Below are 71,471 nucleotides of genomic sequence, written 5' to 3'. Positions count from 1 at the left end.
ATCGATTTTGTCAATATAACCATGGTGTGAAGGTGGGCAGTTTAAATTGTACTACTAGACACAACTTTTATATGGACGGAGATCCTATTTTACTACTAGATGCAACTCTTGATAAAAGAAAACACTATTCCCACTGATTAATTTTGAAGCATTTCAATCTGTAATAAAAAAGATCACAATAATACATCCGTGCCTCAAGATTATGGCATCTAGATAGAAAACTGGGTCAATTAGAAAATGTAGAAAATGTCAGGAACATGAACACTCAAGTATGTTCTTTTTCTGTGACCTCAAACTTGTACACGGGTGACATATTTATTCCTAATATTTTTTTGTAACATCAAAAAATCTCAAACTTATATTTGTGCCACATATTTACCCCAAATTATTTTTTTATGACACCAAAAAACCCATAAGAAAAAAATTTGGAATAAATATGTCACATTTGTACAAATTTAAGGTAAATGAGTGCAAGGTTGGGAATTTTAGTATCAAAGAAAAATTTGAGATAAATGTGTCATAATGGTATAGTTTAGAGTTTTTGGTAGCTTTTTCAAAAAAAAAAAAAAGGGAGATAAAAGCTTTCTGTCTAGTGTGTAGGTAGGTTTTCATCATTCATCCTCTCATTAGATTTCAGTTTCTTGCAAATGCGTCCTTTACATTTCATGTCTACTTTTGTTTTCACACATGTCTATAGATTTCAATTTGGGCTTTTGTTTCAAGCTTTCTTTTGGCAATGTTGCTTGTGATTACTCGAATGTAGATAAACCATCTTTCAATTTCCTGTAATTGCTGTTCAGTTCCAGTTTAATTTCTCGCATTTAGTTTCAACGATGCTTAACTTCCCGCAGGCTACGCTTTCTCCCACTTTGATTCCCATTCCTTCAAGTGCCCCATATTTGATTGAAGCTTTCGAAGCAAAAACAGTGCTTAAAAATCACTTTGAAAAATCAAGTCATCAAGGATCAATGACGACTTCCTTTTCAATTTACACTAGGAATTGCTCTTAGAGGTATGGCCTTTTTCAAAGCAGCACCAAATTGCTCTTGCATATCCAGACTTTCAGGCGCCATTCCCTCGGGAAGTTTCCAGTTAAAAAATGGAACGAGCGAAGCTGCCATGAGATGAATCATCCGGAAAGCGAGCGGCAATGGGGGTCAAATCGTTTGGCCGCTGCCGCCGAAGGGGATATACTCAAAATCCCTCCCGTTGTAGTTCACATTCGACCCCATGAACCGGTCGGGCCTAAACGACATCGGGTCTTGCCAATGGTCCGGGTCTCACCCTATGGCCTATGCGTTCACTGGGACTTGCAGGCCCTTTAGGATTTATATCATGAGAGAAGGCTTTCCTTTAAAGTAAGTAAAAAACACTTGTCACCAATAGATGGAGATTATTAGAGAAGAGAAAATTGATCACGAAGACAATTTGTTACATGGATGGAAGAAAGAGATGAAAGGAATAGAAGAGAGAGGAGAAGATGGATTTTTTGTGGCCAAAGGATAAGAGGAATTAAAGGAGCCAATTTTGTACATATTTTTTTAATCCCTCATATTTATTTGATTGGAAAAATTTTTCCAAAAAGTACTAAACTTAATGTATGACCGCCAATTTAGTTTTAAACTTTTCAATTGTACCAATTTAGTCCAAAACCTGTTGACAATTTGCCGATTCAATCTCAAACCTTTCAATTACGCCAATTTAGTTTTAAATCTTTGGATGATTTGCCAAAATAGTCGTAAACTTTTTGACGATTTGCCAATTTAGTTCTTTCAACTAATTTTGATCGGAATTCATTGGTGTTGCTGCTCATTTTGTGCTGGTTGTCCTACAAGGCACAATAGGCACCGACGTGAAAATTTTTGTAAATTTTGTAAAATTTTCTGAATTTTTTTCCCCTTCTTCTTCTTTTTTCTTCCCTTTCTCTTTTTCTTTTTTCCTTATTTCCCTCCGTGTATCGTTGGCAAGGATTTGGGTGCCCTCGCCAAATCCAGCGAGAGGGACCCTTGCCATCGGCCGATGACCCGTAGAAGGAAATAAGGGAAAAAGAGAAAGGAAAGGATAAATTAAAAATTGGAAATATGTTAAAAAAACATTATGAAAATTGTCTACGGTAGCATCAGCCATGTCACCTAGGATGACGGGCATTGACTGCACTTGCCACGTCAACGATTTCTGGCCAAAGTTATACGAAAATTGAAATATTATCAAAAGATTTAAGACTAAATTGACAAATTGTGTAAATGTTTATGACTCAATTGGCATAGCTGAAAGGTTTATGATTGAATTGGCTGTCGTACAATAGGTTTTTAGGAGTTTTTGGTAATTTTCCCTAATAAGTAATAAGAACTTCACATTAATAGATAGAGGATCATTAGAGAAGAAAATTAATCCCGAAAATAATTTTTCACGTGAATAGAGGAGAGAGATGGAAGGAATAGAAAAGAAAGGATAAGAGGGAATGGAGGAACTAATTTTATGCACAAGTTTGAATCCCTCACATTTGCTTTTTTTAATCCCTCATATTTGTTTGATTGAAGAGATTTGGAGGGATTCATGTATTAATAATAAATATTTTCCTCCTTCTCCCTCGTACTATTATCTTATCTTATCTTTTGCTTTACATATGTAAGAGGACATTTAAGTCATAACACATTGTTTTTCCAATCCTTTTCCTCGCTGGTATACATAAACAACCTTAAAACCCAATCCTTCCTGTCATTTCTCTTCATTTTGATACTATTATTTACATAATCTTTAGGTAATAATTGTCATAAGAGCACTAGTAAAAGGCACGCATGATAACAGTTCCATTTTTCTGTTATGGGAAGTAGGTTTAGATCAATAATCTGTTTGGTAAACCAATTTCATTTTCTATTCCTAGGATAGATTTTTGACCTAAAAATAGGTTTGGAATAGAAATAAGAAGTAAAATTTTTCTACTTTTTATTTTTGAAACAAAAATAAAAATAATAATTCTTCTCATTGTTCACACCCCCTCTCTTGCGACCGTCGGGTGACTGTCGCAAGCTGGTCTTTGGTGTCCAGCTCCTATTCATCCTTCACCATCCACCAGCCAAGGCCCAACAATCTATAACTATAGAGATTTTGTGTTGTTATCAAATGAATTTTTATTTTGAGACTAGAAATTTTGTGTTGTTAGCAAGTGCGTATTTGTTCAAAAAACTCGTCCGGGGAATAGAAACAGAAAAATCTATTTTTAGCCGTAAATAAAGCTAAGGAAGAGAACATCCAATTAAAGAAATTGTACGATTTTTTTTTGGTCGAAAAAATTATACGATTTCAATTGCACAGGTCCATCATCGTGTTTTGCAAATCAATATTATTAAAATTAAAGATAGCAAATGAAACATTCAAAGAACAATCATTCACGTGACATATTCTTATAATATTTCTTAACAAACTATACCAAATTTGTATAAAAAATTTATTTCAAGTGGTCCGGAGGATATTTGCTAGTGCTTATGCTCATTTATCTATTTATTTTTTTAAGGGTTAATACCATGAAAAATCCTAAATTGGTACATTTCCTACAAAATATATCAAACTTATTTTTTTGACACAAAAAGCCCAACGTTACACCTATAAAGATTACCATAAACTAATTTATTTTAAAAAACCCACTATACTTTACAAATTACCCTTTGTTAAATTGGATTAATACCATGAAAAATTCTAAACTAATACATATAGTTGTGACAAATTTATTCTAAACTATTTTGTTAGATTTAATGAAAACGATGGTAAATTTGCACAAATAATCAGAAAAATTAAAAGGCTAGTATACATTTTCTCAAATGACTATAATTTAGTTTCAAATAAAGTAATTAAATTGTTTCAACAACAAAAAAATGTCCTTTACCTTTGATTTTTATATTTTTCTTTTGCCTTTCTCTTCCTCCCTCATGTTCATCATCTCCCCCAGACAAATTACCTACCCTCCATTAATAGCCTTCTCTCCCGTGGATTACATCACCACGTCCACAAACTAGTGGGTAAACAGGTATACATCTTGTGACAAATAACATGGGTGCCGTGAAACTCCATTCACTGGGGGTTGTTGTCCTCAACGTTGGGCTTTGTTGGTTGCTCTATGTTACACCCATTAATTGCCGTGACGCCTGTCCAATGACAATGCCACCTCCAGCATCCTTTAATTGTTAGATTTAATGAACAACTTTTAATGGAAGGTCCCCCTTCTTCTTCTTCAAACATCAAATCTTTGCGCTGAATCCCATTTTGGCGTTCGATTCTCACCGCTTGAAAGCCATGGTGGGTCCGACTTAGCGCGCTCGGGAAAACGGTCTTAAACGTTATGGAGCTTTTTTTAGGAGTGGTTACGTAAAAGGGGGACATTAGGATTCTTGAACATGAAGGTTTTATTAATGGGTCGGCTGATTTCATGGCTGGTGGTTTGGAATCGACTCTTAATCGTCCGGTTGGTGCTTGTTGGTTTTTTGTCTCGAAAATATTTTTTTTTGTTAAAAAAAAATTGATGTGTGCCCCTTCTTTTAATTAATAGCTAGAAAAGAACATTATAAAAAACAAAAAAAGGACGGATAAAAGCCTGGAGGTTCGGAGGATGCAATCTTGATTTGAAATTTTAAAGATTCGATTGGTTTGGAGTTCTTTGTGATTAAAAAAATAATTTGGAATAAATTCATCACAAGTATACCAGTTTGAGATTTTCTGTGATATTAACCATTTTTTTAATTATAGCTAGAAGCACAAAAAAAAAGGGTGGAGTCCGGAGGATGCCATCCACTTTGTATAAACATCCAACCATGGCACACAGCCACGCCATCCACTGGGCGAGTAGTGCGCGGAATAAATTTTGATAAAAGAAATATTGACAAGTGGTTCGGTCGAAAAATACATGTTAAAGAACAAATCTTTTTGACAAAAATATACTCAAATGAGATAAAATGTTTAAAATATTAAAGAATAAATTATCAAAGTAACAACAGCTGCACATCTGCCACTGTATTCTGTTAAAAAAAGAAATAATGAATATGAATATTATAATGGAAAAATATCAAATACGGGCTTAAAGTGCCATTATTTTGTCAAAAAAGGGCATGAATGGACATTATTAGAGTCTAAAGTAACCAAATTGTCTCAAATAAGGATATGGAGCAGCCAAATTGTCTCAAATAAGGATTTGAAGTGACCAAATTATCTTAAATAATGATTTTTGGCCTGCTATTAAGGACATGTCACTATTGTGGTCGTCGGAGGAGGGGTATTTTAATAAAAAAATCATAAGGATATTTTCTTTAATTATTTGATTTTTTTACTTTACTTTTTTTTTTCCCTTTTCCCTATTCTCTCCCCAGCCCTTGCCAGGCCTTGTCAATGGCCGGTGGAGGTTGCTAGCCACAAGCGAGGGGTGCCCGATTATCAACGCTTGCCCTTGCCAAAGTTCAGTGGAGGGAAAATCGAAAAAGAATAGAAAAAGAAAAAGAAAAAGAATAGAAAAAGGAAAAAAATTCAAAAAATTAAAGGAAAAAATTGTCATTTGGCTAGCTAGATCAGCCCCTTGTTTAAGACCGATATGTTCACTTTATGTTTTTATTTGAAATAAGATTCATTTCATGCCTTTATTTAAAAAAAATGAGGCAATTTTATGTCTTTATAAGAGAATGAAGATACTTCAAGCCATCCTTGCCGAATAATCTAGATAGTATCAAGTATTTTTGGCAACAATGGCTATAATTGGTGAAAAACTAATTTAACATTTTTCATATAAGAATCTTTAGTGCCTTCATTGTTTCAAAAAAGTGCCAAGCCAAATGGTATTTTTTTCATTTACTTTTTTGAATTTTTTTTCTTTTTTCTTTTTATTTTTCTTTATTTTTTTCTCTCTCTTCTCCCCCAACCATCCTCGAGCCATCGGTGGAGGTTGTTGACATCAAGCGAGGCGCTGGATGCTAACCTAGGCGAGGGCCACCCGCCCAGCCCAGGTGAGGGCGACCCTCGCCGTCGCTTGGGATGGCAAGGCCATGCGAGGTCGAGGTGCCCTCGGGTGACCCTCATGTGAGGTCGGCGATGGTTGGGGAGGGGGAGAGGAAAAAAAAAAAAAGGAAAAAAAATGAAATGGGAAATAGAAAAACAAAGAAAAAATAAAAAAAATAAAGGATAAAAATGCCATTTGGTTAGGCTATTCTTTGAAATAAAACCGCACTTTAGACCCTTATTTGAAATAAGATTCACTTAATATTCATATTTGAGAAAATGACGATACTTCAGGCACTTATTTAAAATTTTTCTCTATTTAAATAAAATATATTAATGTGAATACAAACAAAGATCAATAAATTTGAGGATATGATTCCGCCGTATAAGTTTCATGAGGAATTCCCAGTCCACGTGAGAGGGAGTCCTCTTTTTTCTAATTTCTAAAGCAAATAAAAGAGAGAGAGAGAGAGAGATTTAGGGTTTAAAGTGATCATGCAGAGGATACTTTATTTTAAGACCGACAAAATGTGATCGCATAATTAGATCTAATGCTTCCAAACGATGTCATGCTAGGTCCTAGTCCACGATATAAGAGTAGCATAGATAAGAGAATGTATATGGCATCCTCCATCGCATTATAAGCTGGATAATTGTAAAAGATATCATAAATCTAATTAACATCGATTAATTCAATCTTGAAATTTTCAACTATGCCAATTAGTTATGAACCTTTTAACGATTTGTCATTATATTAAGAAATTATTAAGGTGAATGCCGGTCATTCAACATAGTACGGTGGAGTTAACGTGTACTACTTTTGCAAATCTTTTTTACATTATTTTTGAATTATTTTTTTCTTTCCTTTCATTAATTCAAGTTGAAGGATAGCATTAAATATTTCTCTATAGTTCATGGACTAAGTTGAGCATGTTTCAAAATGTCAAGGATCACATTGAACAAATTGATAGTTCAGAGACCACGTTGCACATTGGCCTAAAGTTCAGGATCACGTTGGACAAATTAAAAGTTCAGAGATCACATTACATATTGGGTCAAAGTTCAAAGATTATTTGTGTCATTTTCCTCTCAAAGTACGATTCTGTATTTGACTCGTTCAGTCCCTAATTTTAACTCTTATTTCCTCTTTTTGCCATTCAATATGTGGTAAATTACGATTCGGCCCAACCCATCTGCAACCAATTCCGAAGTTGTAGAAATCCTACGATGTAGATCACTGGTGTCTCAAGCGGCTTGACCGTCGCATGTCAAGGGATAATTTGGCCCAAAAAAAAAAAAAAATTTTACCCGGAAAAATAAAATTATGATAAACATGACAAATCCATAGTGAAGAATAAATCTGGAGGATATACCATTTCGTGCCTAAAAAAAAGTAAGTTTACTGAAGGTTTTAAAATGGAAAACCCTTGATTACTGTTCGGACCCTAGCCTTAATTAAAGATGCCGCAGTGAAATACCATCTAGACAAGGATGATCGAATAGAAAAAAGACGTGCCACATCACAAAGATACTGTTTTGAAGGATCCCAACAGCTTGGATCTTGAAGAACATGCATTTTAACGAGGGCATGCTTTGAATCGCTGGACTGAGAATGGTTAATGAAATCCTGTAATAAATTCGATTTTTTTTTATCTGTAGAAGAAATTGAACCCTGGAATGAAGTTTGAATTCTCTTTGCTGCATGGTTATAACAAGTGGAGATCGGAACGCAATCTTGCACTAAGTTTTCGATAATAGTCGTTCTTAATCCGACTACCTCCCATTTTAAGTAGCCCTTTGGAAACAGAGAAGAGTGTGGGGAATTTATCCCTTTAGAGTGAATGAGAAGGAAATGTGGGAGTCCCACATAGGATGAGAAGTAGATGGGAGATGGGTTTATTAAGTGGAACCTCACAAATGGGTTTGGGCTCCAAGGGGCACCCCACTTTTGTGGAGGAGAGAGGACCAACGCAAATGAATTTCGGTCCGCGCGCGCCGCCGCCGCCGCCGACCGGCTCGATTTGAGCCCGGGCCTGGGTTCTCTTATTCCATTTATTTATTTTTATTTGCCCATTTGTTTATTTTACCGAATAGACACGGTAACTTCATTTTTTCCCGAAATCTGCACCCTCATTTTTCATTCTGTGCGATCCTGTTCCACAAAGTTAAGTTCGCCGGAGTCCTTTGAATAAGTGCCGATTCAAAGGGACGCGATCCGTTCTATCCTGGGAGACAATTGTCCAACATCCTCGGGTACCAAATTGAGGGGACAAATTTGTCTTAAGGACACAACAAAATTCGTTGGGCTCGGATCAATATTCTGATTGCAGCGTTTGCTTTTCAATCTGGTTAGTAATTTCGATTTTGTATATTCATTATGTATTGTACTTTTGTTATATATACGAACATAGCTGACAACAATCTTAAAACAAATTTTTTTCATTCATTCATGATCATTGTGCTTAGTTCGTATAATATTTTTATTGAAAGTATTCTGTTCAACCGTTAATGTATCATGTACATGATTATTGTATGATATTTTTGTTGAAAATATTGTGTCCACCATTACTATATCATGGAAGTTCTGAATCGGACTTATTGCACATGTGTTTTGTCGAAAATTCTATTGCATCGTTCAATATCAATCTATTTGTTTTTCATTCCGTCTTCGATGTATACTTCCCGATTAGATTGATCTTCGTTCCGGTGTATCTCTGTTCTCGTGCTCTTATCATGTTTAATAGTCTATTGTCACTTAGTTCATTTCTTGCCGAGCAACTAACATAATCACGGTATTATTTTTCTGTTTTGTCCCGAGACTGTTGCTTGTTTATTTTGGTAGTACTCGTTTGTGCTTTATAATTATCATTCTGTGATTTGTTGTATAATAGAAATGGCTTCGACTTCGACTCTGGTCAACCCTATTCCGAATCACGGAGAAAAGCCAGAAAAGTTCAATGGTATAGATTTTAAGAGATGGCAATAAAAAATGTTGTTTTATCTTACGACATTGAACTTGGCAAGGTTCCTCAATGAGGATGCTCCTAAGTTGGATGAAGGAGAGGTAGACAAGGAAAGGTTTGCTGCAGTAGATGCATGGAAGCATTCTGATTTCCTGTGTCGCAATTATGTCCTCAACGGTCCGGATAATACACTCTATAATGTCTATATAGTCCACTAAAAATGGCTAAGGAGTTATGGGATAGTTTGGACAAGAAATATAAAACTAAAGATGCCGGACTGAAGAAATTCATTGTCGGTAAATTTCTGGACTTCAAGATGGTTAATTCAAAGACCGTCTTAAGTCGGGTTCAAGAGCTTCAAGTGATTATGCATGATATTCATGCTGAAGGAATGACTCTAAGTGAGTCATTTCAAGTGGCTGCCTTCATTGAAAAACTGCCACCGTCCTAGAGAGATTTCAAAAATTATCTCAAACATAAGAGAAATGAGTTGTCACTTGAAGACTTGATTGTTCGGTTGAGGATAGAGGAAGATAATAGATCTTCCGAGAAGAAAGTTGGAAAAAATCTGGAGGTCTCAAGGGTCAATGTTGTTGAAGAAAGATCGAATCCCAACAAGAAGAGGAAAATGCCTAGCAAGTCCGGAGAGGGATTCACCCAAGGTCTGAAAAAGTTTGTTGGCAAATGCTTTAACTGTGGAAAATCTGGACATCGAGCCAAAGATTGCAGAGCCAAGAAAAGACAGAAAACTCAGGCAAATGTGGTAGAAGAGATTTCCAATGATGTTGACGATATCAATCTGAATGCTATGATATCCGAGTGTAATATGGTGAGAAACTCCAATGAGTGGTGGATTGATACTGGAGCAACTCGTCATATCTGTGTGAACGGATCGATGTTCTCATCCTACACAACTGTGGGGGGTGATGAAAAACTCTATATGGGTAATTCATCAACCTCTAAGGTTGAAGGTGTCGGAAAGATTGCTCTGAAGATGACATCCGGAAAGATTGTGATACTAAATAATGCTCTGCATGTGCCGGATGTTCGCAAGAATTTAGTGTCTGGATCTCTTCTTAGTAAGAATGGCTTCAAGTTGATTTTTGTATCCGATAAGTTTGTGCTCTTCAAAAATGAGATGTATGTAGGAAAGGGTTATCCGAATGATGGTTTGTTCAAGTTGAATGTAATGACTATTGTAACCAAAGATGATATAAATAAAGCTGCTTCTACTTATGTGCTTGAGTCTCCTAATATTTGGCATGCTAGACTAGGACACGTTAACTGTAAGTCGATAAAGAAATTAATTAGTATGAGACTATTGCCGAAGTTTGATTGTCCAAGTGAAAAGTGCCAAGTGTGTGTTGAATCTAAGTTTTCTAAGCCTCCTTTCCATTCCGTAGATAATAGAATTACGGAACCTTTAGATCTAATACACACAGATATTTGTGATATGAAAGCAATACCTTCTAGAGGTGGTAAGAAATACTTTATCACGTTCATAGATGATTGTTCGAGATATTGCTATATCTATCTACTTAGCGATAAGGATGAAGCTGTGAATGCTTTTAAAACTTATAAATCTGAAGTTGAAAATCAGTTGAATAAGAAAATAAAAGTGTTAAAAAGTGATAGAGGAGGTGAATATGAATTTCCTTTTAAGGAAATTTGTACTGAGTTCGGTATCGTTCACCAAATTACCGCCCCTTATACACCGCAATCGAATAGTGTGGCGGAAAGAAAAAATCGATCCTTAAAGAAAACAATGAATGCATTGTTGAACAGCTCCGGTTTACTACAGAATTTGTGGGGGGAAGCTGTCGTGACAGCAAATTTTATTTTAAATAGAGTACCCCACAAAAAGACAAAACAAACTCCCTATGAGAAATGGAAAGGCGTAATGCCTAACCTGAATTATCTTAAAGTGTGGGGGTGTTTGGCTAAGGTTGCGGTTCCTAAGCCTAAAAAGGTTAAAATAGGACCGAAGATTGTTGATTGTATTTTTATCGGATATGCTCAGAATAGCAATGCATATCGTTTTCTTGTTCACAAATCAGAGATCCCGGATATACATGTTAATACGATCATTGAATCAAGGGACGCTTCGTTCTTTGAAAATATATTTCCATATAACATAGTATATGAGCCAATTGAAAATAATAAGAGGTCTCGAGATACTCATCTAGAAGTGATCCAATGGAGGATGAACCCGGACGTAGTAAAAGGCAAAGGACTTCTACGTCTTTTGGACCTGAGTTTCTGACATATTTGTTAGAGAATGAACCTCGGACATATAAGGAAGCGGTGACATCTCCAGAAGCCTCGCTCTGGAAAGAAGCTATCAATAGTGAAGTTGAATCCATCTTGTCAAACTATACTTGGGAATTGGTTGACCTTCCTCTTGGCAATAAGCCATTACAAAGTAAGTGGATATTTAAGAGGAAAATGAAAACATATGGTACTATTGATAAGTATAAGGCTAGGCTTGTCGTAAAAGGTTACGGACAACGTGAATGTTTGGATTATTTTAACACTTATTCACCTGTCACGAGAATTATATCTATACGGATGTTAATTGCTATAGCAGCCTTGTATAGACTTGAAATTCATCAAATGGATGTCAAAACAGCTTTTCTAAATGGGGATCCGGAAGAAGAAATATATTTACAGCAACCCGAAGGGTTCATTGTTCCGGGACAAGAGAATAAAGTTTGTCGGCTTATCAAGTCACTATATGGCTTGAAACAAGCACCAAAACAATGGCATGCTAAATTCGACCAAGTTATGTTGTCGAATGGTTTCAAGAGTAATGAGTGCGATAAATGTGTTTATGTTAAGAGCACTCATAATAGCTTTGTCATTTTATGTCTCTATGTAGATGACATGCTTATAATGGGCAGCGATAGTGAGGTCGTCAAGACGACCAAATGCATGCTCACAAGCAAATTTGATATGAAAGACATGGGGTTTGCAGATGTTCTTTTAGGAATTAAAATCCTCAAAACATCCGAAGGATTAGTACTATCACAGTCTCACTATATAAAAAATATTCTTGAAAAGTGCAAGAATCTAGACATCGTACCCGAAAAGACTCCGATAGATATTAATCTACATCTTTCAAAGAATACCGGTGAAAGCAAGGCTCAAAATGAGTATGCAAGTATACTAGGCAGTTTAATGTATGTCATGAACCGCACTAGACCGCACATAGCTTGCGCGGTAAGCAAACTAAGCCGATTTACAATTAGTCCAAATGAAAATCATTGGAAAGCTATGAAGCGTGTATTGGGCTACTTGAAGCATACTCAAGATTATGCTTTGCATTATACGGAGTATCCAACGGTACTTGAGGGATACTGTGATGCAAATTGGATAACCGGCACTAAAGACACAAAATCGACAAGTGGATATGTATTCACACTTGGTGGGGCAGCAATGTCATGGAAATCATCCAAACAAACTTGTATTGCTAGATCAACTATGGAATCAGAATTTATAGCTTTGGATAAAGCCGGTGAAGAAGCAGAGTGGCTTCGAAACTTCTTGGAAGATATTTCTAATTGGCCTAAACTAGTGCCCGCTGTATGCATACATTGTGAGAGTCAAGCGGCAATAGGAAGGGTAAGGAATGTCATGTATAACGGTAAGTCTTGACACATACGTCGAAGACATGATACCGTAAGACAACTTCTTTCTAGTGGAATTATCACCATTGACTATGTGAAGTCAAAAGATAATGTTGCGGATCCATTAACAAAAGGCCTAACTAGAGAGATAGTTGTGAAAACATCGAAAGGAATGAGTTTAAGGCCTATAAATAAGTCCTCATAGCGGATACCTTACCTTGTTGACTGGAGATTCCAAGATCTAGGTTCAAAGGGACAACCAAGTTATGAAGACTGTGTAGAGTACTGTAATTTATTACTCATTCCTAGATGAAGACAGTACTAATATGTGAAGGTTAAGCGAAAAGCTTTTAATGATTCTTAATTGAGTATATGATATACTATATGTTCAGAAATCACCTATGTGAGTGTGAAGTGAGGGCCGCTTCTGTGAGAATTGAAAAGGTCGAATTCTCTAAAACACTCATGAGACCGGACGGTGTTCATGGCCAAAACGAACACAACAGTGAGAACTAACTTTGTTCGAGAGAAAGTTATGTGATTTTTATTGTCTAGGCTTACACCAAAGGTCGACAGTTCAAAGACATCAAGTCTACCGATTGACCGAGTAAGTCCGATAGGTTTCACTAGGGAAAGTTCAAAGTTTCGGACTACTTATCCCGATGTAACTATCTCTCAAGGAATAATCGCACATTGCATTTCATGCATATACGAAGAGTCATGATGTCCGAATATCTCATTCATGTGGGGGATTGTTGGGGAATTTATCCCTTTAGAGTGAATGAGAAGGAAATGTGGGAGTCCCACATAAGATGAGAGGTAGATGGGAGATGGGTTTATTAAGTGGAACCTCACAAATGGGTTTGGGCCCCAAGGGGCACCCCCACTTTTGTGGAGGAGGGAGGACCTACGCAAATGGATTTCGGCCCACACGCGCGCGCGCCGCCGCCGCCGTCTGTCCGGCCATTTCGGTTCGGGCCCGGCCCTGTGTTCTCTTATTCCATTTATTTTTTTTATTTGCCCATTTGTTTATTTGACCGAATAGACACTTAACACAACCGTTGGACATTCGTCCTTAAACGAACGGATGCGTTCGTTCGGAAATTTTTTTTTTTTTGAAGAATTATGTCTGTTTAAGAAGAAGTTATATTCGGTTATGTTAAACATCATCCGGACTCAAGCTTCGCGCCTCTTCGTTTTTTTTCAAAGTTTCAATATAAATAGTCTTCGAAGCGCTTTCATTTTTTCGGTAACTTCATTTTTTCCAGAAATCTGCACCCTCATTTTTCATTCAGTGCGATCCCGTTCCACAAAGTTAAGTTCGCCGGAGTCCTTTGAATAAGTGCTGATTCAAAGGGACGCGATCCGTTCTATCCTGGGAGACAATTGTCCAACGTCCTCGGGTACCAAATTGAGGGGACAAATTTGTCTTAAGGACACAGCGAAATTCGTTGGGCTCGGATCAATACTCCGATTGCAGCGTTTGCTTTTCAATTTGGTTAGTAATTTCGATTTTGTATATTCATTCTGTATTGTACTTTTGTTATATATACGAACATAGCCGACAACAAAGAGAGCGGACAAATTGATGGCGTCGGGTAAGAGGGAGGCCATCTCGAACTTCAAACCGAGAAAAGTCAATGGCGGAGTCAATGGCCAATTCCACCGACGCGACTTTCAGATTGATGTCGTCGCCATTGCCGTCTCTCGCGGCGAGCTATACTTCACCAAACAGTAAACACTCGACAAAAACCTGCCTAAAAACTCAAGTCCCTCGAATTCACGAAGATGACATTAAGCTTCAGAAAGCTCCGGCACAATCAAACTGGAGAGCGAGAACGATTGCAAGACTGGAGAGAGAGAGAGAGAGAGAGAGAGAGAGATTGGAACTGTACTTAAAAAGAGAAGATAATAACTTGAAAGTGATAACATAGAAAGCTATTAAAGCTTCATTTTTTTTCCGTCTATATACTCATGGTTTTTTTTTTTATAATGTGAGGGTCAATGGCCATATATTATGGTGTGAACTACCTCTAACCGGGGATAAACACACCCACCGTCCACAACTTCTGGTCGCTGGGCCACCACCAGACCATTTTCTAAAAGTACATTTGGCCAAATATCAGACGAAATAAGGAACGTTTCCTATAAATCAATGCAATCCCTTGAAACAACTCCTACATGTAAACCTAGGTCTAAAACTCCCGCGTTCCACCACGGCATCAACGTAACTAAGGTTCATTATTGCTCATGAAACGATCCCTATGCACCAATTTCATCCACGAGAAACAAATTTACATCACACAAATGAAAACTCGAATGGAATTTGGCTAACAGGACTCCAAAAAACTCAATAAATAGACGGCCCGTTCTCATTCACCTTGCTTAAACAAATACCAGAATCGTCGCGAGTGTTGCTTCTCTACGTAGCGGAAGCAAGAAGCAAGAAGCAGGATGGAGAGAGAAACGTAAAGGGGAAATAAAGATGATGACTTTACCTCCCACAGGAGCGAGGCTTGGAGAACGGCTCGTGAGGGGCAACGGCTGTGACTGGTGATGGCAACAGAGGCAATGGACTAGAGGAGCTCAGTTGGCCACACAGTTGAGGTAAAGGGTCGAGAAGAAATTAAGTCATTTGCGTCAAATTTATATCTCATGAATTGATTCGGGCTTAAATGATATTTTCTTAATTTGAACATGCAATAAGTTTTTGAGACTCGAAGGGAGAATATTTTCCATTTCTGGCTACTCTATGTGCGATAAACACACTACATATACTCATGATACACTTATAAAACATGACGATGATCAACCCTAAGGTCAAACCCTGAAGATTCCTTGTACTCTCTCTCTCTCTCTCTCTCTCTCTCTCTCTCTCTCGGAGGTTTCAATTGTGTCAATTCAGTTTTAAACATTAAGATAATTTAGTTCTAAACCTTTTGATCATGCTAATTCAGTCCTAAATATTTTGATGATTTTCCAATTTAATCCTAAATCTTCTAACGATTTATCAATTTTGGTCAGAAATCGCTGACGTGGCGGTCATCACGCCTAACGTGGACAAATCTTCAATTATTTCTTTGACATTTTTATAAAATTTTTCCTTTTCTTCCCCTCTTTCTCGAGCTGGTCACTAGGCCTAGGAGGAAACCACGAGGCCGAGCTCCCCATGGCCATGGCGAGGTTGAGCATTGCCAAATTCGGCAAGACTAGCGACCGGGCAAGGCTCGAACTTGCCAGCCATGGCAAGGCCGACCCCTTCCAGTGAAGGCCAGGTTGAATTCGTTAGCCTTTACCTTTAGCTGATTGTCGGCCATTACCGAGGTTCGATGACCAATTAGAAGAACAAAGAAATTTATAAAATTTCATAAAATATTAAAAAAACTCAAAAATTGTCTACATTAGAACCAACGATACCACGTAAAATGGCTATCATTGACTAGACCGTCATGTCGGTGGTTTTCAACAAAAATCAGGTAGAACAACTAAATTGACAAATAGTTAAAATGTTTAAAACTAAATTGGCACAATTATAACATTTACCACTAAATTGGTAAGTTTCCAAAAGTTTAGAACTAAACTTGCATAATTAAAATGTTTATGACTTCATTGGCTCATGTACAAGATAGGTTTAGGACTATTTTGATAATTTTCCCCAAAATTTTCTCATATTGATATAAAATTATAGATAGAAACAATCCTTTTTTTTTTTTTTTGGTAAGGTAAGTATATATAGATTTATCAAACTGCTAGGTAACAAAGGAGGCCGGACACAAAAACCTTGACCCAATTAGGACATAAGTTGTCCTAGGGGGGTCAAAGGTGATGCGGCGCAACATATGTACATGGACTAGAGCTGAAAATCACAAAGGCCAAACATTCGGCCAAAGGACAAGCAAAACGGGCAAGAAGCCAAAGGACTACCCGGCCAAAACAGTAGGCAACCCCCAACTAAGTAGCTAAGACCGAACCTCAAAGATGGTGGTGGAGAAGCCCCAGCTTTGCTGCAATCGCCGGTTGAGGGGGAGGTCGGCAATGCTTCCTAGAGAAGTAGCTTTGTCCCTAACGACCTTAATAAGGTGCTTGGTCATACCCAGTACAAAAAGAGGCTTACCACGGAATAATATGTCGTTCCTCGCCGTCCATATAATGTGGAGAAGGGCCGCAAGAGAAAATCTGGAGATCCGATGGGCAAAGGACTGTCCGCCTATGTGCTTAATAGCCCACATAACGTGAGCTTGCCACGGTCGGTTCGTCCAAGGAAGGTGGCACTTGGCGGCCCAAAACCGAGCCAAGCTTCGTGTGATGTAGCACCCGAAGAATAGGTGGTCAACGGAGTCCGGTCGCATCCTACGTAATGCACAAGTTCCTTCCGTAATCCTGCGGTAGTGTAGTAGCAAAATTTGGGTGGGAATACGGTTTAGAGTGACCAGCCACATGAAGAATGCATGGCGGGGAAACAATCCTTTTTTATCATTATGTGAAACGAAAATTTTCTTCCTTCAAGATAATGGATTGCTTCTTCTTTTTTACTCAATTACTGATTTTATTTGCATATATCCAAACGGTGTTTTCATCAAAATTGTTTTTGAAAAAAAAAAAAAAAAAGCCTAAATAAAAAAGCGAGATGCTTCTCCGACATTTTGACAGCATTGTCGGTTATCTCTAACGGTAGATTCACACAGCATCACGGCGTGCTTTGCATAAGTCACTCGTTTATTGAAAAATCATGGGATCAAAAATAATAACAAGACCGTCAAACTCTCCCCGTAGTAGCTCCTAATATAAAATTGTAACCAACGAGCTCTAAACGACCCCTAAGAGTTTAAATTTCTTTCGTTCATTTCGAAATGGAAAAATCTTAGTTTGTTGTGATAACAAATATCAATACAATGTTTTTCTCTTAGCTATTGTAGCAACAAAAAAAAAAAAAAAAATTTAAAATTTGAGATTAGATATTTCAATTGTAATACTTTAATCTTTCAAGTAACATGGTTAAATAAAATTTATAGTTGCTACCAAAAAAATTCCTAATAAGGGTCTCAAGTGCCGTCAATTTCTCAAAAGAGGACAAAAAATAGATTTTATTTCAAACAAGAGCCTGAAGTAGCCATGTTAATGTCAAATGAAGCTCTAACTTCATCGACGACCAAATCTTCTGATTGGTTAAGGGAAATTTTGTCCAAAGATACATATTCTTTTTATTTTCTTTCTTTTCTTCCATGTTCATCTTCTTGTTTTCAGGGCCAACCAACAGATTTGTCAATTCAATCTAACTTTAATTTCCAGTTGACCGCGAGGAACCAGAGGTTCTTGAACTGGTACAGCATCTGCTACACGAACACGAAAATCCGGCCCAACACAAGGGCAAGCTCGGCGAGGGAGGATAGCCGGCCGATCGGTGGGTCAATGCAGCCAGTCATGCCCGGAGAGCAGGCTCTGGGTTGCTGAGGCTGGGGGCAATCACCTGATAAGTCGCAGAAGATGCCAACAAAGTCGTCGGGGTCGGCGGTGAAGTCCAGGACATGAAGAAGCTGGACTACGGGCATGTTCTCGAGCGACTGCCGAATCAGCTGGAGGGCCAAAAAGTCGTTCGCATCAATGTTCATGAGAACACCGGGACGGTCCCTCATCATCAAGCACATTGCACATATCACGATTGATAACACACTCTGGAAGCGAGACCTCACCGTGACCCTCTGCTTCGACATGGTAGAGGTACGAGCTTGGAACGGCAGTGCTTTTGGGGCGATTCAGAGCGTGAAAACTATAATGGTGGTGACTCACTATCAACAGGATTTTATACACAGGGAAAGAGAGGTGGCTTGAAAGAGAAGGAAGACGACCAGACGGGACACAAATGTTGACGGTCTTGTGCCTGGTGATGATGGATCTTCGCCTCTTTCAAGAAGATGAGCAAGGAAGAAGAGAAAGAAGTAAAATAAAAATGTCTTTGGATGAAAATGCCTTTGACGTGTATTTGAAACTGACATGATTACTTCATAATCTTATTTGAAATAATATCAACTCTAAGTCATTTTTCGAAAAAATGTTGACACTTCATGCCCTTGTTTGAAAACTTTTTATTGTTACCAAATACGAGAGCAACTTTTGCATGAATAATACATTGTTGGCGATAGGAAAAAAAACTCCTACGAATAAACATGGCCTTGACTAATATCTCAAAATGTAATTCTAAATAAGTCCACCGAACATGTAGGTGTAATTATCAAAAGTTGCTTTACAAGCATATATGTTGATAATTATCAAAGAAGTCTTAAACCCATTATAATCGTGCCGATTCGGCCTTAATTTTTGTTAATTAACTCCTAAATTTTCGCAATTGTGTCAATTCAGTACATTTAGCTAGATGGCACTGACGTGGACAATTTATTTTTTCAATTTTTAATAATTTTTTTCTATCCATTTTTCTTTTATTTTCTTTTCTATTTTGGTTAGGGCCAGCAAGAGGACACTCGTCAAGGGCTGCGAGGCACCCTCTCCAGCCACTGGGTGAAGGTTGCGAGCCTTTGCTAGTAGTTGGCAAAGGCCTAGAGCCTTGGCAGCAGCCTCTTACTGGCCCTCGCTTGAGCCCTTGCCCAACTACAAGTGAGACTTGAGAGCCCTTGCCTAGTGGCTGGTGAGGGCCAAGACCTTCGCTACGGTTGGGGAGGGCTCACAGGTCCTCGAGGCAATAGCCGGCGACCTCTTGCCGGCCCAAACAAATAAAAGGATAATTTTTTTAAAAAAATAAAAAATATTAAAATATTATTGCAAATTGTCAATGTCATGGCCGCCCGACTTGCCAAATGGATTGAATTGGCACAATTGCAAAAGGTTTAGGACTCAACTGACCAAAAAAAAAAAAAATTTAGGACTGAATTAACACAATTGCATAGGTTTTAGACTTTTTTGGCAATTTTCCCTACATGTGTGTATATATAAGTATAAACATTCTCCATTAGGCAATCTTGTGTTGGACAATCCTGGGCTAAAATTGGATACAAAAACTTTAACGCCGTGGATCTACCATTCCAATTTTATCACATAATAAAACATGTAATAATTCTCTAGGAGGCAATCAAAAAAACGTAGTGTTCATGGGCTTATCGACTCAATATTAGCAAGCCAATCAACAAGATATTTCTTTCCGAAAAGTTGTGTAGCACTTTGAATTATAAGTGAGAGCTCAACAGTCTTATGATATATTTAAACTATTATAGCTGCACCCAATAATCTAGAAGAATATACATGTATATATAATTTATTTTCAGACAACCTACAAGAATAAGTACTCTCGAAGAGGCAATCTTACCAAAACAACCGGCTCTATTAGGAAATTGTATGGATTTCTGGTAATTATGGCTGTAGGCAGGTCGATTTGGAAATCTAATTGGAGAATCTGGTATTAATTTGGACATGATTTGGATTTTTGGTAATTATGGCTGAAGGCAGGTGATTAGGCAACCTTATCAGACTTGTCTCTTCGAGAAGATTGCTTGCTTCTTGGATGATATTTATCCTTACAACTGTCTACTATATTTGGTTTGGCATAATACCATATTTGAAATTGTGTTCAGTACTAATAGGCTATCTTCATAAGAAAGTTTAAATGAAAATATCCATCTCCGTGATAAGAAAAATGAATCGCGCATTCAAAATTTCTTCCCTATTCTTGATCCATTTCCTCATAATCTTCTGTGGTGTCCAATCCGCGAGCGATCTCATTCAGGACACCTGCAAGAAGATTGCAGCGACTGAGGTAGAGGTGAACTTCAACTTCTGCGTTCAGTCTCTCGGGTCAGACCCGCATAGCCATGAGGTGGATCTCGGGGGACTAGGGCTAATTGCGGTCAAGCTGTTACAAGCCAACATTACAGGCACGATCGAGTACACTAAGCAACTACTGAAGCAAAAGTTGGATCCGCGCCTACTCAAACGTCTCTCGTTTTGCTGGAGACTGTACGCCCCATTTGAAGGCAAAGACGTGATCCCATTTTACAAGGCGAAGGATTACTCATCTGTGGCTGGTTTTGCAGGTGTATTTGGAGATAACGAAGTTTTGTGCGACTCTCAACTAACGCAGAAGAAAGGCATGGTTCCACCTTTGACAAAGCGTAATGCTGAGATTTTTCAATTGAGCGCCATAGTAGTTGATATTATGCATTTTTTGGGGTGGAGAGCGTAATGGATGTAATGAAGTGTGGCAACCAATAAATTAATGCATGGTCTATGAATCTCCACGGTAATCTGAGTCTTCTTCCTTCTCATTTTTTTTTTCCCCTATACGCTCTATTTCTTGCAAATGCATTCCTGTGGATGGAGATCCCATCCCCGTAGATAAATGCCAACTATTGGAATGAATCTATAAATCAAAATCAACGTTTGAAAATTTCATTATGTCAAAGAGAAAGCTCATTTGCGGCTTGTCAATATCTCAACTTGAATCTTCCATGCCCACCTTCATCTTAACTCGAATATCCAATTCCTGCTTATTTGTGCCATTTATTTGCTATTTTAGTCAAATATCCACGCCCAGTTCTGTGTTCTCTCTCGCGATTTCTCTGCCTTAGCCTTATTGTGTTAGCCATGAAAATAGTTATTCAATTTTCGTTAAATTATGACTTGCCTTTTTAGCTATAACAACATTCTCACTTCTGGGATTTGACTAATATGCTTACGTGGGAAAAAATTATTAAAAAAGTTATAAATCTATTACACTTGTGCCAATTCAAGCATACATCTCTTAAATTTATTGTTTGAGTTCTAAACCTTTTCACTTTTTTCTAATTCAGTCCTATTGGCAGTAAATGATTGATGTGGATGCCGGTCATCCTACGTGGCACAACCGGCCCCGACGTGTATAATTTTTTATAATATGTTAATATATTTTTCAAACTTTATATTTATATTTATTTTATTTTTCCTTTTTTTCTTCTTGTATTCTTCTTCCTCGACGGCGAGGATTGCAAGGGTGAGGCTGCCCTTGGTTGTGGTCGTGTTGGCCTCACCAATATCTAGGCTAGGCCGAATGCAAATTGTGTTTATTAAATTGTAATAAAAAGTTCATTGTAAAGCAACTTCAGCTAAAATAATGTTTGAAAAAAATTATTTTTTCAAAAGATTTTTCTTTTCTTTTTTATTAAAAAAAATCAAACCTTTCGCCAGGGCTAGCGAAGGGCTCAGGCTACCGGTGACCAAGATCTGGTGCCAACGGCTGTCATCTAAGGTCACACGACATCAAGCAAGCCTAGGTGACGTCGTAGACAACCTTCACGCAAAGAAGATGAACAATTATAATGAGGGCAAAGTCGGAAAACAAACGATAGTTTTGGAAGAAAAAAATTTACTAACCCTAGGGACAAACATGCTGACAAACGTGAAAGTCTAAAGCACACCAAGACTTGGCTTAGGCTTTCAACTTTTTCAAAGCTCACTTTTCTTCAAAGTCATTTAAATAAAAAAAATTTAACACTCAAAATTTGGCCCAAAGGATTGGACGCTTAAAACCCTTTGAAAAAGCCTTTCCCAAATGAAGCAAAATTATCATTATTTCTTGAACAAAAGGGGCATTTGGGGGTAAGAGTCATAATTTGTATAAAGTTTGTGAGGGCGAAAATATGAACTGATAATTTTCATTAATTCTTGAGCAAAATTTTCCGAAAATGTTGCAAAGCTAAATCTAGGGACTGACCTACCGTGATCTTTGTCAACGCTATCTTTTACTCGAAGTAACCCAAAAGATATTTATCTCACAACTTTCACTCACGGAACGTTAAAGTTGCTTTGTTAAGCCGTGCCAAATGCCATCCAAAAACAACTTTCTTCTAGTCACCTCGATTGCTCTTTCGCCGCTCAAATCGAAGACCATCGCGAGTACTTGTGCAATCATGACCACATTTCTATAGGCAAAATCGATCAACGGAACCGGCTGACGGAGCAATACGACATAATAGGTGGATGTTGTCTACCTTTGTTGCTTTGATTAAATTATCCGTCTTAATTACCCGGCATGCGTGGTCTTAACATTCCAACCAATGCCAATTACCTACATCCAATTTTCCATCCCATACATCCGATATCAAACTTAATTGAATTTATAATAACGATCCCATGCATCCGATATCGAACTTAATTGAATTTATAATAACGAACAATCTATGCCCATTTATTGCGGAAAAGTCTCCAACCACTAAATTGCTATGTGACCCTCCAATTTCTTGACCCAAAGGGGGAACAAAAAAAGAATTCAATGAATTGCACTTAATCAGAAAATACTAGCTTTGAACTACTTCGGCATAGTGGTCCATGCCTAGCCACTTCTTCACATTCAGCTTTTTTTTCCCTTTTCTTTTTAATTTCCTTTTTGTGCTTCGAATTTTAAAACAACTCCTACTCGAAGGGCTCTTTTTCTCTCATTTTGCTCGACATTTTAAACATGTTCTTAATTACACATATCAGGGGTGTAGGAAAACACAGGTAAAAAACAACTCCAGCGAAAAAGAAGTAAAAATTAGGCTTCGTTTATTTCGCAAAAAATGAATAATTTGAAAAATATTTTCTTGAAAATGATCCTTTGTCTCCCTTGAAATAATTAATTAATAAAAACATTTCACTATCTATAATAATCTATGTTTAAATAGCTTCGTGGACGATAAAAATGTTTTCCATCCACCCGTTTTTGTAAGTGACCTTTTTTAGGAAAATATTTTCTAGATCATTCGTTTTTTCGCGAAACAAATGAAACATTAAAGAGAGTTTCTCTCCTAAAAAAGGGGTAATTTTTAAAAGTAGGAAAGAGAAGATAGCAAAAGTGATTTTGTAAACTCATAGTAGAAGCCAGGCCACATGGATGCCCCATACGTCTTCGAAGGTGGGTCAATTCCTTCCCTTAGAACCATATTTGGCAGTGAAAAAGCCAAGTTCAATATATTCGGGAAACAGAAGTGTCGATCCAGACTAATTCTACAAGATCCACCAATTTACGTATCATACGTCCAAGAACTGTGAGACCTAGATGAGATTTCACCAAAAAGATCAAATTAAAGCACACATTTCATGCTGCAATTCATCTTAATCCGAATTTGCAACTACACTTTGTTTATCAAGTGCTATCTCAGCTTTCCTTTCATATTTCCATCAAAATCCTATTATATTTAGATAGATCACTAAACCTGTGGACATTCAATAGTTCCTGTGGGATCAGCAACTCTAGGCATGCATTACCTTCTAGATTTACCAAGAAAAGAGGCACGGGGCGGAGATTACATTTATTTTCTAGTATAGCGCAAACTGCTTCGATAAGGCAGAAAATAAGTAGGAGATCCAAACCTCAAGACCAATCTTCCAAATAGTTACTAGTGACAAAGTTCATTTCATACAAACTTATTTTATTCGTTTTTACTCATTTGCTAATCTGCAAGCTCCTGCATAGGAGGATTAATCAGTCGAGAGTGCTCACATACAAATCTCCAAGTAACACTATATCAACCCCCTCGTGTATGGCACGCCTGTTTGAGGTAGCCAGGAGTCCCCATTTATGAAGTTTGCAACGGTGAAGCTTTCGGCGTCCTTTGCACCAATCACGTGGTACCCAGGCCACTGGACTCGGTCCTTCGTGTTCGCTCCGGGTCCTCTATTTTGAAACTCCGCATAGTACAGTAAGTCCAGCCGAGTATTATTATCCCATTTGTCCCACCCGGCAGGACCGATAAGGTTGTCCATGAAACTCTGCATGAACACGACCCTCGCGTACTCCCTCCATGGCCTCCCTAGATATGTCAGCACGGGGGTCTTGCTTGAGGCCGGGTCGGCGGCCGCCTTGATGGTGCAATTTTGAAAAGACATGCCCGTGGGCCATCCCTTTCGAACGGCTCTGGGCGGTGATCGTGTTGGCCCCGGCTGGAAATGGGAGGCGGGGGTAAAGGTTGCAGTTCTGGAATACTACGGATGAGTCGCCAAAGATAAAGTCGACTGTGCCGTAGATGTCACACTCTCGATAGAAATGGTAGATATAATAGAGTGGGTTGACACTTTGCGTCCATAGTGTGTCTTGGTAGGCTTCAAAGCTACAACGGTAAAACACCGAAAAGTTGCCTCTAGTTAGGACAGCTACGGCCTGGCCCTTCTGTGGCCCGGCCGTGTTCCGGAAGGTGATGTCCTTCGCCAAAAAAATTTGGTGCTGTCACGACTGCGATAAGGTCAATGAATTGGTGACATTAATTTTTAGATATTGGATTAAATCCTAACATTAATCTTTACTACAGTGAAGAAGTCTTACTGAATGTTGCGCCAACATTAATGGCCCACCCATCATGGTCGCTACGATTGCCGGTGATGACCGTCCGGTTAATACCGTCTCCGGTCATCATCAGATATCTTTTGTATTCTGGAATGTTTACATACTCCTCATAGTTACCCGCGGTCACGTGTATTTGAAAATACCCTTTCGTGCCATCGGTATCATTGGGAGCCTTTTGGACCGCGTCTTGGATGGTCGTATAGTTTCCGGTGCCGTCCCGGCTCACCACGACAGTGGTGCCGATCATTACAGAATGGGCCCCGCTCGAGGCCATAAATATAAGAACAATCGCCAGAGGCAAACTAGCTAATGTTGCTCTTGAATTCAGAAACTGAATGAAAAACGAAAACCGAAATTAAGCTAATACCAAAACGGTCCCAGATTGCTGTTAATCGTTTATCAATTGTCATACTGCTACTTTTTATAATCAATCATTTTTCACGATCTGAGAACTAAAAATGTCATTTTTCTGTTTTCCATTAATATTTTTCTTATTTATATCACTTTAATATACGGAGATAAATAAGAAAAATATTAATTTCATTTTTCCACTTTAGAGTATCATCTTTTCTCTATACCCAGAAATCCCCCAAAAATTAGAGTACTGTCCAGCTTTAAGAAAAGAAATACGTCAGCTTGATGTCATTGGTTGATTTAATCAGTATAAACTAGACCAGGTACTAAACTTGATGATTAACACAATATAGACCGGGACAGATGACCTCATTTTCAGATTTAGAGTAAATTTAAGTCCGCATTTTGACTCAAAAGTGCTCTACTAATCATAAGTTCCATGCGGGCTTATACCAATGGATTTATTCCCTACACATCTGCGTTATGCTCGAACTAAATTATTGTTTTTTTTTTCCTTCTTACAATGGGTGATATTTACTAGAAAAAAAAGTCTGAATGCATATAATTGAAGCAAAAATCTCATGCAAGTATGGAACGGATGAGGTAGATCGCTTGTGTTCTGCCAGAGATAATGTATTCCAAACCCTAATGAAAGATACAGACCTTTGGTATCGCAATACGACCCAGCGGGCTCACGTCACTGTACTGAAGCATGTTCTCAAAGAGGAAATCCATATTCAAAGGATTAATAATCTGAAAAGTGAGGGAACTTGGATTAACAGACAAACGAAGTTTTCCATAAGAGAAGTGAGTGAAATAGAAGAGCGCAAGCTACGGCAAATAAACATTTTAAGTCTCACGTGATCTTCGGATACGGTATTTTCGGATGAAGTGTTATGAAAAGATTGTGAAGAAGAAGAAAACGACAAGACGAACGATCTCATTATGTAATATGGATGTTTGTTCCGAAAGGCGAGGAGCACACCGACTTTCATAATAGCTACTCGAAATCATTGTTTTGATTGTCGCATGTCAAGGGATAATTTGACCAAAAAAGGTTTACTTGGAAAAATAAAATTATAATAAACATGACATATCCATAGTGAAGAATAAATTTGTAGGATATACCATTTCGGGCCAAAAAAAAAAAAAGTTCACTGAAGGGTTTAAAATGGAAAACCCTTGATTACTGTGCGGACTCTAGCCTTACTTAAAGATGCCGCAGTGAAATAACCTCTAGACAAGGATGATCGAACAGAAAAAAGAAGTGCCACATCACAAAGATACTATTTTGAAGGATCCCAACAGCTTGGATCTTGAAGAACATGCATTTTAACAAGGGCATGCTTTGAATCAGTGGACTGAGAATGGTTAATGAAATCCTGTAATAAATTCGATTTTTTTATCTGTAGAATAAATCGAACCCTGGAATGAAGGTTGAATTCTCTTTGCTGCATGGTTATAACAAGTGGAGATCGGAACGCGAGCTTGCACTAAGTTTTCGATAAATGGTCGTTCTTAATCCGACTACGTCTCCCATTTTGAGTAGCCCTTCAATATACAGCTATTGAAACAGAGAAGAGTGTGAACAAATTGATGGCGACGGGTAAGAGTGAGGCTATTTCGGAATTCAAACCGAGAAAAGTCAATGGTGGAGTCCCAGACAACCCTATTCATGTTTTTACGCAGAACCCAATTCCACCGACGCCACTCTTCAGATTGGCTTTCTCCGTTAAAAGACGGACACCCAATGAAATTCCGTTCGCCATCGCCGTCTCTCGCGGCAAACTACACTTCTCCAAACGGTAAACACTCGACAAAAATCTGCTTAAAAACTCAAGTCCCTCGAATTCACGAAGATGACATTAAGCTTCAGAAAGCTCTGGCACAATCAAACTGGAGAGCGAGAACGATTGCAAGACTGGAGAGAGAGAGAGAGAGAGAGAGAGATTGGAACTGTACTTAAAAGGAGAAGATAATAATTTGAAAGGGATGACATAGAAAGCAATTAAAGCTTCAACCCTTTTTTTTGTCTATATACTCTTTTTTTTTTTTTTTGGGGGGTCAATACCTATATACTCTGGTGTGAACTACCTCTAACCGGGAATAAACGCACCCATCGACCACAACTTCTGGTCGCCAGACCACAACCAAGCCATTTTCTAAAAGTACGTTTGCCAAAATATTAGACGAAACAATGAACGTTTCCTATAACCCCATGCAATCCTTCGAAACAACTCCTCCATATAAAACTAGGTCCAAAATTCTTGCGTTCCATCACGGCATCAACATAGCGAAGGTTCATTATCGCTCATAAAATGATCCCTATGCACCAATTTCATCCACAATAAACAAATTTACGTTAGACAAATGAAAATCCTAATGGAATTAGGCCAACAAGACTCCAAAAAACCCAATAAATGAATGGTCCATACTTATTCACCGCTCTTAAGCAAACACCAGAAGCATCTCGATTATTGATTCTCTATGTAATGGAAACAGGATGCCGAGAAACGTAAAGGGGAAATGAAGATGATGATCTTACCTAGTGCAGGAGCGAGGCTTGGCGAATGGCTTGGTGGGGGGTAACGGGATGTGACTGGTGATGGCGACGAAGGCGATGGGCTAGGGGAGCTCAGTTGGCCACACGGTTGAGGTAAAGGGTTGAGAATAAACTAAGTCATTCGCGTCGAATTTATAGCTCACGAACTGACTCAAGGTTGAACAATATTTTCTTCATTTGAACATGCAACAAGTTTTTGAGACTCGAAGGGAGAATATTTTCCATTTCTGGCTACACTATGTGCGACAAACACACTACACATACTCATGATACACTTGTAAAACATAACATGATAAACCCCAAGGTCAAACCTGAAGATTCCTCGTACTCTCTCTCTCCCTCTCTCGGAGGTTTCTGACCATGAGATTCGCCCAAACATGGCCGAACCCTTTAGCCGTCTCATTTATTAGGGATTTCTATTCAAGGAACGTGCATGGCCAAGTGAGAATGAGCCAGCGAAGATAATGAAAAGGGCTTATTACATAAATCAGCTAAGATAGTATGTGACTGTTTAACTTCCCAAACCATGCAAAAACATACATTAATGCAAAATCAAATTAATTATAATAGATAGAGAGAATGCATATTACGACAAATCTGCACAAATGCATCATCCGTGTTCCCACTGTGCTATAAGAGCGTGTTAGAGAAGATGCAAAAGAGCAATTCAGGACCTTATCCCACTCATCCAAGATGCTTTGGTGGGACACCCAATTAGAACACCATTTTTAGCAATATTCTTACAACTAAATTAGGATAGGCATATTCTTTAACGTCATCGGCATCTTATCAATAAGTTGCGGATCACATTATTATTACCAATACCAAGCACATTTGCTTAAATTTAGAAAAACAGCAGTTTCATCTTATACAATTTGATTGACGACTTTGAATAATTTGCTACTTTTAACTGGAAAAATTTGTAAAAGTAATACTTAATAGCTTAAGCAGGAGAACGTGAACACGCTAAGTTGGCTTGAGTCGATAGAAGTCATCACTATATCTACGAAACGTGTATGACCTCGATGCATTCTCGGACGCGGCTTCGCTGTCAATGACGCTTATGGTTCAAACGTGATGCAGCGGACGATTAGATGAATACGGACAAGAGATTAATGTTGCTAGTGGGATGAGAAGTGGAGGATGATTCAATAACGGCGGCTACCGTAGAGGTGGCAATATGAATCAGAAAAACCATTTATTAATTCAGTTTTAGTGGACTCGGATTAAATATGCGTCACTTAAAATTTTGAAAGTGGGTTGAAAGAAATGTTAAAGCTTAAACTTGTAGGGGTCAAATATGGGTTGGATGCAAATTCATGTTCAATCCATTTAACTTGAGTCCAAAATATGTGTAACCTGTGAAGCGTCTGGCGAGCCTTGAGCTCACCAGGATATGGCCAGTCGTCGCCGATCGTAGGTATCAAGTTGCCGATGACTCTTGACGGACGTAGAAGGGAAAAAAAAAGAAAAAAATGGAAAAATGAAAAAAAAAAATCAGAGTTTTCTTAAAAAAATTATAAAAAAAAAATTGTCCACAGTATTTGAACAACAAGTTTTTACAAATGAGATTTAATATTGAAGTGTTTTAGCCGATTAGGTCCGGTGTGGCGTCACTACAAATAAAAATGGATCAAAACGGGTTAAATAGGTCAATATGGATCGATTGGACCATTTTTGACTCAATCCAAATTAAATCCAACCCACCTTACTCGTTTGACGGATCTAAGCGACTGTAAATGCTGACGTGGTTGGGGAGGATTTCAGGATGAATTCCAATGAATCCAAAAAATTCTCGCCAGTGCTTCATGTGTGTGCCGACGATGTTATTATTGAAGCTCATGGCCAAAAAAAATTTCTCATCTTGTAGGTACAACCTATTCACAAGAGAACTCAAATCGAAAAGAATAATCAGTTATTTGTGACCTATCAGCATGCTATTCTTTAGCACTTTATCTTCTAATGGAAGAGTTTTCCATAAGGAAAGCTTTTTTGCCCTTTTCGATTTTTCCGTCCGTCGTGCAAACCGACCGTGGATTGCTCCAAGGAGGTCGAGCTGGAGCTGAAAGTAAAGACAGCAGGGATGGAGGCCATGAAGACGGTGGCTCTTGCATTTATCTAAAACTTATCGCGAAAGTGTGATTTGAGTCCTAAAAAATATTCAATGAAATCCTAAAACTTTGTTAAATTGGTGTAATGGAATCCTTCCGTTAACACCATTAATTTATATAAAAAAAAATGCTGACGTGGCATTTCTAAATTAATTTATCCATCCTACATGGAATTTTTTATTATTTTATTTTTCAAATAATTTATAAATCCAATTAAAAAGCCAAAAAATATTGAAATATTAAGTTTAAAAAACTAAAACAGAAAAGTAGAAAAAATAAAGGTAGGGCAGGGCGGGGCAAGCAGCGCGGCCATTGTCGCAGCCCATCACCGGAGGCATGTCGGAGGTCGCAAGCCCTAGGTGAGGGTGGCTAGACAATGGGCTGCGGTGGCCGTGCCTCATCGTCCAAGCCCTACCCTATCCTTTTTTTAAAAATTTGATTTAAATAAGGATTGACAAGAAAATATATAATAAAAGATGCCATGCAAGATAGACAAATTAATTGAAAATGACAAGTCAGCATTTTTCGTTAAGCAAATTGACAGTGTTAACAAAATACTTTATTGCATCAATTTGAAAGTTTTAAGATTTGATTGTACTTTTTTAAAGTCCTAGAACTTGATTGCAATTTTGCAATAAGTTTTTAGGACTTATGATGCACTCACCATCATCTCAAAGGAAAAAAATAACCTAAAAACGAAGCCAGTGCATGACATTCACATGCTAAAACTGTCCCGTCCCAACACGACACAGCTCTTCGTTGTTCCTAAGATTGTTGGGTAGCTCAGGATACTGTACGTAACACAGCTCTTCGTTGTTCCTAAGATTGTTGGGTAGCTCTGGCTACTGTACGTAAGGTTGGAGCGGCAAGATTATCAAAGGATAGCAAATTCTAGTGTGTGCTTCCGGAGGAGCACGTATGCAAGAAGGTACAAGATATTCTTTCTTTTCCATTGTTTCGACATGTATTGTGGTCAAAGAAAGTGGAAGATCCCCTATATTTACATGTCGTTGTAATGGGCGACTAATGTAAGACATGAGCGTAATTTTGTTGATCTATCAAAATAAACTCATGATATTACATCAACGAGTTGAAAAAATGAATATGATTATCTTTTGCTTTTTCATGCCACTTCAATTGCCACACTTTACATTTTCAAGTAATTTTGTTTTGATTTTCTTGCAATTCTATGCGATCTCATTTTCATATGTACTTCACGTTTCCTTGCTTTATTCGAAGATTCACCACTCAATTCGAACATCATTGTGCGCCCTGTACCTGGATGTGGAACCACAGACCGATCTCGATTCCTATCTCTCTCCAATCATATGAATTTGACATGCTTTTGACAAACCTTAGTGAGTTGATTGCGTGTTGGAAAATTCAGAATATTTTGTTGCTTGTGTTTGCTCGAAGTGGAGCTTATTTGGTGCCTCATAAACACCATAGGTCCATGTTGTGCCATGTCGGTGTGACGCCATGTTAGCAATTTGATGGTGTTACTAACAATCATTGATGAAAGGACTTCATTGCACAAATTGAGAAAGCTAGAGATTGCGCTATAAGAAAACTTAGAGGTCCAAAATGTCAAAAGAATAAACTTAAAAGTTGGGATTGTCCTTAAACCTAAACTTTATAAATGATAAATAACATACTAGGAAATTTGAAAATGGTAAAATCATTTTCTCCTTGGTAAATACCATACATTGCTGGGAACATAGCATTAGTATGCTTGAATGCATGTCGTCAATTGACTATGAATTGGTAAGGTTTTTTTCTAAATTACTAATTTGTCTTGTAAGGTTTTGTTTCGAATGGTAAATATGAAACAAGATGATAAATTACTGCTAAATTTAAATTAGTTACATGATTGAGTTGCCAGTAACTTATGACTTGAAAAGCAGCCTTCAGTTGGTTGATTTGCCCACCTTAAGAAATACTTTTAAAAATTATCCCTTTTTTATGAAAGAAACTCTCTTTAATGTTTCGTTTGTTTTGTCAAAAATGAATGATCTAGCAAATATTTTCCTAAAAACGATCTCTTACAAAAACGATTGGATGGAAAATATTTTTATCGTCCATGAAGCTATTTAAACATAAATTATTATAGATAATGAAATTTTTTTATCAACTAATTATTTCTAGCGATACAAATGATTATTTTCAAGAAAACATTATTCAAACTATTCATTTTTCACGAAACAAACGGAGCCTAATTTTTACTTCTTCCTCGCTAGAGTTGTTTTTACTTGTGTTTTCCTACACCCCTGATATATGTAATTAAGAACATGTACAACAAAATGTCGAATAAAATGAGAGAAAAAGAGCCCTTCAAGTAGGAGTTGTTTTAAAATTTGAAGCACAAAAGGGAAATTAAAAAGAAAAGATTAAAAAAAAACTGAATGTGAAGAAGTAGCTAGACATGGACCACTGTGCCGAAGTAGTTCTTTTTTTTTTTTTTTTTGTCCGACACTATACAGCAGTAGTTCAAAGCTAGTATTTTCTGATTAAATGCAATTTATTGAATTCTTTATTTTTTTTGGGTCAAGAAATTGGAGGGTCACATAGCTTTTAGTGGTTGAAGACTTTTTCGCAATAAATGGGCATAGAAGGCTCGTTATTATAAATTCAATTAGGTTTGAGATCGGATGCATGGGATGGACATTTGGATGTAGGTAATTGGCATTGGTTGGAATGTTAAGACCACACACGTCGGGTAATTAAGATGGATAATTTAATTAAAGAGACAAAGGTGGACAACATTCACCTAGTCTGCAGTATCGCCTCGTCAGCCGGTTCCGTTGATCGATTTTGCCTATATAAACGTGGTCATGATTGCACAAGGACTCACAATGGTCTTCGATTTGATTGAGCGAAAGAGCAGTAAAGGTGACCAGAAGAAAGTTTGTCTTTGGATGGCATTTGGCACGGCTTAAGAAAGCAACTTCAACTTTTAGCTTTGCAACATTTTCAGAAAATTTTGTTCAAGAATTAATGAAAATTATCAGTTCACATTTTTGCCCTCAGAAACTTTATACAATTATGACTTTTACCCCCAAATGCCTCTTGAGCACAACAAACTCCAGTTAGACGTGTGCGACCTCAGACAGATCGACTGTCGAGCGGTCCTTTTTTTTTTTTAGAAAGAGAGATATTGACGGGCCGCACCAAAGATCCGTGAGTGTCACCTAGAGTCATCCAACTACAACCACGATAATCTTACTTCGTTTGCGAAAGGCTTTTTCAAGGGGCTTTGAGCATCCAAAACCTCTTTGGGCCAAATTTTGGGTGTTAAATTTTTTTTTTAAATGGCCTTGAAGAAAAGTGAGCTTTGAAAAAGTTGAAAGCCAAGGCAATTCTTGGTGTGTCTTAGACTTTCATCTTTTGTCGGCATGTTTGTCCCTAATCCTTTATTTTTCGATTTTGCCCTCATTGTAATTGTTCATCTTCTCTACGTGAAGGCAGTCTACGATGTTCACCTAGGCTTGTTGATGTTGTCGTGTGACATCATACGACAGCCATTGGCACCGGATCTTGGTCACCGGTGGCCTAAGCCCGCCCCTTGGCTCTGGCGAAAGGTTTGAGTTTTTTTTTTAATAAAAAACAAAAAAAGTCTTTTGCAAAAATATTTTTTTCAAACACCATTTTACCCAAAGTTGCTTTACAATGAACTTTTTATTACAATTTAATATACACAATTTGCATTCGGCCTAGCCTAGCTTTGGGTGAGGCCAACACGGCCACGACCGAGACGACCTCACCACCGGCAATCCTCGCCAAACGTCGAAGAAGTAAATAAGAAGAAAAAAGGAAAAAAAAAAAAAAAAATTAATATAAAGTTTGAAAAATATATTAACATATTATAAAAAAAATTGTACATATCGGTGCCGGGTGTGCCATGATGACCAACGTCCACATCAATGATTTACCGCCAATAGGATCGAATTAGCAAAAAGTGAAAATGTTTTAGGACTCAATTGATAAATTTAAAAGGTGTATGATTGAATTGCCAAAAGTGCAATAGATTTATAACTATTTTGATAAAATTTCCCCACATATACGTATTAATCAAATCACAAAAGTAATGATGCCATAGAGGTAAATTAATTTCAAGCGTATCTCGCTAGAGAATCAGAATCGAAGTGAAAAGGTACAAACTTTATCTGCAATTTGGAAGCATCCCGAAACAGGGACATTGGAGCTTCAACATAGACGGCTCATAGATCTAAGGAGAGAAGGAAGGATCCGTGGCAGGAATCTGCCAAGATGCGCGAAGAAGTACAATTATCGGCTTCGCGAGCAAGGAGAAGGTCGGATCTGTGCTTAAGATGGAAACCTTGGGAGTACTACAGGCGCTACGAAACTTGCAAAAAGAGAGAGAGAAGCATCGGGAAATCAGATCCGCAAGTGGGGAAAGTAAATCAACCGTACAAGAAGTTCAGGGTGATAAGATACTCACTGATAATGAATCTATCTTATCCTTCCTGGTCAATCCTGAAGATGGCCCATGGGCTTTCAGATCTTTGTTTCACGAGTGCAACTCTATTTCGGCCTAGCTCAAGGTGGTGACCGTGGATTATACCCCCCCGAGGCTAATGAAGCGGCGGACTGGCGAACTAGATTGCCAAACGACCCCAACCTTTATGGGATTTATTATCTTTTGATCCTACAAAATCTAGTTTGTGTAAGTTCATTTCCACTGAATGAATGATATCAGCTTCATTTCGATAAAAAAAAAAAAATCACAGAAGTGAGAATGTTAAAGTAGCTAAAAAGGCAAGACATAATTTAACGAAAATTGAATAACTCTTTTCATGACTAACACAATAAGGCTAAGTTAGAGAAATCGCGTGAGAGAACCCAAAACTGGACGTGGATATTTGACTAAAATAGCAAATAAACGGGGTAAAAGTGGGCATGGGAGATTCAAATTGAGATATTGACGGGCCGCAAAAGGGCTTTCTCTTCGACATAATGAAATTTTCAAACGTTGATTTTGATTTATAGATTCATTCCAATAGTTGGCATTTATCTATGGGGAAAGGATCTCCATCCATAGGAATGCATTTGCTAGAAATAGAGCGTATAGGAAAAAAAAATTGAAAAAGAAGAAGACTCAGATTACCATGGAGATTCATAGACTATGCATTAATTTATTGGTTACAACACTTCATTACATCCATTACGCTTTCCACCCCAAAAAATGCATAATATCAACTACTATGGCGCTCAATTGAGAAATCTCAGCATTACGCTTTGTCAAAGGTGGAACCATGCCTTTCTTCTGCGTTAGTTGAGAGTCGCACATATCTTCGTTACCTCCAAGTACAGTTGCCCAACTACCCACGGTTTTGTAATCCTTCGCCTTGTAAAATGGGATCACGTCTTTGCCTTCAAATGGGGCGTACACTGTCCAGCAAAACGAGATATATTTGAGTAGGCGCGGATCCAACTTTTGCTTAAGTAGTTGCTTAGTGTACTCGATCGTGCTTGTAATGTTGGCTTGTGACAGCTTGACCGCAATTAGCCCTAGTCCCTCGAGATCCACCTCATGGCTATGCGGGTCTGATCCGAGAGACTTCACGCAGAAGTCGAAGTTCACCTCTACCTCAATCGCTGCAATCTTCTTGCAGGTGTCCTGAATGAGATCGCTCGCGGATTGGACACCACAGAAGATTATGAGGAAATGGATCAAGAATAGGGAAGAAATTGAGAATGCGCCATTCATTTTTCTTATCACGGAGATGGATATTTTCGTTTAAACTTTCTTATGAAGATAGCCTATTAGTACTGAAAGGACGGGTCATGTTATACATGAACACAATTTCAAATATGGTATTATGCCAAACCAAATATAGTAGACAGTTGTAAGGATAAATATCATCCAAGAAGCAGGCAATCTTCTCGAAGAGGCAAGTCTGATAAGGTTGCCTAATCACCTGCCTTCAGCCATAATTACCATAAATCCAAATCATGTCCAAATTAATACCAGCTTCTCCAATTAGATTGCCAAATCGACCTGCCTACAGCCATAATTACCAGAAATCCATACAATGTCCTAATAAAGCCGGTTGTTTTGGTAAGATTGCCTCTTCGAGAGTACTTATTCTTATAGGTTGTCTGAAAATAAATTATATATACATGTATATTCTTCTAGATTATCGGGTGCAGCTATAATAGTTTAAATATATCATAAGACTGTTGAGCTCTCACTTATAATTCAAAGTGCTACATAACTTTTCGGAAAGAAATATCTTGTTGATTGGCTTGCTAATATTGAGTCGATAAGTCCTTGAACACTATGTTCTTTTGATTGCCTCCTAGAGAATTATTTCATGTTTTATTATGTGATAAAATTGGAATGGTAGATCCAAGATGCTAAAGTTTTTGTATCCGATTTTAGCCTAGGATTCTCCGACACAAGATTGCTTAATGGAGAATGTTTATACTTATATATACACACACATATGTAGGGAAAATTGCCAAAAAAGTCCAAAACCTATGCAATTGTGCCAATTCAGTCTTAAACATTTTTTTTTTACCAATTGAGTCCTAAACCTTTTGCAATAGTGCTAATTCAGTCCATTTGGCCAGCCGACCGGCCATGACGTTGACAATTTAAAATAATATTTTAATATTTTTTTTTATATTTTTAATATTTTTTTTAAAATTGCCCTTTTATTTATTTGGGCCAGCAGGAGGTTACTGGGTACTTCCGTGAGGGCCTGCGGGCCCTCCCCATCCATAGCGAGGGTCCTGGCCTTCACTAGCCACTAGGCATGGGCTCTCAACTCTCACTTGCAATTGGGCAAGGGCTCGAGCGAGGGCCAGTAGGAGGCCGCCGGTGATTGCCTCCAGCCTTAGCAATCCAGAGCCCGCTCTCCAAGCATGACTGGCCGCATTGACCTAGCGATCGGCCGGCTATCCTCCCTCGACAAGCTCACCCTTATGTCGGGCCGTGTTTTCATGTTGGTCGCAGATGTTGTACCAGTTCAAGAATCTCTGGTTCCTCGCGGTCAACTAGAACTTAAAGTTGGATTGCATTGACAAATCTGTTGGTTGGCTCCGAGAAGAAGAAGATGAACATGGAAGAAAAGAAAGAAAATAAAAAGAATATGTATCTTTGGATGAAAATTCCCTCAACCAATCGGAATATTTGGTCATAGACAAAGTTAGAGCTTTTTTTTAGACTAATATGGCCACTTCCTACCCTTGTTCGAAATAAAATCTCTTTTTGGTCCTCTTTTGAGAAATTGACAGCATTTGAGACCCTTATTAGGAATTTTTTAAGTAACAATTATAAATTTTATTTAACCATGTTACTTGAAAAATTAAAGTATTACAATTGAAAGATCTAATCTCAAATTTTATTTTTTGTTGTTGCTACAATATCTAAGAGAAAAACATTGTAGTGATATTTGTTATCACAACAAACTGAGATTTTTTCATTTCGAAATGAACGAAAGAAACTTAAAGTCTTAGGGGTCATTTGGAGCCCATTGGTTACAATTATTTTGGGACATGCTATCCCGATAGTCTGATAGTATTGTCATTATTCTGACCCAACGATTTTTCAATTAATAAGTGTTTTATGCAAAACACGCGGTGATGGTGTGTAGATTTACAGTTAGAAATAACTGACAGTCTTATTAGAATGTCAAGGAAGCATATCCTTTTTATATTTAGGTTTTTTTTTTTTTTTAAATTCTGATGAAAACAACGTTTGGATACATGCAAATAAAATTGGTAATTGAGTAAAAAAGAAGAAGCAATCCATTATCTTGAAGGAAGAAAATTTCGTTTCACATAATGATAAAAAGGATTGTTTCTATCTATAATTTTAGATCAATAGAAGGAAATTTTGGCGGAAATTACCAAAATAGTCCTAAACTTATTTTGTACGTGCGCCAATTATGTCATAAACCTTTCAATTATGCAAGTTTAGTTCTAAAGTTTTGGAAAACTTACCAATTTAGTGCTAAATCTTATAATTGTGCCAATTTAGTTCTAAACATTTTAACGATTTGCCAATTTAGTTGTTCTAGATGATTTTGGTTGAAAATCACTAACATGACGGTTTAGTTAGTGACAGCCGTTCTATGTGGCATTGTTGGTTCTGACGTGGATAATTTTTGAATTTTTTTTAATATTTTATGAAATTTTTATAAAGTTTTTTTCCTTCTAACTAGTCGTTGGACCTCGATGATGGCCGACGATCAGCCAAAGGCAAAGGCCGACGAGTTTGACTTGGGCTTCATTGGGAGAGGTTGGCCTTGCCATGGCTGGCGATTTTGAGCCTTGCCCATTTTCCAGCCTTGCTGAATTTAGCGAGGCTCAACCTTGCCATGGCCATGGGGAGGCCGACCTCGGCGGTTCTTTCTTAGGCCCGGTGACCAGTTAGAGAAAAAAGGGAAGAAAAAAAAAAGAAAAAAGAAAAAAGAAAAAATTATAAAAATTTCAAAAAAATAATTTAAGATTTGTCAACATTAGGAGCTAAATGGCCTACCACGTTAGTGATTTCTAGCCAAAATTGGTAAATTGTTAGAATATTTAGGATTAAATTGGCAAATCATCAAAATATTTTTGACGTGGATAATTTTTGAGTTTTTTTTTAAATATTTTATGGAATTTTTATAATTTTTTTTTTGTTCTTCTAACTGGGTCGTTGGACCTCGTTGATGGCCGACGATCAACCAAAGGTAAAGGCCGACAAGTTCACCTTGGCTTTCACTGGGAGAGGTCGGCCTTGCCATGGCTGGGGATTTTGAGCCTTGCCTAGTTTCCAGCCTTGTTGAATTTAGCAAGGCTCAACCTTGCCATGGCCATGGGGAGGCTGACCTCGGCGATTCTTTCCTAGGCTTGGGGACCAGTTAGAGAAAGATGGGAAGAAAAGAAAATAGAAAAAAGAAAAAAATATAAAAATTTCAAAAAAATAATTTAAGATTTGTCCATGATAGGAGCCGATGGCCTACCACGTCAATGATTTCCGACCAAAATTGGTAAATTGTTAGAATATTTAGAATTAAATTGGTAAATCATCAAAATATTTAGGACTAAATTAGCACGATCGAAAGGTTTATAACTAAATTGTCAAAATGCTTAGAATTGAATTGACACCATTAAAAGGTTTCGGACTGAATTAGCATTATGCAATAAGTTTATGATTTTTTTTTGATAATTTTCCCATTGAGCTAGTGTACTCTATTTTTGGATTAATATATAATAGGTTGTTTGGGGTGTAAGTTTGCAGGAATAAGGACACCATCAATGCAATAACTTTAGTACGTTGCTTACTTGAGTGTCATAACTTATGTACAACGCTCACTTAAATATCATAACTTTTTTCTGTTCACTTGAGTGCCACACAACTTTTCACTCGATCACTTGAGTGTCATAACTTTTAAAAAAAATTCACCACAAGTGCTATGCCATGTTGGATTTTCGGCACTTGAATGAATGTTTTAAAAATAAAATTGGCACTTACAAGATCGATTGAAAGTTATGGCATTCAAACGAACATTTTTTAGAAACTTATGGCACTTAAGTAGTCGAAAAAAAAAGTTACAACACTCAAGTGAGCATCATACGAAAGTTATGGCACTTGCATTGTGCCTATCCCTAAGTTTGCATATTGAATTGGAAATGGGTAGATGAGTTACTGATTAGGTATTGATTTTTATCCCTACTAGTTTGGGGCAGTAAGTTGTAAACCGTAGATGGCTTAATCACTTCCTGCGTCAGACAACTAAAGAAATACGAACATGTGATAATTAAAAAAATTAAAATTAAAAACTTAAAAAAAAAAATTAAAAATGTTCGAAAAATATTTAAGTAATATTAAAATTTATCCACATAGTACTTGCCATATCACATAGAATGGTCGACATTCACGTCATCGATTTTCGACCATCAATTATCGAATGGGCTCAATTGGTAAAAGGTAAAAATGTTTAGGATTTTATTGGTAAGATTCATTTTTTTTTTAAGAGAGAAGTAAGAGAGAAGCACAATAGATTATATTGTTTTCATCAAACTTCACGTTCATTGACTCTTCCAGAGTGCGAGAGTTTTTATTTGAAGCAGAATAGCAAAGATATATTGCATCATCTGATCTCTCATCAAACATGTCAAGATAATCATTTGCATTTTTTAGAACAAAACATTTGCAGCCAAAGATTTTGAAGTATGAAAAGTTTGGTATCCTACCTTTATAAGGCCCGTCGAGAGTTTTCTAAAGAATAGGTCTAAGAAACACACAATTGATGAGATAACAAGCAGGAGATACTGCTTCTGCCCAAAAGTATGAGGGAACTTTACTCTCAATCAATAATGTTCTTGTCATTTCTTTTAAAGAAGTATTTTTCCTCTCAACAACTTTGTTTTATTCAGAAGTATAGGGAGTCCAAATATTATGTTGAAAACCATTTTTAATGCAGAAATCTGAAAAGCTTTGATTTTCAAATTCCCTCCTATGATTTGTTTTTATGCAATAAATACTGTAACCTTTTTCATTCTGAACTAGTTTTCTAAGATTTGAGAAAAAAATAAAAGCTTCATTTTTACGTGCAAGAGAATATACCCATATAAATTTGTGAGTTGTCATCGCTTACACTTTAATCTCCTATCATGTGTCTAGAACAACCACTGTCTAGGTATCACTTGTTCTTCTTTTCCTTTAGTTCCTATAGAGAATAAGTAGATTTACGCTTTCTTTGGTGGCCAAATTTGCTTAGGTCCTTTAGTGTTAGATGATTCTCCCATTGTTCAAATAATCCCTTCGGTTGGTCTCCAAACTTTTGGAACAATCATTTTTGAAATGATTTTTGTACCACAGTTTTAACGCTTGAAGAATTCATGGCCAATAGGTTTCATAAATTGTTTTCGCAAAATGATTTTTGTAAGAAGCTTTTGAAGGCCTTTGTCTTAATCTTTTCTCTTACTTTTGGAAAATCATTTTGTAAAGATGTTTCCTTTTCAAGACCAATACCACACTTGTTATAGTAAGGAATTAGTATAGAGAGAATATGTTCCAAAGTTTTCGAACCGAGAGAAATATTTTTACAAACCGTTGTATTTCAGTTTTGTAAGATTCATTTTCTTTAAGAGAGAATCACGATTTTCTCGAGTTTCTAGAAACTCCTTTTGAAAGAAATTAATAGTTTAATTTTTTGGAAAGATCCAGTTGCTCTAATCTCGAATTCAGCCTTTTCAACTTAGAGATTTTCTTAAGAGTGGACTTATATCCCAAACATAACTCATCAAATATAATCAAATATTTCATCTAGATTTCAGGTAAACTTACCTCATTCTCATTCTAAGAGTCTGATTTTTCCATTAAGCACATGTTGGCGTAATCTACCTCATCACTTTCTTCATACTTTGTGTTGCTCCAGGTTTCTACCTGAAGGCGTTTCTTTTTCTGCTCAAATTTTCCTTTGTTCTTCTAGAGAAGTGGATAGTTGGGTTTGATATGGCCTCTTTCCTGCACTAAAAGAAAATTATATCCTTTACTTCTTCTTTATCCGGAAAGGATTTCTCAAATTGCTTGAATTGTCGTCTTCCTTTGAAGTTCCTTCTTTTTCTAGCCATCCTTCTAAACTTCCTCACCATCAAGGCTGATTCTTTATCATCTTCATCTTCTTCGGAATATTAACGTGAGTCATGTATACTTGATTTTAAAGCATTTGTCTTTTTACCTTTGCAATCATCCTCATCATTCAGGCGTTCAAATTCACAAGACATCAATGTTCCAACAAGCTCATCAACTAATAGAGGCGCTATCCTTTGGGTTTCTCGAATTGATGTCTCGATGTTGTTCCACTCTTTAGTAAGTCCCCTAAGGATTTTGTTCACTTTTTCCGCTGAAGAGATTTTCTTTCCTTGATATGCCAAACCGTCAACAATATCACTGAACCTATTAATCATATCAGTAACAGATTCAGCAAATTTCATCTTGAAAGATTCATATTTTCTAAGTAAGATATTTGTTTTTGTTTCTTTGACTCTTATCAGTTCCCTCGTAAGTGACTTGGAGTCTATCCCATATCTCCTTTGTTGTTTTATACGAAGACACATGGTTATATTGAGCAAGTGAAAATGCATAATAAAAAAAGCAAAGTGCTTTTCCATCTGAAGCTTCTCTCTTAGTCAAGTCTGTGAGACTAATTGTTTGAGATTGCTGCTCTTTTGCAACTTCTTTCTTTGATGTTGAGGCTACTAGATTTACTCCTTTTTTACACGACATCCCACATCAAAGGATTAGTTGATCTGATGAAATCTTTCATTCAATTCTTCTAGTTGCCTTAGTCCTTTCCATCGAAGTATGCAGGCCTACTGTTACTTTAACCTTCTTTAATTCTTGCTCTAAGAGTGCTAGCCATTGAAGATCGTTAACTTAGAAGTAAAAACTTCAAATAACAAGCTTTAGGCTCTAATACCAATTGTTGTTTGCTAACACTATACCTGGAGGGAGTGAATAGGTGAATTTAATTAAACTTGATAAAATAATGTGGAAATAAAAACTTCAAATTTGATAGGAGCGGATATAGAGAACAGAATTGTACAATGCTTGTATCCGACAATAAGTAGATGCGAGTGAAAGAATAAAAGGCAATGGACGACAGTTTATAGTGGTTCAGATTTTGTTTAAGCCTACATCTACTCTTTTACACTAACAACTTACTGGTTGGATTCCACTAATTAATTAAATGAGAAATTACAAAAATATGTAATGACTTGAACACAAGTACTTCAACAGAAGCGAATGCTACTTCTGTTCAAAGGTATCTCACTCTAACACTTATGAACTATGTATAACACCTCTCAAAAGATCTCAATGATAAGCTCAATAAGATAATTTAGAGTAAGTGTAGCTCTCTCAAAATGTGGGTGATGAACTCTTGATCTTTTTATTTTCTCTTCAATCCTTGTGCTCATTATTTGCTCCTCATCACCCAAGCTTCCCTACTGGATAGAACCACACCGATGATTAATCGTCAAACTAGCCATTGATAGATTGTCAAACGTAAGATCACATAGCCATCGAGGTTGAAAGACTAGAGATTTGAAAGAATTTGTTTACCTATACAATCAAATCCTTGAATCCACAAATTAAGCTTATAATAAAGAAAAATTATCTGCAGGGTAATTACCAATCAATCATGATTCCTCATATAGAAAGTCGTGAGAATATCTTTTAGATTGATGGCCAATCAATATAACTTAGGAACGAAATACCTAACCAGATCATAGGTATATTTTTCCAAATAAACAATCAAGAGTAAGTTTATAACAAGAATGAGGATTGATTAATGATCCAGACTATATCTCACCACAAATAACTCGAGTGAGTCTACTTCTATCCACGAAACCTGCTTCAATAAGAAAATAAACGTTTAGCAGATTAAATATATAAAGCGTAATGATATATTCATAAAGCATCCTCATAGTATTTCACAAAGTCTTTTCAAGATATTATAGCAGTTTTGTTTCCTTCAAAAGCTAATATAATTTCTCAACACGTGCAACCCTCAGCCATTTATTTCTCAATTAGATTTTGCCTGCTTGATGTATCAATTTGTAGTTATCTGGGAGATGTCGAAGGAGGCTCCTGGAAGAGGAAGAGCATTAGTCACCCACAATCAGTCATGCTTGATTCAGGAGAGATGACATTGTTATGTTTCGGAATTTACATTGGCATCTTTATTTTGTCCATCGCTATCAATGGAGGAAATTGGTTGTCACGCCCTAACAGCGTTTGCTGAAATGGCTGCGGTGGAAAAAAGACGAATTTTTTGCATCTCATAAAATCTTGTTTGCGGCTTTATCTTTGGCTCAACCTAGTGCAACTATGACCGAAACAGTTTAATACGACGGAGCATTTTTTAAGATTTTCAATTCTATCCTAGATTGCACCAACCCTATGATGAGATTTTTCACTATGCAGAGGATATTCGAGAGATCTCTAATACCGTCTTATCCTTTCTTACATCGATCCTAATCCAGTTAATCAAATGCAGTCTAGATTTAATTCCCTATTGATAGGAGATCAGGCTGGTTTAAACTTTGTTAGGCAGGGATTAACGTAATGCTTGGGCTTTGCGCCCTTTCTTATTTAAAAAAAAAAGGTCCATGTAATCTCTCTCATAAATCGTCTTCTTGCACTCGTTTGAATAGGTATCTCTCCTGATTCTTCAATGCCAATAAAGAGAGAATTAGCCAAGAAAAAGTGTCATCGGAGTTTCGACAACTAAGATTCGTGCTTGTATTTGGTCCACACATTCAATCTCAAGTTAAATAGAAAAAAAATTAGGAAAATTTCCATAACAAATGAGGATAACAGATGCGATGCTGAGTGGTTTTTGTTTGAACTGATTCTCTAACCTAAGTAGTTTGAGTTGTTTTTATGTTCTGTTTGTCAAATACTCTCTTGTTATAGTTTATATTTAACTTGTTGGCATCGAGGAATCACGAAAAACGTACCATGACAATATAGTCCAAATTGCTCACTAACGTATTGGTGTTGGAGACAGTGGTGGCATTTAAGTGAAGGGTCATAATTGAAACTAATAGTGTTTAAGGCCACTTTGAGTTGTGTTTTTCTTTCCAGTCCACTTCCAAGGGATAGTTTGGCGTTAACCCATAAAGAAAATGGCAGCACTTGTCAAAATTGAATAGTGTATTAAGCGCAACACACATAGAGGAAAAATAGGTCAATAATGTCAAAAAAAGAAAAGAGTTATTCAACTTTCGTTAAATTATGACTGGCCTTTTTAGCTACAGCTACATTCTCACTTCTGTGATTTGATTAATATGCAAGTGTGGGGGAAAATTGTCATAAAAATCATAAATCTATTGCATTTTTACTAATTCAATCATAAACCTTTAAAGTTTACTAATTGAGACCTAAACGTTTTCGCTTTTTGCCAATTTAGTCCTATTGACCGGGAATCGCTGATGTAGATGCCGATCATCCTATGTGACACGATCGATGCTAACACGGATAATTTTTAATAATATTTAATATACTTTTTAATTTTTTATAATTTTTTTTCATTTTTTCCTTAGATTTTCTTCTTTGCTAGCCACTAGGCTGGGATTGCTTGGCCCTCGCCAGTAGTCAGCGAGGGCCGCGACGCCTCACCCAATCATGCCTAGATTTGAGTGAGGCCAACGCAGCCAAGACCGAGGCCAACCTTGCCCCATCAATCCTCATCGGTCGTCGAACAAGTAAACAAGAAGAAAAAAGGAAAAAAAAAAAAAAGGAAAATTGATATGTAGTTTAAAAATATATTAACATATTATAAAAAAAATTATCTACGTCAGTACCGGTTGTGCTAAAAAGATTGAATTAGCAAAAAATGAAAAGGTTTAGGACTCAATTGGTAAAAGTGCAATAAATGTATGAATTTTTTGATAATTTTCCACACATATACATATTAATCAAATCACAAAAATGAGAATGTAGCTGTAGCTAAAAAGGCTAGTCATAATAAAACGAAAATTGAATAATTTCTTTTTTTGTTTATGCCGTCTTCCATGACTAACAATAAGGCTAAGTCAGAGACATCGCATGAGAGAACCCGGAACTGGACGTGGATATTAAGGGGCACAAACAATTGGGTATTGGATATTCAAGTTTTTTTTTTTGAGATAAGGTATGCGTGAAAGATTCAAGTTGAGATGAAGTCGACGTGAACGATTCTAATTGAGCTATTGACGAGCTGATAATGAAATTTGTTGATTTTGATTTAAGGATTCAGTCGAATAGTTAAGATTTGTCCACCAGTAAAGGATCTCCATCCATAAGAATCCATTTGCGAGAAATAGGGCGTGTACGGAATAAAAGGAAAGAGGACTCAGATTACCATGGAGGTTCATCGGCCATGCACTAATTTATTGGCTACCACACTTCAGTACATCTATTACGCTGTCCCATCCAAAACATTCTCAATAACAAGTACTATGACGCACAATTGATAAACCTCAGCATTAGGCTTTGTCAAAGGTGGAACCATGCCTTTCTTCCGCAAAAATTGAGTATCGCACATATCTTCGCTACTTAAAACTGCAGACATCCAACCATTCACAGCTGAATAATACTTCGCCTTGTAATCGGGGTCATGTAAGCGACCATCATTCATGCTAGAGATTCCTAGTCTAAATTGGCCGGCTTGGTTAAATTAGTACCAAAATGAAAAAATTTAGAACTAAATTGGTCCAATAAACGTTATGACCTAAGCAATATTGTCAAACTTTTTACATTCCCATTTCTTGTGGGTTCAATAGTGCTGAACAAAAAAACAACGCCGAAGAAACACTAAGAGAAGGGATTCATTCGATCCTAGAGTAGAGCAGACCAAGTCCATTCACCGCACTCTATGGCATCACAGGGATTGTGATCACAAAAACTAGGTGATGGGTACATATTGTTTCATCCTATCTTAGTCGGGCCGAACTCGGTCGGTCTTTAGTCAGCTTCGTGCCTAATCCCACGACTGTTTTACTTGTGTTGGCCGATAAATTCAACACAATTTACGAATTCCCCCCAAAGGGGCGTAAAGGTTCAAGCAGTCTGAGAGATCTTCGACTATGCGCGGTTCCAATTTTTGCTTCAGCAGTTGCTTAATGTACTCGGTCGTGCCTGTAATGTTGGCTTGTAACGGCTTGAGCCCAATCAGCCCCAGTCCTTCGAGATCCACCTCATGGCTATGCGGGTCTGACCCAACGGACTTCACGCAGAAGTCGAAGTTCAACTCTACTTCAATGGCTGCAATCTTCTTGCAGGTGTCCCGAACGATATATCGCTCGCGGATCGGACACCGTGGAAGATTACGACGAAATGGATCAGGAATAGGGAAGAGATTGAGAATGCACGATTCATTTTTCTTGTCACGGAGATGTAGATTTTTGTTTTAACTTTCTTATGAAGACAGCGTATTAGTACAGGAAGGACTGGTCATCTGATACATTGACACAATTTCATATATGGTATTGTGCCTAACCCATATTTAGTCGACAGCGTCGATTAGGCAATCTTCTCGAAGAGGCAAGTCTGATAAGACTGCCTAATCACCTGCCTGCAAATTTAATTACCATAAATCCAAAGCATGTCCAAATTAATACAAAATTCTCCAATAAGATTGCCAAATCAACCTATCTACGGCCAGAATTACCAGAAATCCAAATAATGCCCTAATAAAGCCGGATGCTTTGATAAGATTGCCTCTAAGAAAATATTTATTTTTATATATTCAGATAAAAATAAATGATACATATGTGTGTATATATATTCTTCTAGATTAGCGTGTGGAGTTATAATAATTCAAATATATCATAAGACCGTTGGACTCTCACTTAAAATTCAAAGTGCAACATAACTTTTCGGAAAGAGATCTCTTGTTGATTGGCTTGCTAATATTCAATCGATAAGCCTTTGATAAGTTGTGTACTTTTCATTGCATCCTAAAGAATTATTTCATGTTTTATTATGTGATAAAGCAGAAATGGTTAATCCACGACACTAAAGTTTTTGTGTACGATTTTAGTCCTTTTTCATAAAAAGGAAAATCTGGATTCTCCGGCAAGATTGCCTAATTGAGGATGTTTATACTTATATTTGTACACACATGAATGCAGGGAAAATTATAAAAAAAAAAAAAAAACTCTAAATCTATACAATTGTGTCAATTCAGTACTAATATTTTTTTTTTGTCGGTTGAATCATGAACCTTTTATAATTGTGCCAACTTAGTTCATTTTGAAGGCTGGCGATGACCCGAACAATTTCTTATAATGTTTTAATATTTTTTTGAATGTTTAATCAATTTTTTATGTTTTTTTTATTGGGTTTGCAAGAGACCACCGGCTACTGGTGAAAGGGCCGTAAATCCTCACTAGCAACGGCAAGGGTCGTAACCCTCACTAGGCACTCTCACTCGCAACTGGACTTGGGCTTGGGCTTGGGCTCGAGCTCGAGAATGTTTATTTATTTTTTTAATTTTACCATATTGTATATTAATTTAAATAAAAATTATGTTAAAAATCATATTTGGATCAAAATGATGTCGTTTTAGCCACGTCATCGCCATTTTGGAGAGAGAAAGTATTAAAAAAGCTATGCTAGCATTTCCGTTAGCCAATTGGATGGAATTAATGGAAAGATTCAATTTCATTTTTTGCATAATTTAGGACTCAATTGTACTTTTGTGACAAGTTTTAGGACTTCTAGTGAACATATCCCTAAAAATAATACGTATCTTTGGACGAAAATTTCCATAACCAGCGGGAAGATTTGGTCGGCCGACGAGGTTAGACCCTTGTATGAGACTGACATGGTCACTTTAGGTCCTTATTTGAAACAAGATCTATTTTGGATCCTCTTTTGTCAAATTGATGGCACTTGAGACCTTCATCTGGAATTTTCCGGTAACAACTGTAAACTTTGTTTAACCATGTTACTTATATGATGTTGAAATTCAAATGAGGAAAGTTTCAAAACGTGAAATTTTATTTAAAGTATTACAATTGAATGATCTAATCTCAACTTTTAATTTTTGTTGTTGCTACAAATATCGAAGAGAAAAACAATGCATTGATATTTGTTATCACAAAAAAGTGAGATCTTTCGGTCTCGAAATGAATGAAAGAAACTTAAAGTCTTCGGGGTCATTTAGAGCCCGTTGGTAATGTTATATTTAGGTTTTTGTTTCTAAAAGAAAAAAAAAAAGAATAGTTATCAGATGAAAACACCGTTTGCATGCCTGCAAATAAAATCGGTAATTGCGTAAAAAAGAATAACCTATCAATTATCTTGAAGGAAGAAAAATTTCCTTTCTCATAATCATAAAAAATGATTGTTTCTATAAGTAGTTTTAGATCAATAGAAGGAAACTTTGGAGAAAATTACCAAAATAGTCCTAAACTTATTGTATATGTGCTAATTCAGTTATAAACCTTTTAATTGTGCCAATTTAGTCCTAAATATTTTGTAATTAGTGCTAAATCTTACAATTGCAACAATTTAATTGTAAACTTTTTAACGAATTGCTAATTTAGTCATTTTAGCTAGTTTTGGTCAAAATCACTAACTTGACGATCTAGTCGGTCTTGACCGTCCTACATGGCATGACTGGTGTCAACGTGGATAATTTTTAATTTTTTTAATATTTTCTAAAATGATTATAATTTTTTTGATTTTTTTCCCTTCTTCCTCTAAATGGTCGTCGGACCTCGGTGATGGTCAAGACTAGCTAGAGGCGAGGAGCGGCGAGGTTGACCTCGCCTTCACTAGGTTAGGTCGGCCTCACCATGACTAGCGAGGCTTGACCTCATCGTATTTGGCGAGTTTGATCCTCGCCCAACCTCTAGCCTTGCCGAATTTGGTGAGGCTCGACCTCACCATGGCCAGGGGGAGGTTGGCCTTGATAGTCATTGCCGAGGCCTAGCTACCGATTATAGGATGAAGGGAGTAAAAGAAAAGAAAAATAAAAAAGAAACATTTTATAAAAATTTCAGAAAATCATCTAAAATTTGTCCACGTTAACGTCGATCATACAATGTAGGATGACCGACATTGATAGTAGGGGTGAGCATGGTTCTAGGATAGAATAGGAAACGGAAGAACCGAACTTGTGGTTCCCGGTCCGGTTCCGGGTTCTATAATAGGTATGTCTATATTCTCTATAGGGCTGATTTTTAATGTCATGTACACTTCTCCAAAACGCAAAGGTCATACTCTGATGATGTGTGTGGATATGTTTGTTCCTGTTATTCCTCTTGCTAGATCATCTGAAGACATGCCTCGTCATTAGATTGCACATAATGTTACCCTAGCATGTAGCGTTTTTTAAAGGTTGATAGGGTACTCATTGGTTTTGAGCTTTGTTACTTCGAGGCGCATTTTTGCTCCGTTACTTTGACTTGAGAGTTATATTGGCAGGTTCTCGAATACCCTAGAACGGGACCCGGAACCCGTAATAAGGTGGGTTTCGGGTTCCAAAGTATGCGGGGTAGGTTCTAGGTTCCAAAAAATGAGGAACTTGTACTAGCGCGTAGGTTTTAGGTTTTAGATGGAACCTACCTGAAACCCGAAACTGTTCACCCCTAGCCGACAGACCGCCACATTAGCCATTTATGGCTAAAATTGGACTAAAGTGATAAATCAACAAAGTGTTTAGAGCTAAATTAACACAATTGAAAGGTTTATAATTAAATTGATAAATTGTCAAAAGATTTAGAGCTGAGTTGGCATAATTGAGAGATTTATGGCTGAATTAACATATATATAATAAGTTTAAAATTTTTTTGGTAATTTTTCTGTTAAACAAGTGTACTCTATTTTCAGATTAACACATAATTGGTTGTTTGGGGTGTACGTCCGCAAGTTTGCATGTTGAAATGACAATGGGTAGATGAGTTACTTATCAGGTATTGATTTTTATCCCTAGAAGTTTGGGGCATTATGTTGTAAATCGTATATGGCTTAGTCACTTCGTCCATCAGATAGCTGAAGAAATATGCACGTATGATGATTTAAAAAAAAAAAAAAAAAATAAATAAAACTTTCAAAATATTCAAATATTTGAAATTTGTCCAATCGATATCTGACGTGGACGTCGAGGACGTGTCATGTAAGATGTCCGATGTTCACGTCAACGATTTCCAACTATCATTAGTCGTATGAACTCAATTGATAAAAGTAAAAATAAAACTTTGAAAATATTAAAATTTTTGAAATTTGTCTAATCGCATATCGATGTGGACGTCGGGGACGTGTCATGTAGGATGTCCGATATTCACGTCGCCGATTTCCAGCTATCATTGGTCGTATGACCTCAATTGATAAAAAGTGAAAATATTTAAGACTTAATTGATAAAATTAAAAGATTTAGAATAGAATTGATAAAAGTATAATAAAAATTTAACTTTTTTTTTACAATTTTCTTCATTTTGCACGTGTTGTCGATCTCTTCCAAAGGGTAGGAGGGAAGGGAGCGCCAAAGCAAAAGTCCAACTCGTTGAACCATTTGCCACGGCCCCAAAGAGTCAACCCCCTACCGACCTCTTTGACCTTGAGGCTCCCGATCTCCCCGTCCCTCCCCACCGGCATTTACCATTTTGTCCCCGCCTCATGTCGTTTCGACCTCCACCGTCGCCCCTCAAAACGACAGGCCGTCGCCTCCGCAGGCGGAGCGGAGAGAGAGCAATTAAAAACGCCCAGTGGCATAACTATAAATACGCGCGAAAGCGCCTGGGCTTTCCGACAAATTGCGCTCTCCACTCGCACCAACGGGGATTCCACCGGAATCCGCGAAAACCCGTCGCCTGAGAAACCCTAAGAACCCGCGGATCAACGACGGCGGCGTCGAGCTCCGATTTCACGGCGATGTTCGCCGGCGAGGACGACGACGGCGAGTCCCTCGGCCGGATCGGCATGATGGCGTCGTCGCTCCTGAGTCCGGCGGCGCCACCCCAGCAGCCACAGCCGCAGCCGCAGCCGCAGCAGCAGCAGCATCAGCCGCAGTGGAGCCAGGAGGAGACGAGGGAGTTCATAAGGATACGAGCGGAGCTGGAGAGGGATTTCACGGCGGCGAAGCGGAACAAGAATCTGTGGGAGATCGTGAGCGCGCGGATGAAGGAGATGGGCTACCGGAGGACGCCGGAGCAGTGCAAGTGCAAGTGGAAGAATCTGTTGAACCGCTACAAGGTAGCTTTTCGCATGTTGTTTGTGGTTGTGGAGGTGTGGCCTATATTCAGCTGAATCTGTTGAACAGACTTCAATGATGTGCGGGTTCAATAGGCGAATGAGAACGAGAATTTTTCTTTCTTGTACCTCTGGAATGAATCCATATCTTCTTGTTTAGCTATGCGTGGCGTTCTCCTTTCCATGTTTTGCGTTTCTCAGCTTCCTGTAATGTATCTCTGGTTTTGAGTCTGAGAAATTGGCTGTCTTTGCGAGATGTTCCCCTGGTTTCGGTCTGATTATTCCGCAATATCGGTTAATCAAGCGGCGCTTTAGAACTGAAACTGATTTATCAAGCTTTAAGAAACCTCTTTGATCTTGGAAAATGGCTTTGTCAGCTAAGCTAAGCGGGTCCTAACTTTGTATGGCCTCCTCTGCATTGTTTCTGTGTCGCCCCTGTTCTCAAGTTCTTGTCTTGCTCTCTGCTTTTAGGCGATCCTCTGTATGCAGGTTTGAATTAGTTATTAATCTGTTGAAGGCCATTGAATGAGTAAGTTGCACTTTTGGATAGATTTTTCAGCTCATTATAATGAGTGCCTGCTTCGCTGTGATTTCAGGGGAAGGAGACATCGGACCCTGAGAACGGACGGAAATGTCCTTTTTTCGAGGAACTGCACGCGGTATTCACCGAAAGAGCGAAGAACATGCAGCGGCTTCATCTTGAATCTGAAGGGACTTCTGTCCAAGCAAAGAAAAGGTTGAAAAGATACGGCGGCTATCAATCTTCTGATGAGCTCTTTGAGGCTGATGACGAAGATGAGGATGATAGCGACGAGGAGAGGCCTTTGAAAGTCGGTTCTCGTAAGAGGAAGGCCAAAAAGGTCGTGACCAACAAGCAATCAGGTGGGACCAGCAGAGTTTCTGGTGGGAGCAGCGGTGCTGATACTTTGGAAATGCTCAAGGAATTCTTCAAGCAGCAACAGGTGATGGAGATGCAGTGGAGGAATATGATGGAGAGGCGTGCCCATGAGCGCCTTCTGTACGAGCAGGAATGGAGACAGTCGATGGAGAAGCTCGAGAGGGAGAGGCTGATGGTTGAGCAGGCTTGGAGGGAGCAGGAAGAGCAGAGGAGGTTACGGGAAGAGAACCGAGCCGAAAGAAGGGATGCTCTGTTAAACACCCTCTTGAACAAGCTTCTTCATGAGACCGACTTATGAAGTGGCTAAAGGGATAGCTTTACTGACCTAATTTTGTTGATGACGGTGGTTCCCATCTATACTGTGGATAGGCCAGAGAGATTACTAAAGGGTCTTATTGATTTGGAGGTACGTCTTGCACATATGACTGAAACATTTTGAGCAAAATTTCATGTAGGAATCTTCTCTTAAGTCTTGGTCTTTGTGTAGAGAGAAAAGGTTTTTCCTTTATTACTTTGTAATATTTGTAATTGTATGTATTTGCTATACATTTCTTCAAATGCTTTTTTCTTTTGTCCTGCATATTCTGGTTGAAATGTAATACAAGCTCAGTTACTACGAGCGGTGAAGAGTCGCGGTAGTAGCACCATTAGTTCAAGATTTGGTTTGCAGGATGTCTATGGTGGATGGCCTTATCCTTCTGATCCAGTTTATGCTCTTCACTCGTCTCTATATATCGAGGGAATTCTGTTGAAACGAAACAAGCTTAACCGTGGCGATTGATTTTATTCAGTGTTCATTTACTTTCTTATTCCATTGTAACCGAGAGTTCTGCTTATACCAGAATTAGCTTCCATCATTGTAGACATCAACATTTATCCTACCCATGTTTACGGCAGTACCACGCACCATAACACTTCACTTACGCAGCAACCATCATTCTCAGATCTCAACAAATTGAAAATGATGAGCGTCTTTTTTATGGATCTTAATTTCGTCCGCATGTCTGTTGATGCACTCGACAAGTTATCTATGGTCTAATGTCATGCGCCCAGCAAACTCAACCAGGATAAAGAGTTTTTATCGTATTTGTCACTTACAGCGGTTACGTACAGTGGTTACGTTACACGGTATGCCAAGGTCACCATTAGCGATCATATCAACTATACCGGTTCCCACTCCAACCTTTCAAGGATAGCCTTAAGCAAGAGCTCTCATGACGAGTGCTCATATTCAGGAAGAGGGTTTGAAATCAATCCGGTTGACTACACCTCATGTCCTAATAACGAGGTACTTGAGCAGCAGAGAAATTGTTGAGATCAAAGATACCTAGAGTTTCTCCAGAGATACGGAATTACCATTGTAGATGATACGAATACTGACTCCAAGCAACCAGGAAGAAGCAACAGTGCGAGAGTTCAAATGCAGTTGCAGTACAGACTTGCAGAAGCAGCATCATATTATACGAGTCAAATTATTGTGCTTCACATAGACCCTTGTTACATGTGGATCAATGTTTTCTCCACGGTTTCCAGATTTTTCAGCAAATGAAATGTGCCGTCAGCTCGAGTCAGTAGGTGGCTTTTCCTTTGGATGTTTGGAAGCATAATGATCACCAATTTGATTCTGATTTGCTAGTTGCACCTGGTAAAGAGACAAAAAGAACAATGAACTGCATTGCATCAATGTAGTTAATCATTGCCATAAGACTGAACGTGTTAGCTGACACTAGCTAAACAAAAAGGTACAAGAAGAGGTGCGCAATGGAAAACAAACAAAGGAACTTGGGGAATAAAAAATGCTTGACTTGGCATATCATTGATAAAAAAAACATGTGAGACAACGGACATACACATAAAATCTTCAAAGGAAAGGAGTGCGCTCAAGATTGAGAGATCGAGAGAGAACTTTCATGCAGAAAAAGCTAATATCTGATCCTTGTCCAATAAAGGATCCTGCCTACATAAAGTTAGTGAAAACTTATCCTAGCAGCAGTAATAAACTACATAAGATGCATCAATACCATATCCTCTAGTAGACATGCCACAAATCTGAATTACAACCAGATATTCCAACGGATCAGTGTCAACTTCCCCATGTTTAGAAACCCATCCTCCAATTTGGCTAATAACCCTAGCACTATTCACATATGGAATAACCCTAAACTAGAGTATTCCTTTTCCTCATATTATGCCAGCATCTAGGCCAACATATCCAGCTAACTGCTTATTTCACTTCAAACAGTTGCACTAGGATGAAAACAACGTTCGTCAAAGAAAAAGTTGTATGAAAGACAGAACTTGGAAGTCTTTTGCTGCTAGGGGCCCCTTGAATCCATGAAACCGAGTCCCAGTAGGTGAAGCCTTTTGTTCTGTCATTCACTGGGTTTGAATACGGGGAAAGTGTCATGACATTGCGAGATCCATATATTTCAGGGTCCTCATGAAATCCGCTGCGTCAAGTCTTCTCATGTCACCTATTCCTTTTTGACTGGCATGCCGCCACAAGTTCTCTTTAACATTTCACTCAGTTCACTCCAACGTTTGGTCCACCTAAGATTTGACCTTCCCCTCATCCTACCACAGCATCGCATTCTTCCTCTGGGGGAGAGATGGAGCTTCAAGAAATAGTGAATAGTCTTATCAATACCCAAATGTAAAACTCCCCAGGAATTTTGAGCAAAATTCAAAATTCCAGCAACTGAAGCATCGAATATGATATAGAAGAGTAATTAATCTTCACAACGCCAGCAAAAGGACATTGGACATGGTCAATACATATCCTAAGTGTACCTCAAAATACGTCAAAATGATGCAAGAATAAAAAGCCAACTATCAAGGTCAATAATCAGGACAAAGAAATAAGGAAAACTATACTAGGTGCATACTTAGAACTGTTTCATCTCTGAAAAAAGCTGTCATTTTTACCAAAAAGCAGCAGAACTATAACGCCTAAGAGAGAATCTTTATGCCATCCAAATGGAGTGTCCATCTACTGCTGCGAGAACAACCCCAAATCGCATTTCTGAAGCAGCAATATAATTGTGCATTCCTCAGCTACTGCCCAATTGTGCCACAACATATAACCACTAAAAGTCCTTCAATACATCGAGTTCGTTATCCTTGCAGTTTAAAGACGTTCAGCAAGCTTCAATTGGAGTTCTTCGGTGAGGATGCCAAAGATTCTCACGCCACCTCGTTAGCGAGGCAAAAGGAGGTATCCCACCACAGTTAAAAACTTCAGCTCCTCATATCACCAAGATCAGGCACGGATATCCTCTCCAGAAGAAACTTTCCAAACACTCACTCACATACGCACCACTCTTAACTGTAATTTAACCACCACATAAGTCAACGACGGCAACAAATGATTTTGGTTTTCTCATCGAAATGCGCACAGCAAACCCCATTCGTACTCGCAGCTCAAATGCTTCCAATTTAACGAAATGATTCATAGCCATAATAAAGCTGAAACCTTTGAGAAAGGGAACAAATGGGTAAATGAAACCCGGATCGACGATGCGATAAAAGCGACGCCCCATCGCCGATTCGATCAAATCAAAGATCTGTTCCACGCGTGCAGAGAAATTTTTTAAAGGCGGAAAAAGAGAAGGGCAAAGAGAAACCTTGCAAATGGGGCAGGTGACTTTGAGGCCGACGACTCTGGCCTCGAGCTGAGACCCCTTGGCCTTCTGGTTCCTCTCGGCGTTCTTTCTCTGCGCTTCGATCTTCTGCTTTCCCCTCGTCATCTCTCTCTCTCTCTCTCTCTCTCTCTCAGAGCAAAACGAACAAACAAGAAAGAGGACGATTAGCAAAACGAACTTTGCAATTGGGTCTACTGTGTCCGCGTATGGTGCAAGTAAGAGTGTGGAGGGGGTGGGTCCCCCTTCATTGGTTGTTTTTTCTTCCCATAAGGTTAACATCGCGAAAAATTTTAAGTTGATACACCTCTAATAAATTTATTAAAATCCATTTTTCATTATAAAAAATCTCAAACTAATACACCTACGATAAATTTGCTCTTTGTTAGTTTTCTCAAATTAATATTAAATTATTAAGTTACATGACATGCGATAGCGAACAAGTATTTCAGTTTGAAATTTTTTTTACAAATATATCAATTTCAAAATTTTTGTAAAAATAATTTAATTTAACGAAAATCAACGAACAATAAATTTATATATATATATATATATATATATATATAAGATCTGAATTCATCTCCAGTGATTTGCTCCTTTTAGCGTCTTGGCTAACATGATCTCGGTACACCCCCACATATCTGCACTTGGAAATTGCATCTAGTACTTTACTTGACTAATCTTCCACGTGTATGGTCAATTTCATAGGAAAAACAAGCTGATGATGATTGCAAATGTCAATCCTACAATTTTCATCAATTGGTAGGTTGCACGTCTTACTTTTAAGAATACATTTTGTTGACTGGGCTAATTTAATTATAGTTTCCGGTAGACATGCACGTGTGCATTCCAAGATTCATTGTAGTCACTCAGAGTCACGAGAACGAGAGATGTTTCTTTTCTTTCCTTTTCAGTAGGATTTTCGTAAATTCAGCACAAATTCTTGGCTTAATGAAGATAACATGATAGTACAATACAAAGATACTAACCAGCAACACCAAAATTGAGAGTATTAGGGCGCCATGGCAACACTTTGCAAAACCATCAGAAGCAGAAGTTGATTTTCAACTTCTCCATCAAAAGGAGAAGTTGATTTTTCAACTTCTCCATCAAAAGTTGATTTATGATAAAAAAAAAAGACGTTTGATAAAATTTCTACTTCTAAAATTTCTACTTTTAATCAAATACCGGCGCCAGAAGCACAAACTTTTATTTCTCAAAGTTGGCCAAAAATCCAACCAGAAGTAGAAATCTCTTTCAGAAGTAGAAATTCCTACTCGAAGTCAATATTTTTACCAAACGGATTTCAATTTCAGAAGCACTTTTGAAGTGTCTTTACCAAACGGATTTCAGCTTCAGAAGCACTTCTGAAGCAGAAATTTTTTTACGAAATGTTATCATGCGCGCCCTTAGTCACCGTTCAAGCAATAACCTGAGGGCGAAAAACCATAACAGAGAAGACATTGACAAGATATACAACAAGCTTTCCCCTCTTCCTAATGAATCTTTCACAACTGCTGTTACAGGAGTAGCCCAATTACAAACATGTCATTTCATAACATTTACTGTATCCCGTACACATGGTATTGCCCCGATAAGTATCTGCATGACAACGAAGTTCGAATCCAAAAAGAAGCCTTTTCTGACGCATATGACTAAATTTGACAAAAGATTATCTATTGCATTTTCCAGAGAATCAATTTCCATTTCCTTCGAGTGCCCTTCGCATTTCTAAATAAATTTGTGCTCGTGTCCTTTTAAGTCAAAGGAAGAGAAAACTACTCCGCCGATCAGCTAATTAAGTTTGGCACCTCATGACTCAGCGTTGTTTCGACTTATCTTGGCATGAAGCTTGAGCTGAAGGACCCGTATCACCATAGACATCTTATGCTGCAAACGCTCAATAAAACCAGGGCCAGATGTCTGCATACTTCTAATCAGCCACTCATAATCAGAGACCATAGCCTCAGGCAGTGGTTCCAAAAACTCGCACCTGTTAAGTATGTGCGGAGGAGGTACTCCAGCCACAAGGTTCGTATCTAGCTTTGGCCTATTAACATTGGCGAACTCTTTTGGCGTTTCAATGACTGGGCTATTAATGGCCAGAGGAACAGCACCTGGAAGTACTCCCTGTTGGAAAGGTAGTGCTCTTCCAGATTGCAAGCAGAATTCAATCCATTGATGGATTAATGGAGATGGGCCTCTAATGCGACCTCCGATTTGGTTAGTGCCTATCTTCGAGGCAGCAGGGACAGCCTATCATGAGAAAATACCATCAGGACATGATATTGATGGTGACGGAGAAAGATCCAAGAGCTCCGTTCAACAATGTAATACTCTTTCTAGTACACTAGCTTCCTTACATTGCTAGTGAGCAGTCACTAACAGATGGAATCACATGAATATAAAGAAGAGACAAGGTTTCACAAATACATACCCACAGATCTGCCCATAAGCTTGCTCCAGATTTTGGCACAATGACAGCAACATTGCGCATCTTTTTGGCAACAGGAAGGACATCACTGCTCCACCCAACAGCCACCCATACATCTTCCACCCCAAAAGCTTTTAAATAGTGAGTACTGTCAAAGAGTCGAACCTGCAGGAAGTAAGACCCCAGCCTTTAGCTTTTGAAATATACAAGATGCAATAAGCTGTTCCCTTTCCCACATGAAAAAAATTAAAAGGTCAAATGCTTTTAATAAATGTTGGAAGATTCATTCATGGCCATGGAAACATCATATGATTCTGACCACCTTCGAGAAACTAACAAGCCACCCCATTTACACAAGCAATTGAACAACTACCACTCTAGTTTTGGAAATCAGGTTGAGTTCTCACGTTATAGTTTCTTAAAAGATCAAGGTGGCTCATTATGAGGGAATGGGTGTTCTAACTGCACTCTACTACACCTGCTTTACAAGTGACGCCAGATTTTGCCTGACAGCATTCTTTCCACCAACTACTTTTGAGTCAATGTCATTTGTGTTGTATGATGCCCCCATGTACTTCAAAACAGTACCAATAACCTCTCTAGGACTATCAACCATTGAAATTCTCCCAGCAAGCTCAGGCCTCCACAAATCCTTCCAGTCCTGCAATACAGCAATAACTGTAAATCTTACAATCTCACGTGAAAGCTAAAATTACTGTATGCAATTAATGTATGCAAAAACTGTTAATCCTAAAATCTTACTTGAAAGCTAAAATTACTGTATGCAATTAATGTAGGCAAAAAGTTCATAGATCATGACAATTCAAAGTATCTTATATGATTATCTAACTCATGCCACTTCAAGTTGAGCAAAATGCAAGCTAGTTTGACCTGCTTGGTTCTTTGGGGAGTCAAGGAATGCTCTCAAATCTTAAGAACATGATATGTCCAAGTATTCAGCAGTTTGCTTGAAAGAGAACAGTTTTACAGTATTCTGCTTTCATGAAATTGAAGGAACTTCTGACTAAAAAGATACATGCTAGGTAGGAAATCCTTCACCTACGGAAAAAATGGAGAAGTAATCTATGAAAAGCCTTTGTTTTTCCACTAAAAATTTTCCTCTGTTTACTTTCTTCTCATAAATCGACAGTCCCATGAAGCACAGATATGAAAGGGGAGCCGCAGGGTGTTGAATCTGAAGGAGTATATATTTATTTAAACATGAGCTGGAGAGATAGATAGCATTCATATCCTGTTCAGGGTTGCTAGTGAGTTGTCCTATGTCCTATGGTGTTTCCTACATTGCATTCTCTATTCAATTGGTTGCTCGGTATTATGAGTTGAAAGATGCTTAAGGCAGTTAATTAATACAACAACAATCATAAATTATATTATATCCTTTATGAGAATTTCCAATTTATACACTGGAACCAGCAAGCTTCATCCAAAGTTGTCTTTTTGGTTTTTGCCCATGTACAGGGAATAAACCATTTTTTTTTTTTTTTGGGTCAAAAGGAAACAAACCAACTTACATGGAAGAAAACCATATTTTTTGTTTCCAGTTTGAAATGAATTTGTCACAGATCACATACCATATAAAACCACTTCTAAATTTGATTCATGAGGAGCAAGAGCAACCTTTTATAGTTTGGGCAGGCTTGTTCTTCCTATTGGGACTAACCAAGTCATTGTCTGTCTAGATTTTGAGAAGACAAGCTTGATCTACTTCATTGCAAGCAATTTAAGACAATAAGTATAAAATTTTCGTCCGTACTATATAAATCGGGCCAGCACTTTGCTCTCCTCCACCAAGGGTTTGAACATGAGCTTGGTACTATTAAAAAATGGGCTCACGTCTTATTGTGCACATGCTTTAAAGATCTTCACCACCATCTTGTTATTGGCTTCTACTTATGATCCTCGCTAAGCACAAATTTAAAACCTAATATAAATAGGACTGATATTGTAGGACTTGTTCCACGTCCAATACACTCAAGAAGGAGATCAAGGTAGGGCATCAAGCCGAATACTAGAAACAAATGGCTCTCTGAAACCACCAGAAAGTTTGAAGATAAATTTTTAATAGGAAAATCACATCTATGATTTTTGAGTTCTCCATGAACTTAGTTTCCATAAGGAGGGCCTTGGCACAATAATTTGCTGTCGCCATGTGACCTGAAGGTAATGGTTTCAAGCCAAGGAAACAGCCTTTAGGAAACATTGCAAGGTAAGGCTGCATACAGACCCAAAGTGGTTTGACCCTTCCCCATACCCCCCCGCATTGTGGGAGCTCTGCAAACTGGGCTGCCCATGAACTTACTATCAATCCTCATATCACTCACTGTTCACGTTACTACAAGCACAGATGATATTATCTTATACTGCACAGCTGTGCAAGGCACTGAGAGTGCATCCTGAAAGAATGCCACTCTTAATTTTTACAGAGCAAATGCTGATACAGATATGCACTTCATTCACATCAAACTTCAAGCCCATGTTTCACCAAACTCTGGACACTTGCGTATCTTTTCACATTCAATGCTATTATCAACCACAAGCATTAGGTAGAAGAGGACTTCATGATGTTGTGTATATGTAAGCTTCAGAGGGCCTGGACCACAGTTGCAGCTTAAATATTGCGGTAGCAGTTACCATTGCCAAGCTATTTATGACATACTTGATTGCAAAGTGATCAGGACCATTCCATGATTTACAGAATCTTTTAGAAAAATCTTTATCAAGCTGCAAGAAGTTACCTCTATAGGAGCCATATTGAGCCTTTTGAATTTGCTTTTTTTGTAAGCTATCACCATGCTTCCCCAGCGATAGGGAGCTGCCCATACTTTACCACCAGCATCAGTAGCCCCCCCACAATTCCTGCACAAGTGTACCTGAGATCTTTTCAGTGAAAATGAAAATTATTAAAAAAAAAATAACTACAAATACATCAAATCAAAGCAAGCGCAATTATCAGATCAAAGACAAATCACAAACAGAGATTCAGCAAGCAGTTGTATTAATTACACCATCATCAGACTTTAATAACACATTTCCTAAGCTTTACTAGCTCGTAATTAATGCAAATTAGCACTTTTTCACAAATGTGTGATATTTCCAAGCCCAAGAATGCCGCCCATCATCCTATAGAACTTTAAACTTCCTTAACAATCAAAATCGTCCAACCTTCTCCACAATAAACCAAACTGCCTATCTGGTTGAGAGCAACAAACATCCGAGCAAACAGACAACATGCTCCTGGTAATGAGATGTCCCCATTCACTTGCTCCTACATTAATCAAATGACATGCCCAGTCTTCATCTAAATCTTTGGAAATTCAAAGATTCACCAATCCAAGTGGTTTAAAATCAAAACAATGGACTTAAAGGACAAATGCATTGTCTTAAAACTTGTCAATCAGGATTCTGCTCTCACAACTAAGAAGACAAGCCTCCAAAGTTTACTTATTCAGGTGCAAGATTACATAGACATGCACATAGAGGCAGTAGAATGAACTTGTCGTACAATATTTGTGAAAAAAGACTGCTGTGTGTGATTGGCTGCATCTACCATTTCATGGCGTACCTTCCATTTTTTCATTTAAGCCAGAAAACCAATCCTGGTCTTCTGCCCCTTCTATAGGCTCGATCAAGCCCGTCTTTATAGCTAGATCAAGCCATGAGTCACCAATAGTGACAACATCAGCAGCAGCAGTAGATGTGGGCTTGACATTGCCTTTGGCAAAAGCAGTTGACACGTCTGAAAATATGGCGTCAAGACTCTCCCGCAGCTTAAGTTGTAGCCTTGCTCTCTTTCCTTGGGACTGCATAAATTCCTATACATCAACCAAAAAATTTTCACAACATTAAACAAATCAGGCAAATTCAAACCAGGCCATCAGCAAGAGCACAGCATCCATTTCCATTTCTCCAAATTTGGACCCCAGATTTGAAAGATAAAATCCAAAATAGCAGACCTTAACCCAAGGAGGCGGCACGGAGCCGCGAAGAGCAACGACCCTCAGCGGAACAGTCAAAGCGTACGACTTGGACTTCCATCTCTCAAACGCTTCCTCCAACTCCTTATCTTCCTCTTCTTTTGCTACAACTTTCCTTCCACGCTCTTGTTCCTCGTCGCCAGCACCATCTGCGCTCACATTTTCAAGCATAAGCAACAAATTACTCGCAAAGTCGCAATCAACCAATCAATGATCCAGCAATCCAGCAAGCGAACAAAAATCAGTTTACTCCTAATTCATGCTCAAACAACAAAATCAGCATCCCTCAACGAACAAAATGCACAGCACCACATAAGCAAGAAACGACAATTATCATAACTTCAACCAAAAAAAAAAAGACCTGGAGTTTGGCTTTCCTCTTGGTGAACTGAGGTGGAAGTGTGGGAATCGGAGGCAAGTGCGACGGGAGGAAGCGAGAGAGCGACGGAGGCGAAGCCGAAGCCGAAGCCGAGAGCCAAGAAGACAGCGGCACAGCCGAGCGATTCGAACGCATTGGGACGCGGAGACTCCGGTCGGAGGCCGAGAGAGCGGTGGCGTGAGCAGAGAGACCGCGCCGAACGACGGCGCCCTTGCAGGCCGAGGCGATGGCGAAGCCGAGGAAGGCTGAGAGGTCTGTTCTTCGGAGCTGGACGCGAGCCCAGTGATGGAACCGCGAAACGGAACGAGAGAGAAGACGAGCTCATCGTTCAGAGCGAGCGAGAAAAAGAGAGCGGGCTGGGGGGAACTGGAATGCCTCACGCGTCCTTCCGGCTAGAGAGAGATTTTTATTTTATTTTTTTTTTTTTTTTGGTCGTATAATTAACGAAAGTACTTTTTTTTTTTTTGTATGTTCTTGCTTTCTTGCTTAGAGCAAGAAGAGCCTTATAGATCCTTAAAAAAATAATATGGATAAATACTTGTGCTGCTGACACCTGCCGTACCAAATTGACTTGCTACTGGGATTTGGTTTTCATTTTGATTAGCTAAAATTTTACGATAACTGCAAATGTTTTTTCGGAAAAGTTATTTTTCAAGAAAATAGTTTCCTCGATTCGGAAATTTGCCTCACTTCACCAATCGAAAGAAGCTTAGTCAAGACAGATTTCTAATTTTAGGGAAATGAGATCAAAAACAAATTTTGATGTAGTAGAAGCTAATGGGTCCTAAATTAGTACATATATGGCACATTTACTTCGAATTGCTTTTTTTTTTTTTTACCATCAAAATCCTCAAACCGATATATCTATGACAAATTTATTCTCCATTAATTTCCATTAAATTTTACTTTTAATTTGATGAGTTAAATGACAAGTGGCAATTGAACGGACGTATCGATATCAATTTGGATTTTTTTGTAATAATATCCCAATCTAATGAAAACTAACAGAAGAGTAATTTTATTATAAGCATACCAATTTGGATTTTTCGGTGGTCAAAATATTAATTTGAGATAAATTCGTCACTTTGAAATTTTTGGTGTTATTACAAAAAAATTGAGGGTAAACTTATCACATATGTATTAATCTAACATTTTCCGTGACGTTAACCCAAAAAATGTCACGTATTTGAATACTTTTGTTCGCGAGATTGAAAGACAATATGCCCAATGCGTATCCCTCGTGCCACTAACAAGGACAACAAGCACACTTTCACGATAGACCGTTGGGAAATATCAAATATTTTCAGACAAAGAGATGCAAAGCGGCATACCCCAAAAAACATTTTTCTGATCCACTTATGTTTTATCGGATGCAATTTGCTTTCCTTCAATAGTTCGAACAGACAGGGTACGAGGAGAAGGGCAGATTTATTCCCCAATAAATTAATTTACAAAAAGAAAGAACAGATTATTGTCGGACGATAATGAGCCACCGTATGATACAAAGTAAAACGGCATGAACAGATCTTGCTCCAGATTCTAATTCACAAGATTGATTTTGCATCAGATTCTTGAGCTCGTCGTTTCCAGTACCTTTTTAGCTGGCGCCCTCTCTTGGCGTTGTACGTAAGCAGAAGGAAACCATCCGGCATTCCCATTGCATTCGCCTTCCGACCATCCGTTGGGCGCGACCTTGAGAAAACCCCAGAAAAGAGACCGTCCTCAGTGAAGAACAAAACGTGAGTAGTAAAATTACGGTGGGAACGAAAAGGTGTAGTTGCCGTTAATAGATTGAGAACCCAGATTCTTTTTTCTTTTTCCACCTCATATCCACAACGAAAGACAGGACCGGCGGACCGAGATTGTTCCGAGGAAAAGAACATGTCACTCGGTTTAATAGCAGTGCCAACATTATAAGATGGTAAACCCATTTCATCAGAAATGAGCAAACTTGTTCCAATGTAGCTGTTGATTGGTAGCAAGCAGAAGTTGCAGCGACGAAAAGAGAAGTACCTGCCGAACGATGACATAATCATCTACAGATAGATTCAACTCTCCTTCTGCCTGAGCATCAAATGGGTGTACGGCCTGAAACGTGAAGCGCTAGGCTATTAGCTTGAAAAGTAAAACAAAGAAAGAGAAGATAAGTGAAAAAGGGCAGCCAATGTAATAAGAGAAACGCAAATTAAATAGTCCGGAGAAAAAACAGTGGTGTCGGCAATGGACTTATTATGCACAAAGTACTCTGGTTAAAGCCAAGTCTAATCTGAAATGCAAATGATGGTGCATGAAGGGAAAAACAATGCGATCACATGAAAGTATGTGAGGACTGAGAAGAGAAACTGAAAAGGTTTATGACCAGCTTAATTCTAAATCCTGTAACTGTACAGCTCGGAGACCTTACTTTTGCGATGAAGTAGCTCTCGCACGGATCAATGTGTCCATGATCATCCGATATACTCGATTTGGCATCTTCATGAGCAAGTGGAACTTCCCCATCTGGCTGCATCATCGTTGATGTCACTGAAGGCTCACTTGATTGCTCTTCCTCTATCATCTACTCCAAGAGACAACATATTTAGCCACGCTATAGGAGCAGCAACGACTCAATATAACATGAAATAGCATAAAAGAGCTATCAGTCAAATGTAGGATTCTGGGAAGAAGTCTAAAGAGGGTTTTCTGAGAGCATGAGAAAGCAGGATGACGAGCTACCTACCTCAGAGTGTAACTTCTCTAAGATGGCAACAACTCTTCGATGGTAATCTCTCTCTGCATCCACCTGCAAAAAAAGTTCACTACTGATTCAACAACTACCGCAAACAAATGGCAGAGGGAAAATGCAATCCTACAACCAACCTAAAAGAAGTTGCATTTGCACAATCCGCCATAGAATACGCCACATATTGAAATTCCTCTACTAAGGTTGATTTGCTAATTTGCTATGGTTGGTTTTCTGTTTTGGCCAAATTTTTTATAGTTGGTTGAATGGGACATAAGTGTTGCATTAATCTTCATCAAATGATAACACAGAAGAGTATGCCAAGTACCCAAAAGAAGTTGCAACTGTAATTCCGAGGATTTGTAATTTCATGAACTGTGGAAACTAAGGCATACTTCAAACTCGCTACAATAAACCGCACCTAAAGCTACATTACATAGCCAACTTTACTATCACTAACTGAGAGAATTGTATTGGCATAAAGTCATCGCCATAATCTTCCAGATTTTTAGTCGACAATTTTGCTTGACTTCATAATTTAGCCGGAAAATTTAGTATGGACCTAAAGGATATAAAGTTACTACCATTCATACCTCCACAACAAAAACTACCCGGAAAAAAATCCCTGATCAGGCAATCTAAGTCAGCTAAATACTAAAGTATGTTCAGACAGTAGCTAGCAAATTTGTTTGAGCTTTATCAAACTCACAAGTAAGAGATATGCAATGGCATAAAGGGATCTGTGAAATAGACTCGCATTAGGAGGAAAGCAGCATTGCTAATTTTTTCATAATACGCAACACAAAACTAGAAGCCAACCCAATAAAACCAGTTCGGCAAAAGTGATAACGCCGAAAATTGCAACATGGTAATGTGCACTGACACTAAAATAGTCCCAATATCACCAAAATCCTGTCTGCCAATTGTTGAACAACCTCCTCATCCTTTTAGAGTTTCACTATTCAGTGTACATACTCAACTGCATACTCATGACTTAGGGAAACAGGCATGTAAAGAGCACAAACCAGAAAACTGCTAATCATAATCTCTAGAACAATAAAAATAATAGGATCCACTAAAAAATATGCAGACTACCATTTTAAGGAGACGCTGGAAAGTGATCTGCTGCTGTTGATCCTCAACTGATAACATAGCATCAGTTGCTTCTCTACCAAGTGCCATCATAGCTGATTTAAGCTCAGTCAATCTTGCTTCTGCGCTTTTAAGCTTCAGGGTACTTTCTGCAGATTGAGCCGAATCTCTAGATCTTGATCGCCTTCTCAGAACTTCAGCTGCCTGAGAGGGGAAAAAACAATTTTACCACACATTTAATATACCTCTAACACCATCTTGACGAAGGTGTGACCAAAATGATTACCTGGTTTTCCACCTCTTGCCGGAGCTTGTCATAGCGGCGAGTCAAGTGGCGTGCATCTTCCAAAGGAGCTCCATTTATAACTGCCCGTAGAGGCTCGGAAACCTATTAATAATATCTGTAACATGATTAGATGGAACCTAAAATTGCTAAAACAGCTGGTTAATCTCGATTAAGACTTTCTAGCAGCAATTAGTGTAAAGGACCATTTATCATCACAAAGGATGAAAGACGTGAACAGAATTACCTGATGACCTAGGGTTCCAAGCAAGTTCTCTCGCTCGCTTTCCATAGAATTATGCGATGTACCGAATGAAAGAGCAGCTCTCGCAAGAGCAGAACTGGGGCCCTGGTTCTCAACTCCATAATTGCAGCAGTCATCAGCCAACTTTCTTACTACCACATAGAAACAAAATACAGACGTCAGCACTGAAAAGGGCATGGAGAATGAGAAAGAAAATCTATCTTCACCTATCTCCATTTGCTTTGAGCTCATGGATATGAAACCTTCAACGCCACGAACAATGTTCCTCTGTAGATGCTGTACAAGATAACATAGTTTTAGACTTTTCTCAAGCAAAATCATCATCTCCATATTGCTTGCATCACATCTGAAAGTCCACTCTTAGAGAGAAAATACATGCCGATGGAAGACCTGAGAAAGGTCAAAGACACTTGATCATTTTACCTTGGCTACCCTGGTAGAATTGTATAGATTCTGGAGTTGCCGGTAACACCGAAGCTCGTCTTCATCCACCATAAGTGCATCAGCATCAAAATGCCCCAGTTGTTTCAGTATTGCCTACCGAAACAAGAAGAACACAATATTGAAGGTATCCTCAATTGCGATACAATCTTAGGTTTACTTAACTCGACAAAGAGACTGATTAATGCCTCTCCTACTAATTCTCCGACAGATGAAGTCTAATGGCTCTTAGAGCAGATTTATCAATTCGTAGTCCCACTGACACCACACATGTTCGCTGCTGCAAATATATACTGAAAAGCATTCAACACAATTGAGGAGGAGATGAAGCTCAGTGAGTAACTTCAGATAACTGCATTATCTCCATTTATGAGCAAAACTAGCATTTCCATGCCAGTTATATGGCATACTAAGCCAAATTTCTACAGCATAATAAATCAATGAACACGAATAGAACATTTCCAAGTCCACAACTCAAATAAATCCGGCTCATCCCAAGCAAACTATGCGCGTAGCTAAGACACAACTACCTAAACAAGCAAAACAGGACCACCACAACCACCACCACCAACAACAAGAACCCGCATGAAAAACTCAAACATCAAACGATTCGCCAAAGCAGCAAAACCAATGCCCGCCGGAGCTCAGTCTGAAAAACAATCGAAATCACCTGCTGCTGCTTGGCGACTTGCTCTCGCAGCTTGCTGGCTTGCCTCTTTATGGCTTCCATGTTCCGATTGTGCTCGGGCGAAAGCAAGATTCGCCCACCCGATTCGCCGCTCGGGATTGCGACCACCGAGGCAAAACCCAGATCGCAGAAACCGCCGGAAGCAGAGGGGCGGGCCAATCGGGGGCTGGAGAAGGCGAAGGGGGACAGGTGGAGATGATCGGGGGCGCAGAAAGGAGGTGGCCTTTTGCGGTTATCTTCACACTGTTTACAGGTAACAACAGAAGAGAGAGAGAGAGAGAGAGAGAGGGGGGGGGGGATGGTGGCATGATTGAAAAGGTGGCGTTAAAAAGAAAACGGAAAAAGGAAGTGAAAAAGCGAGAACCGACAGGGAAAGGTGAGGAAGAAGAATTTTGGAGAAAGCGTCTTGACTTCATTCATCGCTCGAGGGGGCGCACGTGGCCTCCGGATTGTTCGGTCGGGCTCTTCTTCGAGGAAGTTAAGAAGAGAAAAAAAAACGTAAAATTGGTCGTGATTAGAATTCGTCTTATTAAGAACTTTTAAATTCAACAATGTCTATGCGGACTAAGTTGTAGTTATCGCCCAACGTCTTTAATTTTTATTTTTTCATGCAATTGAAATAGTCAAAATTTGAGATTGACTAAATAAAACTACTTTTTCAATCTCATAAATTAGATTTTTGGGCTACTCAATTTTTGTAGTAAGAAAAAAAGGCCGCGTTTGGATCGTCTATGGACATTGCACATTTTGGAGTCTCCTCGGACATCCATTTTGGAAAAGAGAACAAAATGAAGTTTGGTCGATGTGGCTCTTAAGGGTGATAACCATTATGTTTCCAAAAACAATTCATGGCCAATCTATTTCAATTCCCTGAATAAGTTTCTGAGTAGAAAAACACGTTTGATAACGGCACAAAATTTCTATTACCGGTGATAGATTCAGAGAGATAGATGATAGAATGCTTAATTACAATTATGCACGGGGCCGATATAAGTATACATACAAGAAAGGGTATAAATGTAAAATACATATAATAAAGGAAAAACTTTAATCTAATATATACAATATATCTAACACCCCCTCAATCAATAAGAGTTTGGAAAGAAGAGAAGCAAATCATTGTGATGTGAGAGATTTGGTAAATAAATCGACAAGCTGGATTGTAGAGGCCACAAAGGGAAGACAAATGATGCATGCTTTGGAGCTGATGATGCGTGATGTGACAATCAATGTCAATGTGCTTGATACGCTCATGAAAGATCGGATTTGTAGCAATGTGAATAGCACTCTTGTTATGATAATAAAGATTTATGGGAGCAGAGGAGGCAACACCCAAATCAATAAGGAGACGACGAAGCCAAATAATCTCAAGCGTAGTGTTTGCCATAGCACGATACTTAGATTTAGTGGAAGAGCGAGACACGATAGGATGCTTCTTGGCATGCTAAGAAATCAGAGATTCACCCAGAAATACACAAAATCCTATAATGGACTTGCGGTCAGCAACATCCACCGCCCAATCAGCATCATGGCAAGCACGAAGAGCAAGTGAGGAAGTCCATGGGAAAAAAATAGAACGTGTCAAAGTACCATGAAGTTATCGCAGAATCCGAAACACAGCAGCATAATGAATTGTACAATGAGCCTCTACAAACTAAATGACAAGATGAACAACATATGTGATATCAAGATGAGTGGTTGTAAGATAGACAAGATTGCCAACGAGAGCTCGGTAGCAAGTGACATCAGATAGAGGCTCATCATCATTCGGACGAAGCCGTAAATGAAGTTCAACAAGAGTAACCGCAGTTCAAGTATTAGATAACTTAGCACAAGCTAGAATGTCGGCAATATACTACTGCTAGGAGAGAGAGAACCACGTCGACTACGAGCAACCTCAATACGAAGAAAATAGCGTAAGAAATCCAGATCCTTCATAGCAAAATGACGATGAAGATGTTACTTGGTATAAGCAATATGAGCAGAGTCATCCCCGGTAATAATCATATCATCAATATAGAGTAGCAAAATAATACAACCTACAAGAGAGGTTTGAGTGAACATAGCATTATCATTCTCAATCCGAACAAAACCAGCTAACCAAACAACATCAACAAAACGCTCAAACCAAGCTCGATGAGCTTGTTTAAGACCATAAAGGGCTCAACGAAGATGGCAAACCTAACCAAGAGAATGAGCCGGATCAAAAGGTGGTTGCATATAGAGTTCCTCATGAATGGCCCCATGAAGAAAAGCATTCTTCACATTAAGTTGAAAAAAAGGCCAATTACAAACATAGACTACTACAAGAAGAGTGTGAATGGAAGTCATTTTGGCAATAGGAGTAAAGATCTCCTCATAATCAATCTCATAATCCTAATCAAAACCATGTGCTATGAGACGCGCTTTATAGAGCTCAATGCTACCATTAGAGTGAGTCTTGATTTTGTAAATCTAACGACAAGATATCAAGGACTTCCCTAGTGGAAGAGGCACAAGATCCCATGTACCGGTGCGCTCAAGAGCAAACAACTCCTCAAACATAGCATCACGCCACTCGGCATGTTGTACCGCCAAACAATAATGTAATGGTTCTTGCAAAGTGTGGACAGCAGCCATAAAGAAACCAAACTCATCAGAATAACTCATGGCCGCCACATACCTAGCCGGAGGATGGTAATCCTTTAGAGGATTCCACCGATGGGGCGATGGGAGAGAATCGTCAAGAGTATAAACGTAAAATACAAACAATAAAAGGAAAACCCTAGTATAATATATACAATATATTTAACAACCGGAATAGAAATTCGTTTGATAACAGCTAGATCTATCAAATGGGTGGGGTTGAGTTAGGTCATAAATGACCCAATCTAAATAGACCCATTAATACGTTTTGCGTAATACAAATTTCTCGATCCATTCCCTATTTAGGCATGGTTCATACTCTTCATCGATAGGAAAATACGAGGGTCCCAATCCTTGGTGATCTAATGGGATCTCAAGGGATAAGACCCCCTAGACACTAGATGACTTTTATGA

General features: G+C 38.3%; 5 protein-coding genes, 1 long non-coding RNA gene and 1 pseudogene across 8 annotated transcripts; 2 read left to right on the top strand and 5 right to left on the bottom strand.

Moving 5' to 3' along the window:
- The first annotated feature begins 20,207 nt into the window (after positions 1 to 20,207).
- Positions 20,208 to 20,753, top strand: LOC115728139 (putative invertase inhibitor). The gene has a single exon (XM_030658472.2). The coding sequence runs from the start codon at positions 20,208 to 20,210 to the stop codon at positions 20,751 to 20,753; it is 546 nt and encodes a 181-aa protein (XP_030514332.2).
- A 3,293-nt stretch (positions 20,754 to 24,046) lies between these two features.
- Positions 24,047 to 26,989, bottom strand: LOC115728140 (annotated as a pseudogene).
- An 8,087-nt stretch (positions 26,990 to 35,076) lies between these two features.
- On the bottom strand, positions 35,077 to 35,622 carry LOC115727937 (putative invertase inhibitor). Its single transcript, XM_030658252.2, has one exon. It carries the CDS (start codon positions 35,620 to 35,622, stop codon positions 35,077 to 35,079), a length of 546 nt encoding a protein of 181 aa, XP_030514112.2.
- A 15,402-nt stretch (positions 35,623 to 51,024) lies between these two features.
- LOC115728142 (trihelix transcription factor GT-3b-like) lies at positions 51,025 to 52,935 on the top strand. 2 transcript variants are annotated; one of them, XM_030658475.2, is made up of 2 exons: positions 51,025 to 51,633; positions 52,194 to 52,935. In XM_030658475.2, the coding sequence occupies exons 1-2, from the start codon at positions 51,280 to 51,282 to the stop codon at positions 52,791 to 52,793; spliced, it is 954 nt and encodes a 317-aa protein (XP_030514335.2). In that variant the 5' UTR covers positions 51,025 to 51,279; the 3' UTR covers positions 52,794 to 52,935. The 2 variants fall into 2 exon arrangements, with proteins under 2 accessions (XP_030514335.2, XP_030514336.2); XM_030658476.2 differs by having other exon boundaries at positions 51,032 to 51,600.
- Positions 52,936 to 53,828: 893 nt separating this feature from the next.
- LOC115731811 lies at positions 53,829 to 56,366 on the bottom strand. The gene is made up of 2 exons (XR_004014284.2): positions 56,119 to 56,366; positions 53,829 to 54,137 (listed from the first exon to the last, which is right to left on the bottom strand). It is a non-coding gene; the product is annotated as an uncharacterized LOC115731811 (long non-coding RNA).
- A 1,241-nt stretch (positions 56,367 to 57,607) lies between these two features.
- LOC115728990 lies at positions 57,608 to 63,280 on the bottom strand. 2 transcript variants are annotated; one of them, XM_048275801.1, is made up of 9 exons: positions 62,924 to 63,280; positions 62,542 to 62,711; positions 62,151 to 62,400; positions 61,751 to 61,853; positions 61,324 to 61,444; positions 60,809 to 60,871; positions 59,046 to 59,231; positions 58,571 to 58,732; positions 57,608 to 58,389 (listed from the first exon to the last, which is right to left on the bottom strand). In XM_048275801.1, the coding sequence occupies exons 1-9, from the start codon at positions 63,264 to 63,266 to the stop codon at positions 57,946 to 57,948; spliced, it is 1,842 nt and encodes a 613-aa protein (XP_048131758.1). In that variant the 5' UTR covers positions 63,267 to 63,280; the 3' UTR covers positions 57,608 to 57,945. The 2 variants fall into 2 exon arrangements, with proteins under 2 accessions (XP_048131758.1, XP_048131759.1); XM_048275802.1 differs by lacking the exon at positions 60,809 to 60,871 and having other exon boundaries at positions 59,046 to 59,228; positions 61,324 to 61,465.
- A 1,072-nt stretch (positions 63,281 to 64,352) lies between these two features.
- LOC115728994 (SH3 domain-containing protein 2) lies at positions 64,353 to 68,732 on the bottom strand. Its single transcript, XM_048275803.1, has 11 exons — positions 68,522 to 68,732; positions 68,415 to 68,486; positions 67,727 to 67,840; positions 67,510 to 67,579; positions 67,286 to 67,434; positions 67,042 to 67,143; positions 66,759 to 66,959; positions 65,661 to 65,723; positions 65,346 to 65,498; positions 64,955 to 65,029; positions 64,353 to 64,633 (listed from the first exon to the last, which is right to left on the bottom strand). The coding sequence occupies exons 2-11, from the start codon at positions 68,472 to 68,474 to the stop codon at positions 64,505 to 64,507; spliced, it is 1,116 nt and encodes a 371-aa protein (XP_048131760.1). The 5' UTR covers positions 68,475 to 68,486; positions 68,522 to 68,732; the 3' UTR covers positions 64,353 to 64,504.
- Between the last annotated feature and the right edge of the window lie 2,739 nt (positions 68,733 to 71,471).

Source organism: Rhodamnia argentea, chromosome 3, assembly GCF_020921035.1.
Source record: "Rhodamnia argentea isolate NSW1041297 chromosome 3, ASM2092103v1, whole genome shotgun sequence".
NCBI lineage: Eukaryota > Viridiplantae > Streptophyta > Magnoliopsida > Myrtales > Myrtaceae > Rhodamnia > Rhodamnia argentea.
Note: the sequence above shows the minus strand (reverse complement) of the source record. Positions and strands in the feature narration are given on the sequence as shown.

What these genes read in the sequence shown, in the direction of transcription:
- LOC115728139 (XM_030658472.2), top strand. Translation starts at nt 20,208, where the DNA reads ATGAATCGCGCATTCAAAATTTCTTCCCTATTCTTGATCCATTTCCTC.
- LOC115727937 (XM_030658252.2), bottom strand. Translation starts at nt 35,622, where the DNA reads ATGAATGGCGCATTCTCAATTTCTTCCCTATTCTTGATCCATTTCCTC.
- LOC115728142 (XM_030658475.2), top strand. Translation starts at nt 51,280, where the DNA reads ATGTTCGCCGGCGAGGACGACGACGGCGAGTCCCTCGGCCGGATCGGC. An exon ending in TGTTGTTTGTGGTTGTGGAG is followed by an intron (nt 51,634 to 52,193) that starts GTGTGGCCTATA and finishes CTGTGATTTCAG; the next exon opens with GGGAAGGAGACATCGGACCC.
- LOC115728990 (XM_048275801.1), bottom strand. Translation starts at nt 63,266, where the DNA reads ATGAGCTCGTCTTCTCTCTCGTTCCGTTTCGCGGTTCCATCACTGGGC. An exon ending in AGAGGAAAGCCAAACTCCAG is followed by an intron (nt 62,712 to 62,923) that starts GTCTTTTTTTTT and finishes ATGTGAGCGCAG; the next exon opens with ATGGTGCTGGCGACGAGGAA. An exon ending in TTTGGTTTATTGTGGAGAAG is followed by an intron (nt 61,445 to 61,750) that starts GTTGGACGATTT and finishes ACACTTGTGCAG; the next exon opens with GAATTGTGGGGGGGCTACTG.
- LOC115728994 (XM_048275803.1), bottom strand. Translation starts at nt 68,474, where the DNA reads ATGGAAGCCATAAAGAGGCAAGCCAGCAAGCTGCGAGAGCAAGTCGCC. An exon ending in AAGTCGCCAAGCAGCAGCAG is followed by an intron (nt 67,841 to 68,414) that starts GTGATTTCGATT and finishes TTGTTTCGGTAG; the next exon opens with GCAATACTGAAACAACTGGG. An exon ending in CTCAAAGCAAATGGAGATAG is followed by an intron (nt 67,435 to 67,509) that starts GTGAAGATAGAT and finishes TCTATGTGGTAG; the next exon opens with TAAGAAAGTTGGCTGATGAC.